At 47.7% G+C, this 50,560-nt stretch overlaps 2 protein-coding genes across 3 annotated transcripts; one reads left to right on the top strand and one right to left on the bottom strand.

Moving 5' to 3' along the window:
- The first annotated feature begins 19,646 nt into the window (after positions 1-19,646).
- On the top strand, positions 19,647-24,447 carry WFIKKN2 (WAP, follistatin/kazal, immunoglobulin, kunitz and netrin domain containing 2). Its single transcript, XM_003414617.4, has 2 exons — positions 19,647-19,995; positions 22,927-24,447. The coding sequence occupies exons 1-2, from the start codon at positions 19,792-19,794 to the stop codon at positions 24,445-24,447; spliced, it is 1,725 nt and encodes a 574-aa protein (XP_003414665.1). The 5' UTR covers positions 19,647-19,791.
- Positions 24,448-38,014: 13,567 nt separating this feature from the next.
- Positions 38,015-49,699, bottom strand: TOB1 (transducer of ERBB2, 1). 2 transcript variants are annotated; one of them, XM_003414616.4, is made up of 2 exons: positions 49,396-49,699; positions 38,015-47,534 (listed from the first exon to the last, which is right to left on the bottom strand). In XM_003414616.4, the coding sequence occupies exon 2, from the start codon at positions 47,390-47,392 to the stop codon at positions 46,358-46,360; it is 1,035 nt and encodes a 344-aa protein (XP_003414664.1). In that variant the 5' UTR covers positions 47,393-47,534; positions 49,396-49,699; the 3' UTR covers positions 38,015-46,357. The 2 variants fall into 2 exon arrangements, with proteins under 2 accessions (XP_003414664.1, XP_064127304.1); XM_064271234.1 differs by having other exon boundaries at positions 49,610-49,681.
- Between the last annotated feature and the right edge of the window lie 861 nt (positions 49,700-50,560).

Consider the following 50,560-nt stretch of genomic DNA (forward strand, 5'->3'; position numbering starts at 1 on the left):
TATTATTCATTTTTTCCATCCACATTTTCAGCCCAATTTTTCCGTCACCTTAAAAGAAGCTCATTGCCTCCTGAGCAGTGGCCGCCTCTCTCCTCTTCCCTCCCACCTCTGGTAACCACTGATAAACTTTGGACTCTATACATGTGTGTTCTAGATATTTCATATAAGTGGTAGCATACAATATTCGTCCCTTTGTGACTGACTTACTTCGCCCAGTATAATGTTTTCAAGGCTCATCCAAGTTGTAAGCTGTATCAGGGCTTCATTTCTCTTTATGGCTGAGTAATATTCCATTGTACGTATGTACCACGTTTTGATTATCTAATCATCTGTTAATGGGCATTTAGGTCGTTTCCACCTTTTGGCTATTGTGACTACTGCTGCAGCGAACATCGGCGTACATGTATCAGTTTGTGTTCCTGCTTTCAATACTTTTGAGTATGTACCTACCAGTGGAATTGCTGGATCCCGTGGTAACTCTGTTTAAGTTTTTGAGGAACCTCCAAACTACAACCTTGATATTTACAATGATGATGATGATGACCAATAATTTTTATTGTTTCCAAGTTCCAGGCACAGCTCCTAAGTGCTTTATATTTCTTAATTAAATCTCCAAAATATCCCTATGGGGTTGTCGTTATTAGGTACCATCGAGTTGCTTCCGACTCATAGCCACCCCATGTGACAGAGTAGAGCTGCCCCACAGGGTTTTTTGTTATTGCTGAGACTATCCACAGCAAAACATACCCCAATTCAACTGTTTCTACAGGTGCAATTCAATGACATTGACTACATTCTTCAAGTTGTGTAGCATTCTTACCCTCATTTTCCTCCTCCATTAACATAAATTCACTGTCCTCTAAGATTCCTGTCTAATCTTTTGAGTTGCTATTGTCAATTTGATCCCATACAGATAGTTATTAAAAGAGCATAATGCTCAAGGCAGACTTTTTTTTTTTAACTAATTAAGCTATTGTTTGATTTTAAGAAGACTTCAGGGGATTTTTTTTTTCTTGTACTTTAGATGAAGATTTACAGAACAAACAGTGCACATATCGTTCTGTGACATTGGTTACCAACCCCAAAACATGTCAACACTCTCCCCTTCTCAACCTCGGGCTTTCTATTACCAGCTTTCCTGTCTCCTCCTGCCTTCTTGTCCTTGTCCCTGGGCTGGTGTGCCCCATAAATCTTGTTTTGTTTCTTGGGCCTGTCTAATCTTTGACTGAAAGGTAGACTTCAGGAGTGACTTCATTACTGAGCTAAAAGGACCCCAGGGGCCATACTCCGGAGGTTTCTCCAGTCTCTGTCAGACTAGTAAGCCTGGTCTTTTTTTGTGAGTTAGAATTTTGTTCTACGTTTTTCTTCAGCTCTGTACGGGACCCTCTAATGTGATCAGACCAGTCAGTGGTGGTAGACACTATCTAGTTGTGCTGGACCCAGTCTGCTAGAGGCTGTGGTAGTTGTGGTCCACTAGTCCTTTGGACTAATCTTTCCCTTGTGTCTTTGGTTTTCTTCACTCACCCTTGCTCCAGACGAGGTGAGACCAGTGGAGTATCTTAGATGGCCCCTCACAAGCTTTTAAGACCCTAGATGCTGCTCACCAAAGTAGAATATAGAACATTTTCTTTATGGACTATGTTATGCCAGTTGAGCTAGATGTTCCCAAGACCATGGTCCTTATGGATATTTTTGGTTTAATGTTTAAAGGTTATCTCAGGGCAATAGTTTCAGGGGTTCATCTAGCCTCCATGGCTCCAGAAAGTCTGAAGTCCGTGAGAATTTGAAATTCCGTTCTGCATTTTCCCTGTTTTGATCAAGGTTCTTCTACAGAATCTTTGTTCAAACTGTTCAGTAATGGTAGCCAGGCACCATCCCGTTCTGGTCTCATGGCGAAGGAGGCAGTTGTTCATGGAGGCAATTAGCCACACATTCCATATCCTCCTCCTCCATAGGATTTTCTTAGCTGTAATCTTCACAGAAGTAGACGGCCAGGTCTTTCTCCCACAGGGCTGTTGGGTGGGTTCAAACCACCAATATTTTGATTAGCAGCTGAGCACTTAACCATTGCACCACCAGGACATCCCTATGAGATAACTATTATTGCTATCCCGTTTTACAGATAAGAAAACTAAGATTGATATGAAATGTTATATTTTATATGGGAAACACAGATTGTAGAAAGCATGACAATAAGAAAATTCTCATCTTTTTATCTGGAGTGCCTTGACACCACGTGGAGAAAATGCCACTTACAATAGAGGCTAGAAAAGAGTGGAATTTAATCGTACTTGGGACATTTGCCTGGAGAGTTAGACCAGCAGGGCTCTGTGGAGCCCATGAGTTCATGAACATTCTTCAGCTTTTTTTCCTCAGCACAAAGTAAGCACCATATTTCAATAACCACAATTTTTTTTTTTTTTTTTGACCAAGGTAATTGCTTGGGCCATTGTTCCCTTTTAAAGAAGACTAAACAGAAGATTTGTGTAATTGTCATTCCTCAGGTCACACCCCCAAAGGAAAGACACTTTCTGATTCCACAGTTTGTTATGAGGAGGAGTGAGGGGAAGTTGCTAATCCGACAAAGACAGTTGCGCTCAGTGCTACCTTTGCTGTGTCCCTACCCAATTTAACACACACAGAAGACCTGGCCAGACAGAGCTGGGCCAGGTGCCTATCTGCCTTTGGGAAGCACAGTCCTCAGATCAGCTGGCTCAGAGGCGGCACTGCCCAAGCCGGTAACTCCATCAAGGCCGCACTGGGCAGCACCCAAGGATGTTTTCCATGTGGATGGTGACCCCACCCCCCGCAGGATCCCATTCATAAGCCATTAAAAGGTACAGGTGTGTGTAGGCGGGAGGGGATCCCACAGGCTGAAGGTCGACCTACCAGGTGCCAAACTGTCCAAAGAGCAGCTGGAAAAGTTCCTTGTGTTCTTTGACCTCCAGGGTCTTGACAAAGCTGTGTGCCCCAGAGGTCCAGCTTTATGAAGATTTGCGCTCATGGAGTTGGTCCAGGAAGCCTGAAGTTAAATGAAACACCTAGAGGTCCCACTGAGTTATTACTTGGAGGCTGTGGTCATCTGGGCAAAAGCGGAGCTCCCAATTCTCTGTTTCAGAGCCCCTGGCCTTGAGGCAGCAGAGGGCTGGTGATGTCAGAATTCTTTGGGTTGAAAGTGACAGAAACCCAATATGAAGAAGCTTAAGCATGAGGGAGGATTTACTGGAATTAACCAACAAACTGGGGAAGGGGGGATCTTCGCTCTCAGACACAGCAGCATCCAGGACCCAAGCCCCACCAGGACTCTCTATTCTCTCCACTCTGCTTCTCTCTCTCCCTCCATCCAGCTTATCTCTCCCTCTACGGACTGTGCTTCTCCACTTTGTGGGACACATCAAGAGCTACGAGCCTCTGTATCAATTAGAATTCCAGGGTGGCATTGCAGCCCCACCTGGTTGGAATAGTGGGAGAAGCAGTTTCCAAGACAAGGGTGGGTGGTTTCCTGAAGAGGGAAAAACTGGACAGACCAAAAGATGGTTTGCCTTTCACTGAGAACTCCATTTTATCATTGCCACATTCTGCTCTGTGTTGGGTTAAGGCCAAGCTCTGCTTGATTTGGCCCAGAAGCTCATGGGCCTATGGGCACACCTATGGACCACTCAGAGGTGATGATGGAGGGTCTAGTGGTGGTGCTGTGGGCTCCAGGCAGGAAATGTCAAGAAACAGGATCCCCTGGTGGGATGTGAGGGAGATCCCTGCTGTGCACACCTGAGTCAGGATCTCATAGGTACAACTGCGCAGAGACAATTGCATGAGCCCCTGGGCCCCTGGGTGAGGTTGCCCTTTCTCACAAAGTGGATTGGGTTGGGTGGGCGTCTCAACCTGCTGGACCAGAACTAGTTTATAAAGCTCCTCCAAAACTCCTGAAGAAGCCCTGGTGGCACAATGATTAAGCGCTCAGCTGCTAACTAAATGGTTGACAGTTCGAACCCACCCAGCAGCTCCAAGGGAGAAAAACCTAGCCTTCTGCTTCCATAAAGATTACAGCCAAGAAAACCCTTTGGGGCAGTTCTACTCTGTCACATGGGGTCACTGTGAGTCAGAATTGACTTGACAGCACCCATCAACAACAACAATAATACCCCTGAGTGTGTATCTGGAGAGTGGTTCCTAAGAGCTTCTACCTCTGGCTAGACGGGGGCTCTCAGTGGCAGTGCAGAGTAGGCCTCACTGGTTGCCTTGTCATCAGGGACCAGGTGATTTTGCAGAAAGCAGCCCAACACTGCCTGTGGTAGGCAGAATAACCACCCCCAAAGACGGCCAGGTCCTAATCCTTGGAGCCTATGAATATGTTACCTGCCATGGCAAAAAGGCTTTTCAGGCGTGGCTAAGTTAAGGATCTTGAGCTGGGGGGGAGTAGACTGGATAATCCAGGCAGGCCCTATATAATTGCAAATGTCCTTAAAGGTAAAAGAGGGAGACAGAAGAAAGAGGCAGGGGGAGACTGACTACAGAAGAGGTTGGGATGAACCTACGTGATGTGAGGAGGACTCAACCCGCCATTGCTGACTTTGAAGATGGAGGAAGAGGGCCACACCAAAGAATACAGGTGACCTCTAGAAGCTGGAAAAGGTAAGGAAATGGATTCTTCCTTAGAGGCCCAAGAAGGAACACAATCCTGCCAACATCTTAATTTTAGCCCAGTAAGCCCACTTTGAATTGACTTCCAGAACTGTAAGATAATAAATTTGTGTTACCTTAAGCCATTAAGTTTGTGGTGACTTGTTACTGCTGCCACAGGAAACTAATACACTGCCTATACCAGGTACCCACACATAATGCACCCTCCACGATCCTCTCAAGGTAGATCTCGAGTCTTCCGCTGGCTCCACAACTCGCTGCACACGTGTGCAAAGTTTCATAGCAGCTACAGCTGCCACCCAGCTGCCCCCTCACAACCTCATGAGCAAGGTGTCCTAGCTGAGCCCGGGCCAGGCAACGATACTTCTAGTGAGAGGAAATAGTCTCCCACACTTCTATTTGTTTCTTCTAATTTACATGGAGGTCAGGGAAACACCTGGGAACAAATGGAGCTGGGGTTTTGAGAGCCATCATGGATATGGAAACACACCCAATGGATTAGAGCCAGGTTTGAGGCTGGGACAATGGGAACTTGCCTAAGAGAAGAAGCTGACGTGGAGGGACCAAGGTGTGATGGTGGCAGGGAAGTGTTAGAACCTCACCTTGGGAGGAAGCTGCTCCCAGAGCCCACCTCAACCTGGGTACCCAGGGAAAATGGCTGTGATTTATGCAATCTGGGAGATCTATAGGCTTTGAGCACAGACGTCTTTGCTTAACACCGAGGGAAGGAGTGTGCACCCTCCCTTTGTAAAATTGCGTTTACCTGACAACACGGGAAAGTCTACAATGACAGCAGGGGCACTTGGGGCCAGAGTGGGTGACTGGGGTGAGGCCGGGGGTCTCAGCATGGTGAATCATGTTGCCTCTGTGGATCACACAGGCTGGGGTAAAGCAGAAAGAGTGCTTTTCCTCACTTTGAGACGGGGCTTTGGTGCCTTTCTGGATCTCTCAGCAGTGGTGGCCAGAATCATGGATGTGAGATCCCAGTTTGGAGCAACTCTTCAGAGGAGCTGTCGGGCCGGGATCTGTGCAGCCCTGATTGGACATGGGCTGTGATGACCAGGATGTATTCGGGGTACATGTAAGTAATGCAGGGGTCCCCAGAAATATTACAGAAGGTCCTTATAAAAGACAGGCCTCCCTACAACTCAACAACAAAAATAACAAGCAACCCAATTAAAAAATTGGCAAAGGATTTGAATAGACATTTCTCTAAAGAAGATATATAAATGGCCAATAAGCACATGAGAAGGTGCTCAACACCATTAGTTGTTGTAGTTGTTAGGTGTTGTCGAGTCAGTTCCAACTCACAGAGACCCTATATTCAACGGAACAAAACACTGCCTGGTCTTGCTCCACCCTCACAATCGTTGTTATACTTAAGCCCACTGTTTCAGCCACTGTGTCAATCCATCTCATTGAGGGTCTTCCTCTTTTTCACTGACCCTCTACTTTACCAAGCACGATGTCCTTCTCCAGGGACTGCTCCCTCCTGACAACATGTGATCAGTCATTAGGGAAATGTCAATCAAAACTAGAATAAGTTACCATCTTTCATATTGTATGGCTCTATTTATATGAAATATCCAGAACAGGCAAATCCATAGAAACAGAAAACAGTTTGTTGGTTGCCAGGGGCTGGAAAAGAGGGGAAAATAGGGAGTGACTACTTAATGGGTATAGGGTTTCATTTTGGGGTGATGAAAGAGCTCTGGAACTAAATAGCGATGTTTGCATAACACTGTGGATGTACTCGATGTCACTGAATTATATACTTTAAAATGGTTGATGTTATGTTATGTGTATTTTACCACACACACACACACACAAGACCTCTCTCCAAGCAAACCCATGGAGGCTTGAAGCATCAAGTCTCACGTGAGGATGTTACTGGAACTACAAATGGGTTCCCTGTTGGAAAGCTGAGACACCCATGGTACACAGGCCACAGGTCTGTCATGGGGTGAGTATGGGGAGGGTTTGCAGGAGTGCCATCTGACTGGGCCCTCCTGTTTACAAAAGGAATCCCTGGGTGGTGCAAACTGTTAATAGGCTTGGCTGTTAACCAAAAGGTTGGAGATTTGAGTCCACCGAAGGTCCTTCAGAAGAAAAGCCTGAGGGGATCTACTTCTAAAATATTAGCCACTAAGGCGTCTGAGGTCTTAAATGCTAACAAACGGCCATCTAAGATGTATCAATTGGTCTCAACCCACCTGGATCAAAGGGGAATGAAGAACACCAAGATCACATGATAACCATGAGCCCAAGAGACAGAAAGGGCCACATAAACCAGAGACAGGCACATCCTGAGACCAGAAGAGCTACATGGTGCCCAGCCACAACCGATGACTGCCCTGACAGGGAGCACAACAGAGAACGCCTGAGGGAGCAGGAGATCAGTGGGATGCAGACCCCAAATTCTCATAAAAAGACCAGACTTCATGGTCTGACTGAGACTAGAGGAATCCCGGTGGTCATGGTTCCCAAACCTTCTGTTGGCCCAGGACAGGAACCATTCCCAAAGACAACTCATCATACATGGAAGGGACTGGACAATGGGTTGGAAAGAGATGCTGACGAAGAGTGAGCTACTTGTATCAGGTGGACACTTGGGACTATGTCGGCATCTCCTGTCTGGAGGGGAGATGGGAGGGTAGAGAGGGTTAGAAACTGGCAAAATCGTCACGAAAAGAGAGACTGGAAGGAGGGAGTGGGCTGACTCATTAGGGGGAGAGTAAGTGGGAGTATGTAGTAAGGTGTATATACGCTTATATGCGACAGACTGACCTGATTTGTAAACTTTCAATTAAAGCACAATAAAAATTATTAAAAATAAATAAAATAAATTCCTGGGAGTAGGAAAAAAAAAAAAAAAGATCAGCCACTGAAAGCCCTATTGGGCATAGTTCTACTCTGGCACACATGGGATCCCCATGAGTCGGAACTGACTGGACAGCAACTGCTACTGGTCACATTTACTAAGGTTCTTAGACTGCGATTTTGGAGGTTCCCTGTAAAAAAAAAAAAATTTTCTTTTTTTTTTTTTGTAAGCAACATTGTCCATCCAGAAGCAGAGAGGCCCTGGTAGGATTGGGAGAAGGGTCTTGCACAACCTTGAGTGTGTGTCCTGTCCTAGGCCACAATGCCTGTCCTGCACTGTGAATAAGTAATGGTAAAAAAAAAAATGGTTACACACTTGTAACTATCTATACACAGCATCATTCTGTTGTAGGCTATTTTTAAAAGATTTCAGCCTATAGGTCACCAGTGTGACACAGGCTGAATAATGGTCTCCAGAGATAACGGCTCCTCATCCCTGGAACCTGTAAATATTACCTTATATGGCAAAAGATGGGATCTTGAGATGGAGAAATTGTCCAGGATTATCCAAAAACAAAACAAAATAAAAACCCCATTGCTGTGGAGTCAATTCTGACTCACGGCGACCCCATGTGTTACAGAGTAGAACTGCTCCATAGGGTTTTCTTGACTGTAATCTTTACAGGGAAACCCTAGTGGCTCTAGTAGTTAAGAGCTAGGGCTGCTAACCAAAAGGTCCCCAGTTCAAATCCACCAGGTGGTCCTTGGAAACTCTATGGGGGAGTTCTACTCTGTCCAAACGGTTGCTATGAGTTAGAATCGACGGCAACAGGTTTGGTTTTTGTTTTGTTTTGTTTTGTTTTAGTCTTTACAGAAGCAGGTCCCCAGTACTTTCTTTTGCAGTGCTGCTGGGTGGGTAAGAACAGCCAACCTTTAGGTTAGTAGTAAAGTGCAAACTGTTTGCACCACCCACTGAGCCCTGGGATTATCCAGGTGGGCCCTAACAGCAATCACAAGTGTTGTTATAAGAGGGAGGCCGAGACTCGAGCAAGGGGACCAGGGAATGCTGGCACCACTGTCGCCTCTTTCTCATTCATCTGCAACAGGGAGGAAGCCACAGGGCAGCTCCATGGAACAGAGTCGCCAAGTGTATATGCTGGGTATGAAGTGGTTAAACTTGGGCTGCTGCAGGGGTAGGGAAGAGGGGATTAACGTGGAGTCAGTGGCTCCCTGCACAGTGGAGAGACCTTTTTAGTTGTCATTCATCTGGAAAGTTGCTCTCTTCCTGCCATAAATCAGGGTGGTCTACACAGCTCCTCCTACTACAAGGCAGAGAGAAGCCGCCCAGGTAGCTGGAAGCCACAGCAGGCGCCTTCCCCAGGGGGTCTGGGGGAGAGGAAGCATCTCAACCCACTTATCCAGGTGGGTTAGGGTTAGAGTTAGAAAGAGCAACGGCCAGGGCCACGGAAGTACACAGAGAGGGCTCTGCGTATGACCAAGTCTGAATTTTAAGAAATTGATGGCAGAGGCTAAAAAGTTTCTACCAGGCTGTCCTGAGGTCTGTTCCTCCTCTCTGACATACTCCATTGCTAAGGTTGGAGCTTAAAGGCCACCCAGAGGTGCCTCAGAAGAAAAGTCTGGTGACATACTTCTGAAAAACCAGCCGTTGAAAACCCTATGGAGCACAGTTCTCCTCAGATACAAAAGGGTTCGCCATGAGTCAGAAACGACTTGCTGGCAGCTTTTTTTTGTTTGTTTTTAGAAAGAGCAGGTGGGGGAAGAGTTAAAATGCCTCCCCCTCTGGGTGTGTCATATCTCCGGGGAGGCTGGCACTGCTGTGCCAAGCTGTGACCATGAGGAGGGACATGGCAGCTTGGCGAGGAAGGTGTGACAGCTCTGCGGACGCTCTTGGTTGGTCACATCCATCATCCTGGGGCAGGGCAGGGGAGGGTGGGGTGGGAAGAGCCAGAGAGACCCTGGGCGAGGTCTAGAGGTGACTTCTAGTGACAATGACACCGAGGGACCCCCTGAGGAGCTGGAGAGGAGATAAAGGAGCCACTCAGGAGCAAGACTCGCTTAACAAGGAGGACGCAGAGAAGTGGGCATGCAAGAGAGATTTGGAAGGCAATATCAACAGGACTCGATGGTCACTGGGCTATAGAGGGTGGAGAAAAGAGAAGCGTGACAGATTTTCCTTACAGTAAAGAACAACCTCCTCCTCATCACGGACCACAAAGCCTTACATGCTGTGTCTCCAGCCACCTCTCCAGACACACCTTTCCCTCAGGACCTCCTGTTCTCTAAAATTCAGTCGTGTCACAGTTTGGCTACCCAGGGTTTGCTCTGTCTTCTCCCCTCAGCCCTGCCAGCCCACTCCCTGGAGCTCACCATATGTGGGAGAATTCACGATTACTTGAAATGCCCTGAAATCCCTTGTCGAAAGAAACTTGGTAGAGACTTTCCCAAGATTGACAAAAATGCTAAACATTTTCACTTTGGTACCAATAAGAATTGCAAAAGTGAAAAAACTTTTCCTAAATTCTCAGAATAAAAAGACTGCACTGTCCAGTCCAAGTTGGAGCAGCCGTGTCTCTTTCTTTTTTGTTATTACTGTGATAAAATACGCATAACATAAAACTGGCTATTTTAGCCATTTTAACTTGTTCATTTCAGTGGCGTTTTAGTGTGTTTGCAATGTTGTGCAATCATCACAGCTATCTAGTTCCAAAATATCTTCATCACCCCAAAAAGAAACCCACCATGCCCATCAAGCAGTCACTCCTCCCCCAGCCCCTGGCAAGCACTAATCTGCTTTCTATGGACTTGCCTATTCTAGACATTTCAAATAAGTGGAGTCATACGATCTGTAGCCTTTGTGTCTGGTTTCCTTCACTTACGCCATTTTCAAGGTCCATCCATGTTGTAGCTTGTATCGGCACTGGATTCCTTTTTTATATGGTTAAAAAATATTTCATTGCATTGATGAACCACACTGTCATAGCTGTCCTTGGAGGAACTGGAGGGGAGTAGAGTCTCCATGTGGGTGTATGTGTTCTGGGGGCTGGAAAACACGACCAGGAGCACAAGTGATGCCGGGCTTCTCGGGGGAGGCGGTGCAGCTGCTGGAAGCACCTGCTAACCCCACCTGTGGTTTCCCAAACCTGTGGGGAGGGTCCAAGGGGCTGTAGGAGCAAGGGATTCTGGCAGGACACTCAGCTCAGGCCGACAGTCACAGGTCATTACGACTGAACGTGTATCACACCTGGGCCTCTACCTCCAGAGCCAGCACATTCTCCATCACCCAGGGGAGACAGGAGGCCCCTTTGTGTGGTTTGCGGGAATCGGTTTGTCCTGTACCCCGACCTGTAGCATCACTTCTGTGCCCACTTGCCGCTTCCCTTGCCCAGCAGAGGGCGCTGGGACAAGTCCAGTTGCAAGAGGCTGTCTACTTCTGGGGTAGGGTGAATTTCTCTCTTGCTGCCATGTTTTCTTCCGCAGTTTACTTCACAAATGTTTGAGTGATGGAAACCTTGCTGTTGGGGAGTGCTGAGCCATCCCCAGTTCAAGTCTGCAGCCAGTGGGAGTGTGTGAAAAGACAAATAAATGCCTGGACCCTACCCCAGTGGGATCAGGACAGATTTAACAAGCTCTCCAGGTAACTCTCAGGTGCACCGGGCGCAACCCTCCTTCGACTTCATACCCAGAGGAGGAGAATTCATCTCTTGAATCGTGAATAAAAAAAAAAAAAATTCTAGGATGCTAAAACTTTCTGCAGACTGTATAGATCTGCCTTCTAAGTTACAGCTTCCAGTCTGAGGTCCATGTCTCCTTTTTACCAATCCATTCAGAGTGGTGGCTTTATTCTGTGGGCCATATCTACAGAATCTCCACTTCTCTGTCAGTTTGCGGCAATGTGGTAGCTTGTACGTTGCTATGATGCTGGAAGCTATGACACTGGTATTTCAAATACCATCAGGGTCACGCATGGTGGGCAGGTTTCAGTGACGCTTCCTGACTAAGATAGACTAGGAAGAAAGGCCCGGTGATCTACTTTTGAAAATCAGCCAATGAAAACTCTCTAGGTCACAACAAAATATTGTCTGCTATAGTGCTGGAAGATGAGCCCCTAGATTAGAAGGCAACGATGGACTCAAGCATGCCAATGATCGTAAAGATGGCACAGGACCAGGAAGTGTTTTGTTCTGTTATACATAAGATTGCAGGTTGGAGCTGACTTGATGGAAACAAGCAATAATAGTTTAGTGTTCGAGATTTTTTTTCATTTATGATTCCAGAAATATAAAATAATTAACTATGAGTTGAAATAGACTCAACAGCACCTAACAACAACAACTGGATATACTAATAAGGTCTTGTTAAAAACAAACAAACAAACCCATTGCTTGTGAGTCGATTCTGACTCATAATGACCCTATAAGACAGAGTAGAGCTTCCCCATAGGGTTTCCAAGGAGCACCAGGTGGATTTGAACTGCTGGCCTTTTGGTTAACAGCCAAGCTCTTAACCACTGCACCACCAGGGCTCCAAGGTCTTGCTTAGGACTTCCCTAATTCTTCTCTAATTGATCCATTATGGAAATGTGTATACAAATTATCTGTAGGTGCTGGGAGTTGGAAGTCTGGCTGAAGCCCTGTGGTCTAAGCTCTGTTCTCCAATCAAGTTCTAACTTACTAGAGAGGCTCTGCACTGGGAGAGAGCTCAGATACCAAGTGACTAAGGATTAAGGAATATGGTACTGTACTTTATGTCCCAATTGGCTGTTGTCTTTTGTGTGTACACTCCCTCCATGGGAAACCCCAGAGGGGTGGGGGATTAGTCATAGGATCAGGCATCGAACTCTCATCCCAGCATCCTAATACCCTCAACCCTCAGTGGTGGGCTCTTTGTCTCCCCTCATCCTCACATACCTGCTGCCACTTTGGGCAGGTTGGCAGATTCAAGGTCACTGCCATGCATTAAAACGTGAGGGCATGAAAGTGCTGACTCCCTTAATTAGGTGTCTCCTGCCTTCTCTTCATCCTCTAGCTTGCTCCCACTTCCCTGCTGCTGACTCCAGAGTTAGGAGTAAAAAAAAAATAGAATTAGGAGTAGTGCCTCTCAAATCTTCCGGGAAGTACCTCCTGCCACCTGCCGTGATGCCTGCCCACTGGACTCAGGGTTAGAGAAGCTACTGATGAATGGGCCCAGCCCATTTTCTGCCCCTACTCTGTTCATCAGTATCCCCAACCATCCTGTCATGAAATGGACAGTAGCTTTCCAACACTCACTTGTTTCATAATTGATTCTCTCTTTTTTTAATGCATAATATTTTTTTGTCACGCTATTTACATCTGTGAATCGTAACTGATTCGTATGTTTTCAATCTTGTTGCAAGCTAGAGCCGTGACTAACCAATATATTTATTCTTGAGGTCTATCTTCTCACTTAGCTGCACACTGGGTATTTTTTCCCCTAAACCCACACCCCCGACACCTACCCAAAACAGAGATCAAAGTGCAAAGGAAACCTTTTCTTAAATGAAAGTAAAATCAGGGGTTCCTTCCAGGGGTGGTGTAGGCATGGGTCAGGAATTCTTCCCCCGGAATCGTGCTTGGAATGGTGTGAACTCACTCTGCTGCAGGCACCGTGACCGTCTTCCAGGTCCACGAATGCTCCCGCCACCTTCTACCTCAGAGCCTTTGCATGTGCTGTTCCCTCTTTGCCCTGCTGTCTATGGTTTATCCTTCGCATCCCAGCTTCAATGTCATTTCCTTGGGAAGCCCTCTCTGACCCCTGTTCTAAATTGGATACAGGGCTCTGAACCCCCAACACTCTGCTCTGGAATCAGAGCTGGCCAGGTGTTTAGAGTCTACTCCAGGCGACATTCCAACCTTCATAGGTGGAAAGTGGACCAGGGAGTGGAGGGTGGCCTGGCCCCAGCTGCCTAGTATAAAAAAAAAAAAAAAAGTATCAAGCACCCTCTATATTTCCTTTTAAGCACCCGCCATAATCTGTTGTTTATATTCATTTGTTTATTTGTCTAATATCTGTATCCCACACCAAAACTTCAAATCCATGAAAATGGAAGCCACACAGTCTTATTTCTCAACATCTCCTCATCCCAAGTACACGACAGGGCACACAGTAAGCCAAAAACCAAACCCATTGCGTTGTTGAGTCACTTCCAATTTATAGCTTATGGGATAGAGTAGAACTGCCCCAGAGGGTTTCCAAGCCTGTAACTCTTTGTTGAAGCAGACTGCCACATCTTCGAATGACCAGCCTTTTGGTTAGCAGTCAAGTGCTTTAACAACTGCGCCACCAGGACTCCTTTAGGGCATGCAATAAGTCCTCAGAAATGTTTGCCAAGTACATGTATGAATAACCGATCACCTCCTCTGGCCTAGGGTCTGTTGATGGTGCTTTCCTTCAACCCTGCACTCCAGACCTCTCTGATGACCGTCTCTGGCCCCGGCTTGGAGGACAGTCCCAAGTGTTCCATCTTCTATCCAAAAGGCAACTCCGGCAGCATCCTTGGTTCTGAGTCCTGACTCATCATGAGCACTGAAGACAAGGTCAGCTCAATCTGGCCTTCACCACAGCCCCTTCATGGCTGTTTTGTTCATATATTACTATGAAACCACCCCCCAAAATTAGTGGTGTAAAGCAGAGCAGCCGGGAGGCCTTCTGCCTTCTGCAGTCCGTGTTTATCTTGGCTGAGAGCTGTTCAGGCTTTTTGAAGCCAATTCCATCAAGGCAAAGCTGGAGGAGACAGAACTTGGGCTCACAGAGGAGGGAGTGGGAAGGGGCCCCAGATGGGGAAGTGGAGGTGGTCACGTAGTGATGACTGACCAGGATGAGAGCCCAGGGCTCCTGACTCCTGGCCAGTGCTCAGCCCACTGTACTGTGGAGCTTCCCAGATAGGCAAGGAATTTGAGATGGGCTTGAATTCTACTCTGGACCGACACCCACCTTCTTCCAGGAAGGCATTTCAGGTCTCAAAGGTACCTGAAATTGTGCTGTACCAGGAGTGTGCTCCTCGACACATACAGATACACTCAGACACCTGTACTCCAGCTTCCTGGGACTCAGCCATGACAGCAGGGCCTCAAAGGAAGCCCGACTGGCCCAGAACCGTGGGCCATGCCACACCATGCCAGCCCGTAATTCTCAGGTCTTGATTCAGGGCTGCCTCCCTGGAGGCCAGTGCAGACCCTCCCATGTCCTGTTCCGCACAGATGCCAGGGGTCACGTGTCCCACAGCTGAAGGCCTCCCCTGCCGCCTCCACCATCTGCTGAGGCCCCAGTAATTATCCAAGGCCGGTGAAGTCTCGCTCTGAGGGGAGAGTTCATGCAGCCCTGTAATGTAACCCAGGCACTCGGCTGCTTGGGCAAGGGGTCCCCAACTGGGCAATGAGCCGGCTGCTTTATTCAATTCCCCGGCTTGGGTCTGACTAATCACTGAGGCAGCCTGGGCTTTCTGAGAACCCACCTGAGCTCCCTGGCAACAGGCTTGCTTCTTCCCAGCACCCCAACTCCTGCTCCTCAAATCCTTCTTCCTCCCCAAGTATACTTACCTGATGAGGATCAGGGCGGGAGGCCACAGAGGCTAGGTACCCTCATCCATCTGGGAGAAAGAGAGGCTGCCTCCGGTCCGGGGGGCCCAAGCAGGAGGATCGACCAGAATGGCTGCTGGGTTGGCTTTGTAGAGGCTACCCCATGGGGAGCAAGACCATCAACTCCCACCCCTCCCCTGTTTCCTAAACGTGCCCACTTCCTTCTCACCTTTCCTTTCTTGGCCCCAAGGAGGGAGGGCCTTGGCCAGGGAGGCCAGTCTGTAAGCCAGGCATTTGCAAGGAGAGGTATAGGAGACCGCCTTCACTACTGGTCTTGCAGACTCTTGCTCAGGCTTCAAGACCCACCCGTTTCACGTCTGTGCAGCAAGCAGCAAACCTGAGGCCCCCCCTCCTCTCTGCTCCCAGCCTTGTAAGGGCCTCCCATCCGGTGTTTATGGTCTTGTGTGCTGTTGATTCCCACTCATAGCAACCCTATAGGACGGAGTAGAACCGCCCCATAGGGTTTCCTAGGCTGTAATCTTTATGGGGGAGCCCTGCTGTCACAGTGGTTAAAGTGCTTGGCTGCTAACTGAAAGGTCGGCAGTTCAAACCCACCAGGACCTCTGTGGGAGAAAGACGTGGCAGTCTGTGTCTATAAAGATAACAGCCTTGGAAACCCTATGAGCTGTCCTACTCTGCCCAGTAGGGTCACTATGAGTCACAATCAACTTGACAGCAACAGGTTTGGGTTTTTTTTTGTTTTTTAATCTTTACAGGAGCAGATCCCCAGGTCTTTTCTTCCATGGAGTAGCTGATGGATTTGATCTGCCGACCTTCTGGTTTGCAGCCAAGCTCTTAACCACTGCACCACCAGGGCTCCTAACCCGTGTCTTTTTACAGGCTTGTTTCCTGGTCTGGACTGTGCCCTTTCTGTTGACTGGGACTGTTGTTTGTTTCTATGTACCCAGAACGTAGCACATAGTAGGTGCTTTAAAACACATTTGTGGAAGGAAATAAATGAGGGAAGGAGGGAGGAAATGCTATGAGAGGTAAGAGGCTTTGTCTGTGTGTGAGCAATGTGGGCATCTGTGACGCTGGCGTAGGTGTCTGTGTGGCCTTCTGTGTGGCCGTCCATGTGGCTGTCCGTGAGGCCATCCACGTGGCCACCATGTGTGTGGCTGAAGCCTCCGGCCTGGTTGATTTGGGAAATGGTGTCAACTGTGTTGTCAAGACCCTAGTGGCTCAGGAGTTGTTATGCTCAGCGTGAACCTGAGATCAAGGGTCACCCAGAGTTCACTATCTGGGTGTGACTCTGCTGGCTGCACCTAGAGTAGGTGTGAAAGGTCCATGGGCCCTCTGCTCTCGCAGTGGTGGAGGCCAGAGGCCTTCTGAGACAAAGGCAGAGCCGGAGATCTTCGTGACCTCTCACCCTGAGGGGCAAGAGTGGCTGAGCTGTGCCTGATGTCTGTGGGTAAGGGGTGGAAGGCAGGGAACACCCACAGCCCAGCCAGGCCTACCCAGCACAGGTTGTGCTCCCCAGCTCAAGGCCTGAGGAAGGGTAGGCCTGGTGGACGCTGGGAGTGGACAGCTGAGTCAGCCCAGCCAAGGACCCTCGTTTGGTACCAGGGATTGATGAGGCTGGGCCCTCACCACCCACCAGAGAGGAGTGTGGGGGAGACAGCATCAGACACAGACATAGAGGAGGCAGGGTGGCAGCGAGGAAGCCAGTTCTGAGGGACTCAGGCTGCGCCCGCTGAGGGAGGGGCCACATGGAGGAGACTTCAAAGCCTCCCAGAATGGCTTATAAACAAGCCTGTCTGGTGGGGCAGCAGCAGGGGCCGAGTGGGGGGGCCATTCTGGAAGGGCTGGGAGCTCGCTTGGGGCTGTGTGCAGAACATAGGATTGGGGTCAGGGAGGTGATGGTGGGAGCCGTGGCTCTGCCTCAGCTGGTGGACCCGGGGCAGGCCCAGTTTAAACTTTCTGTGACTCGGTTTCCTCTTCTGCACAACGAAGCTGGCAGAAACACCCCGCTGCCTGCCTCCTGGGGCTGGCGTGAGGGTCAGCAGTGATGATGTCGGTGAAAACGCTGTGTGGGCTCGGAGCCCTGATCAGATGTTATTTATTATTCTGAGCTGTGTTTTGGTGGGAGACTTGGACGGGCTGAGAGGGAGAGTCAGAGTGTTCTAGGGCCCCGTCTTCCCTGATGCTGTTTTGAGAGTTCTCAGAGCAGAGTGCCCAGAATGGGGCCCGGGGAGGGAGAAGCCCATGGTGTTCAACAGGACTGTGTTGGGCAGAGGGCTTTCTGCATCAGCTCTGAGTAGCTGGGGTAGGATGGACAAGTCTGCCTCAGCTTTTCTGATGACCCCCCCATCTCTGCTCTGTGCCGCCCTCCTCCCAACCCTTCATCCTGAGACTGCCACCTCAGCGGTGCCCCAGAAATCCGCCTCCTCTCCTTGGATCCTTGTCTTCGTGTCCTGGGGCTGTGACAATTTTTCCGAGTCTTGCTTAGAATGTGTCACTGTCCATTTCCCTTGGAGACATCAAAGAAGGCTGCTCCCTCCACCCGCAGCTCGCGAGCCACGTTCGTTCAAGCGCTGTGTTGAGGCCCCTGCTCTGAGCAGCTGGAACACGGGTTTATAAAATTACAGGGAATTCAAAGCAGCCGGCGTCGCCTGCTGTCTGGCTCCATTACTGGGAGCAGCCTCGGAGGGAAGTTTATTCCAATAATTTAAGGGATTAAGGTCTGACACCCTTCATTAGGTGTTTGACATGACCAGAAAAGGCAGGTCTTGCAGAAGGACCCACACGATGGGGAGGAATTAGCTCAGGCAAGGAGAAAGCAACATGCCACCCAGCTAGGGTGGAAAAAGGAATTAGGTTGCCTTTTTACAGTCAAATGAGGTGGTGAACTATAGCCCTGAAGGGGGAAGTGGAGCTGGAGGAATAAGGTGCCTGGGCTCAGGACTCTGTTTCCTCATCTGTAAAACGAGAGCGTTGCTGAGGCCTTTGAGGTCTCTTCCAGCTCTATCCTGGGGACACTCAACAACCCAGTTACTGGTTTGCTGTTTGGCCTTGAAAAGGCCCTATTTCTTTTGGGGAACTGTCTCCCTCCACCCTGATCCTACAGGGATCGAGTGACCAATGCAAAGACACTCAGGCCTGCTTGCTTTCCTGTGGCGTTTTGGCATTTTGGAGACAAGCCATTTCCTGCCAAGTGGTGGAGAAATCGCCCCTAGTCCCTAGCTCCTGCCCCTGCCTCCTGCCTCCTCCACAAATACAACCCTTGATGTTTCAAAAACTTCTTGTCCAGCCTGTACAAGCCAGAGTTTGTGCAGTTCTGACAGATCGGCGGGAAGAGGGTGGCTTCCAAAGGCCTCTGCCCACACCCAGGCAAGCTGGTTTCTCTGCTTCCTGTGTTAATGGTGGGACCCCAGAACTATGTGACACAGGGCAAGTTATCCAACCTCTGTGTGCATCCATTTCCTCAAACTGAACACAGAGGCACGGTTTGTTGTGAGGATGAAATGAAAGGATGCATATAGTAAAAAAGAAAATTATAGAGAGCCTGGCATACATAAAATAAGAGCCTCATAAATGTTATCTATTGTTATTTTGGCTCTGTGTGACCTTGGGCCAGTCACTTGCTCTCTCTGACCTTGAACATTTTCCTTTGCAAAATGAGGGAAAAATGGGGTCATGCCTGTGAAGTGCTGGGCACTCAGAAAGAGCTCCCTAATAGCAGCCATGATGGTCATTGGCGAGGGGAGCTGTCTTGTCCAGCTCACTCTTGAAACACTGTTAGCGTGTAGGTTTTCTTGGAGCCGACGAGTGTGTCAGCCCAGGAGCAAGGAATGTGATCCTTCCCGGCAGCCGGGGGAGCTGGAGCATATCTGGTATGTGTCTCTGGAATGATTTGGGGAAATTTCACCGAAGTTGGAACTTGAGACGCAAACGGCTTGGGACAGAGAGATACGGAGCTGTCCGCACGCACACCCCCTACAAAGGCCCTGCTGGTGGGGTAGGAGTCGGCTTACAGAGCACAGCGCTGCTCAAGCCCTCCCTGGAATGGCCGTGAACTTGTTGTTTTTCCACGTCATTTGCTCTCAAATGTACTATCAGGCCAGGCGATGCTAACCCGGCGGCTGCAGGTCCCTCCTTGTAACAAGCGATTGTGTGTTCTTTAGAGGTGGCCAAAGGGGAGGAGGGGGCCCGACCACAGGGAGGTAGGGTGGGGGAAAGGGAAACAAATCCCTTCTTTACAGGGAGCTTGCGTGTCCTGGAGCCAGCTTCCCCCAAAGCACATGCCATTTCTGGCCCTTGAAGGGGTTAAAGGCCTCCTGGAGCTCAAAAACAAGCAGGTGTCCCACCGTGCCAGATATAGCCGCCTAAACTGCTTCCAACTTTTTTTTTCCCCTTCTGCAACAAGTCTGCGATCGGCCACGGGGCAGAGGAGCCAGCAGCCTGCCTGTGACAGGCATCAGGTTAGCTCGCTCCCACTCGGGTGCGCCCAGGATATAAATCCAGCTGGGGCCCCTGCTGCGGCTCCACTCCGCACACTCAGGAGGGGAAGTTTCCTTCCTAAGACCTTTCTTTTATCTGAAGCCGGTAGCCCAGCAGGCCGCACTGACTCGGTGGAGGCAGCCTGAGGCACGAGGAAGCCTGCTGGGGTGGGGAGGGGCAGGTGTCTCTAGCCCCTGGAGAAGGAGAAGGCCCTAGTGGGCCCCAGCCCCTGGCATTGTCGCAGGGGAGGTCTTGGCCACTGCAGAACCACACCATGTGGGCCCTGGGGTGCCACCAGTTCTGGTCCCACTGGAGGCAGGTGATGGCGCTGCTGCTGCTGCTGCTTGGGGTACCCCCGCAAGGCGGGGCACTGCCACCCATCCGCTATTCCCATGCTGGCATCTGCCCTAACGACATGAACCCCAACCTCTGGGTAGATGCCCAGAGCACCTGCAAGCGGGAGTGTGAGACAGATCAGGTAAGTGGGTGTGTGATGCGGGGAGTGGGAGCCGTGGGGTATGCATGACTCGGGAGAGCCTGCAGGGCCCAGGAAAGCGGAGGCATCCACATGGAGTCATATCCGCCTGGTAACTCGGGAGCCCCAAAGAAGGGGCGGGTGTGATGTCCAAGTTCATCAGGGACTGGGAATCGTGGATTCCTCGCCTCCTGCTTGCTGAGACCTGCTATGAGCCAGCACTGTGCCAGGCTTATGGCGGGGACTGGTACTACATGTCAGCAAGGTGGGCATCAGCATCCCCTTTACAGGTGAGAGAACAGACACTCAGGAAGGTGCAGTGAGCCATGATGGAAGGGTGGGGCCCAGACCTGTCTGCCTGACCGCAAGGCTTATGCCCCATCCTGCCCTCCAGGCTGCCTTCTCAGGTGTTTGGACCCTAACCTGAGAGCAGACTGAGCTGGTGGTCAGGGCAATCAGGAACAGCTTGGCGTGACTGTCTTCAGGCCTCCCTGGTGGGGAGCAGACTAAGTTTCAACCTGCCAGTTCCTTGGTCCTCCAGTCCCTCCTGGTCACAGGACATGGCAGCAGGGCCAATTCTAGGGCAACACTCTCCTGGAGACACTTTTGGAGCTCCTGCTCTAGGGAGTGGTCACTCCCAGTCCAAGGGCCATTCCTGTCCACTCAGCCCAGGGGCTAGGGGCCCTCTGGCACCTGGCACCTGGCACCTGCCCCAGGCAGAGGCACTTCCTTCAAGGCCTGGACAGCTCTCTGGCAGCACCAACTCCCCTGGGGTTCCTGGGGCATGAGGGGTCATGAGAGACCCTGGTGCACCCTGTGCTTCTGCCAAACACATCTCACCCCAGGAGAGCTCAGGATCACCCTGGAGAGAGGAGGCCTCTGCCTCATGATGCCCAGAGGGCAACTCTCAGGCCAGATGCTCCAGTGGGCAGCGGTAGTACCGAGGGAGAGGAAGATAAGGAGCTGGAGAGGTTGTAGAGTGTTCCCATCCCGCAGAGGCCGTGCCGTTGGCCTGCTGCATTGGCGGGAAGCGTGTTTCAGGGCACAGTCTGGCCTGATAAAGCAGGTGGAACTTGGGGACATTGAGACTCTGGCTGATTTTATGTGTCTTGGGGAGAAGGGACCTGTATGAGGCTGGGAACTCAGACACCCCAGGTACATCCTGGGTCCTGATGCAAAGCTGCACCAATGATCCACTCTAGGTTTCCTGGTACCTGAGGACCCAGCTGTTGGGTTGGACCTCCTAGTCCTAAAGCAGCAGCCTGGCTAGAATCTCTTAAGGAACTGAATGACCCTCAGGCCAAGGAGCACTTTCTCTTGTCTGCTCCCAGCCCCCAATGCCCCACTGAGTCTCTCTCCTTCAGACCTTGGCTCTGAAATCTGCCCATCCCAGCCCCAAAGCCTCCCCTGGTGTGGCCTAGACGCCCATGCCAAACAAGGGCTGCAAAACAAAGTCCCTATTCTGAGCTGAAGGGGCGAAAACAGTAAACAAGTCAAGCAGGCTGGCTCCATGCAGCCGGGGCGGGGGGATATTCCCCCTCTTAGCCGATGTGGAATGTCAAAGAGGCTGAAATGAAAGTTGGAATGACGAGCGGCCAGCCCTATGTGGGGAGTAACTCACAGGGTTACTACCAGGGCGGAGGATTAGAAGCACTGCCCGCCTGCCCAGCGGGCACCACACGTTATTGTTGAAAACACCACGTGAAAACCTTGTTTGTGCCGGCTCCAGGCGCATGTTGCTAATTTCGAGGAATTAAACTAATGCCTTACGTGGCTCCACAGAAAATCAGAGGGGATTACAGCCTGGTAAATCCTCAATGACGGCCTTGTCGACCTTTGCCACACAAGGTTTTTATTTATTTATTTGTTTATTTTCTGCCATTGCTTTGAAGAGGATCCACAGTTTGGAAATTAGTGCCTAGGTCTGGTACAGCCCACAGTGGTGAGAGCTAGCATCCTGGCCTGTCACACCTGCCGTGACTCTTGGCTTTGGAAGAATCTGAATGGTGACGCAAATGGTTAAGCACTTAATTACTGACCAAAAGTTTGGTGGTTTGAATCCACCCAGAGGCACCTCAGAAGAAAGACCTGGCAATCTACTTCCAAAAGATCACAACCATTGAAAACCCTATGAAGCACAGTCCTACTCTGTCACACATGGGATTGCCATGAGCTGGAATCAACTCAAAGGCAACTTTTTTGCGGGGGGTCTCATCAGAACCTCTGTTCTCCATGTGGGTGTATGTCCTCGATGGGAGGAGAGGGGTTAGGGCCTCAAGCATCTGCCCCCGCGGTTTCTGATTTTTCCCTCTTTGAGGCTGGTCTGACCTCTTCAAGTTGACTAGGGTATTCTCACCCCAGTGGAAAAAAAGACAAAAAGGCAGGCTAACTTGTTGAAACCTAGACCCCATTTGTGGTAGCTATATGATGAAGAAAAAGCTACACCATTTCAGAATCTCATCTGCCTGGAGCTTGAAACCCTACCATTTTCCAACTGCGTAGACTTGGGTGTTGCCTCACCGGGCCTCCACATGCTCCTCTGTAAATTGGTAGTAAGAAAACCTCACAGAGGATTGGTATGTGGCTTGCCTCTTCCCACACTACTGGCTGTGTGGCCTTGGGCAAGTTACTTAACCTCTCTGAGCCTCAGGCCTCATCACTCGTAAAGTGAGGATAATGGCCACACCCACTTCGCAGGCTTGTGATGAACAGTAAGTAAATGGACAGACGTAAAGTTCCTAGGAGAGGGCCTGGCACATAGCAGGTGCCATGTATAGGTTAGCTATTATCTTCATCATCAAAATCTTCGGCTCATAGCCAGCACATGGTGATGAGCACATGTTAGTTTCCGCCCCCACTAACCAGGGTGGCTGCAGGGAACCTGTCCTCTCTTCCTTCCCCTCCCTGCTCAAGCCTCTCCATTACTCTTTCCAGGAGTGTGAGACCTATGAGAAGTGCTGCCCCAATGTGTGTGGAACTAAGAGCTGCGTGGCGGCCCGCTACATGGATGTGAAGGGGAAGAAGGGCCCGGTGGGCATGCCCAAGGAGGCCACGTGCGACCACTTCATGTGTCTGCAGCAGGGCTCCGAATGCGACATCTGGGATGGCCAACCTGTGTGTAAGTGCAAGGAGCGCTGCGAGAAGGAGCCCAGTTTCACCTGCGCCTCCGATGGCCTCACCTACTACAACCGCTGCTACATGGACGCGGAAGCCTGCTCCAAGGGCATCACGCTGGCTGTCGTCACCTGCCGCTACCACTTCACCTGGCCCAACACCAGCCCCCCACCGCCAGAGACCACTGTGCACCCCACCACAGCCTCCCCAGAGACCCCTGGGCTGGACACAGCAGCCCCAGCCCTGCTCAACCACCCTGTGCACCAGTCAGTCACCACAGGTGAGACCGTGAGCTTCCTCTGCGATGTGGTGGGCCGGCCCCGGCCTGAGATCACTTGGGAGAAGCAGCTGGAGGATCGGGAGAATGTGGTCATGCGGCCCAACCATGTGCGAGGCAACGTGGTGGTCACCAACATCGCCCAGCTGGTCATCTACAATGCCCAGCCCCAGGATGCTGGTATCTACACCTGCACAGCCCGGAATGCTGCCGGGGTCCTGCGGGCTGACTTCCCACTGTCAGTGATCAGGGCTGGCCAGGCCTCGGCCACTGCAGAGAGCATCACCAACGGCACAGCCTTCCCCACAGCCGAGTGTCTGAAGCCTCCCGACAGTGAGGACTGTGGTGAGGAGCAGACCCGCTGGCACTTCGACGCCCAGGCCAACAACTGCCTCACGTTCACCTTTGGCCACTGCCACCGAAACCGCAACCACTTCGAGACCTATGCGGCCTGTATGCTGGCCTGTATGAGCGGCCCAGTGGCTGTGTGCAGCCTGCCCGCCCTGCAGGGGCCCTGCAAGGCCTACGCACCACGCTGGGCCTACAATGGCCAGACAGGCCAGTGCCAGTCCTTTGTATACGGTGGCTGCGAGGGCAACGGCAACAATTTCGAGAGCCGTGAGGCCTGTGAGGAGTCCTGCCCCTTCCCACGGGGGAACCAGCGCTGCCGGGCCTGCAAGCCGCGGCAGAAGCTTGTCACCAGCTTCTGTAGGAGTGACTTTGTCATCTTGGGCCGAGTATCCGAGCTGACTGAAGAGCCCGACATGGGCCGTGCCCTGGTTACCGTGGATGAAGTCCTCAAGGATGAGAAGATGGGACTCAAGTTCCTGGGCCGGGAGCCTCTGGAGGTCACTCTGCTGCACGTGGACTGGGCCTGCCCCTGCCCCAATGTGACGGTGGGTGAGACACCGCTTATCATCATGGGTGAGGTGGATGGCGGCATGGCCATGCTGCGGCCCGACAGCTTCGTGGGCGCGTCGAGCACCCGGCGGGTCAGAAAGCTACGCGAGGTCATGCACAAGAAGACCTGTGACGTCCTCAAGGAGTTCTTGGGTGTGCATTGAGGTCCCCACCCCACCCCGGCCCCCATCCTGGTCCTCTTCCATCTACCCACCCCTAATGCCCCACAGTCAGCAAACTGGGCAAGGTCGGATAAGACAGGCTTGGGCCAACAGGTAAACATCTACCAACATCAGGAAAATGCCAGCAGAGGGTCCAGATCAACTTCTAGTCTTTGGGTTCGATAAGGGGTCCACATCTTTTTTAGCTGAGGAGAACAAAAGGAGATGTCTGTAGACACACGCAGTTATTCCTGACAGCCAGTCTGCTCAGGCATTATCCTCCCTTTGCAGGCCACCACCTCCTCTGGCTTGCCCAGCTGCTCATCCCCAGCCAGGCTCCCCAGCCAGGGTTCTAGAGATGTTGGCAGGCTGCATGGTGGTCACAGGAAGAGTTGAATGAATTGGGTTGCAAAAGTGGTAGGTGAGGAGAGAAATAAGGTCCCATGAACTCACCTAGACAAATTCACCACAGCCTGCTAGATCACTATGGCTAGGTACCACTTTATGTTAAGGGCTGCAGGTAGTAAAATAGTAGGAAGCAGAAAAGGCATGCTTAGTTAACCCAGCACACAACTTCCCTGAGTGGGGGCTGCTGGGACAAGATGCCTGTGCTTTGGGTCAAGTTGGCTGCAGTATCTGAGTTTACCAAAGCACCAACAGAATACATGTTCCTTCTTGGCTGTGTTGGTTTGTTGATTCAGTTCCATTCATTTCAACGCAATGGGTATTTCCTGAACACTTACTGTGTGCCAGGTACTATGGCCACAGAGCGATGCTAGACCCAGCTCAACTATAGCGACCAAACACAAATGTCCATGTGCTGGGGTTCCCCCAGAAGCAGACCATAGATTGCCCTCCCAGCTGTCAAATATGCCACTGGTTTTATTGGAAATAAAGCAGATAAAAGCCCCTGGATCTGTTTTGGTAGGAAGAGAAATAAAGAATAAGCGAGGGGTGGGGGAAGCAGTGAAGGTGTAAGAAGAAAGGGAGGAGGATAGCAGGCAGGCTTGAGAAGGAATGTTGCTCGATGCTGCCATCTGGTGGTGGCTTCAGGGTCCAGCAGGGACCGGGAGGGAAGCTCTGAAGTAGGCCTGGGATGGCAGGTTCCCGGATGTGGAGCTAGCTGGTGATTTTTTGTGTTTCCGGACTCCCCGTGCGGCCCGGCCACCCCATTATAAATAGAGGACTTGGGGAACCCACTGTCAGCTCTGCATCTGCCCCCTACTCCTTCCTCAGCCCTTCATCTGTCCGAGACCCTCCATAGCTGAAGAAGGTCGTGGCGTGGCGTCCTGGTTTCTTCCTCAAATGTAGGGGGAGATATCAATTAAAAGCTCATAGTATCAATATTCCTTCTTGTGTGATTCATTTGGGTTAAGGTCTGTGCATGTGCGTGTCAGTGAAGCGGGGTAGTGTTAGTCGCTTTGGTAACTTTGAGGGAGGGAAGTCTAGCCAATGGGACTGTACTGGGTAATGGAGGGCCACGCCTACTATTTGGTCCACTTTACAGCTCGGAGGCATCTGACCTTTGGTACTCACCACCGCTCTGTGGATTAAGCACAAGAAAGCTGAGGCTGGGGGAGATGAGGTGACTTGTCCAAGAAAAGTGGCAGGAGGGGAGTGGGGCGTAGACCTGGGTGTTCTGATTTGTAATTTCGGTGTTCCCCCACATTATCACAATGTAATGGGGTCAGGAGAGAAGCCAGGTCCCGCCACAGATGGGGCCGAGTTTGGAGGTAAAAAGGTGGAGGAGACAGGAGTGGGCTAGGGAGGGGGCAGGCTGCCGGCTGACTCCTTACGGGGCTTCTGGGTGAGGCCCAGTCCCAGGAAGACTCTGGATCAAAGCCCTGTGTGTGTCTAGGACACATGGCTTGGTTCCCAAGAATGAGGACAACAGTGCATTTGGCCTGGCACAGCAGCTCATGGCTGCTCCCCTCCCCTTGTGAGACATGCTCAGGAGCTCTGCAGCTGTGACATACCCCACAGCTTGTCCCCAGTCTAGGAACCAGCTAAACACAAGAGACACCTCTGCCCTGAACTGTTTCCTGGGTCTTCCTGGGCCACAGCCCAGAGGAGGAGTCATGGCCCAGCCCAACCCAATCTCACTTTAGAGGTGATTCCCAGTAATAAGGGTGGGAGGAGGAGCCAGGAGCAGAAAGACAAGATACTCCCTGAGAAAGACTAGAGGCTAGAGGAGTGCAGTTTCTCAAATTGCCACTGGGAGAACACTGGGTACAGAATTTGGCCATCAAGATGGTGTTAGCACCAGCCATAGGCCCTCTATCCACACACCCTCCCCTTGTCACCTCCTCTCTCCTTAACACAGATATGGGGCCTGAGCCTTGTGGCTGGGCTGGGACAGCAGGGCCCAAGACTCTGTTCTGCTTCCCTGGTGGAGGTGTGAGTTTCAGGGGAGTCTGATGTCACAGCTCACCACCCACTCAGAGTCCCATAGCCAGGGTTCCTGTTACACATCAGCCCCAGCCTAGCAGAGTGAGAAAATCCAGCCTGTGGAGTCAAACCCACCTGCTATTGAATCCGGGCTCTGCCACTTACCTGCTGTCTCTCTGAGCCTCAATTTCCCCAACTCTAAAGCAGATGGTAGTAAGAGCATTTTACAGGGATTTGAGGAGGGAGACCCTATTAACCTTGTAAAACTGGAAAGCCTAGGAGGCAAGACTGGCCCACCGGGGCTGCCCTGTGTCCCCTCCTGGCCTTCCCTGGTGGCAGGCAGGCCCAGGACCCAAAGCCCTGCTCTCATCCCGCTGGGCCTTGGTTTCAGTGACCACACAGCACTTATTTTCAGGGCTAGTCCTGATTTCAAGTGTTTTATTGTGTTGGTTACTAAGAGAAGCCCACATAGGCTGATTTGGGGTTCAGAAAATCCACACAGTTAGGGAATGGGTGATTTAGATTTTGTTATAATATCGGCCCTACTAAATGGTGTTTATTTTTCTATCCTTGAAACCAACCCTGAGTCTTATCTCTGCTACCCCAGGCCTTATACAATGCCTGACATCTAGAATGTGCTCAGTAAAGGTTGAGCTGAATTCTCAGAGTCTGGTTGCCAGGCAGCCTCAGGAGTCCACTTCATCCTTTCTGGGAGGTTTGGCCCAGCCTGGGCGCCATGACATAGGGAGATTGAGTCTCCTTCAGGCCCCAGTCCTCTGGGACCAACCTCACTCACCAGAGGCCAGACTCACCTGCATCCTTGTGAACAGAGGATACCCCTGTCTCGCCCTCTTGTATCTGTTGGGCTCCCTCTCCCCATTCTCCTTCTCCCTCCAATCCCTCTCTCTGTTCGACTCTTCAGAGGCTTGGTCTGGCGCCGGCTGTCTCCGGACCAGTCCCCGAGGCCTCTGGGGCACAACAGCTTGGCTTTTTCCACTCTCTGCCTCCCCCAGCACCTACAGCCTCCTAGGACACTCTGCTCCATTGTCTGGCCAGCTGCTCCATAGTCTGATGTCATCCCCTGGACAGTGGAGCCAGAGAGCAGGGCTAGGGGGTGGAAGCTGGCTAGGGAAGGGGCAGAATAAATACATAGCCACATGGTAACTTCCTTAGGCTGGGGAGAACTCCCTCTGTCCAGCTGTCCTGTTATTATAACAACATCAACATTGAGTGGGTGCTTACTGTGTGCCAGGCACTGGGCATCAGCTCTTGTAGTCTTCGTTGCAATGGTAGGAGACAGATATTAGTTTGAACGCTATTTTACAGGTGAGAAAACTGAGGCTAGAGGAGTTAAGAAACTTGCCTGAGATCACACAGCTGGCAAGTGGCAGAGCCAAGATTTGAACCCAGGCAGTCTAACTTAAGGAGCCCTCGTGGCACAGTGGTTAACCACTTGGCTGCTAACCGAAAGGTGAGCAGCTCGAACCCACCAGCAGCTCCTCAAGAGAAAAGACCTGGCAATCTGCTCCTGTAAAGATTAAAACTCATTGCGGTCAAGATGATTCTGACTCATAGTGATCCTACAGGACAGGGTAGAACTGCCCCATAGGGCTTCCCAGGCTGTAATCTGTACAAATGATTGTGAGAATGGTACAGGACCAGACAGTGTTTCCTTCTGTTGTACATAGGTCGCTATGAGTCAGAACCGACTTGACAACTTCTAACAATAACAAAAACAACCTTTACAAAAGCAGACTGCTACATCTTTCTCCCTGGGACAGCTGATGAGTTCAAACCGCCAACCTTTTGGTTAGCAGCTAAGCATTTAGCCATTGCGCCTAGAAAACCCTATGGGGGCAGTTCTACCCTGTCCTATAGGGTTGCTATGAGCTGGGAATTTACTCGATGGCACGCACACAACAACAGTCTGACTTCCAAGCGCTTAATGCTCCTATTACACTGTTCCTCCCAACATGAAATACACGCACACACTCTGGGCTGGGCAGTGCTCAGTGCAGCCATCCCATCAGGACCCCAGATATCCCCAAAGGGCCTGCCTCCAGTCGGCTGCACGCACACCTACTCCAGGGCTGGCTTACAACCTCATCATGTGACATGGTATTTCTACCACACACATAAGCAGTCGTGACCTAGATTCCTGAGTGAGACATCAGCCCATGCATGCTCATCCTGAAGGACTCAGCTCCTTGGGAAAGCCTTTGCTGTCCCTGGACAGCTTCTCCAAGTCTCTGTCTCCCTCTATCCTTGCACCTATCCCAGGTCAGAATAATTGCCTCGGGACTCTAGGAGGGCTGTGGGCCCAGCTCACGGTTCTCATGAGGGGCTTGATAGATGAACAAGGGATTCTGGACCAAGGACCATGTGGTTGTGCTATACTGGAGGACAGCAAGCCTGTAGTGTCATGGATTGAATTGTTTCCCCCCAAAATGTGTATCAATTTGGCTAGGTCATGATTCCCAGTATTGCATGATTGTCTGCCATTTTGTCATCTGATGTGATTTTCCTATGTGTTGTAAATACCATCTCTATGATGTTGATGAGGTGGGATTATTGGCAGTTATGTTAATGAGGTAGGAGTCAATCTACAAATTGGGTTGTGTCTTGAGCCAAACTCTTTTGAGATATAAAAGAGAGATGCGAGCAGAGAGGCAGGGGGACCTCGTACCACCAAGAAACAAGAGCCAGGAGAGTGGCCCGTCCTTTGGACCTGGGGTTCCTATGCTGAGAAGCTCCTAGTCCAGGGGAAGATTGATAACAAGGACCTTCCTCCAGAGCCGATAGAGAAATAAAGCCTTCCCTTGTAGCTGGCACCCTGAATTTGAACTTCTAGCCTACTAGATTGTGAGAGAATAAACTTCTGTTTGTTGAAGTCATCCACTTGTGGTATTTCTGTTATAACAGCACTAGATAACTAAGACATGTGGTCTCTGGGGTCTTCCCTTCTTTGTTCCTACTCCACCTGCCAATACCATCTCCTCCTCTCTTACCACGTCCCTTATGAGTCTGAAGCCTCCCTCCTACTCAGGGAATGTGTGAGTAATAAGGCAGGATGGGTGGCAGGGTTCCTGGGTCCTATTCTTGGCTGTCGCCTCACTCTGGAATGTGCCCTGAGGTCAAGTGACACTCCTATTTCTTGGGGTGTATCAGGAGGAAGAAAGACTAAACCTCCAGCTGGCATCCTCCTGAGGGAGCTTTCAGGGTGGGCAGGTGGGCAAGCTGACTGCCCCTCTCCTTCCCGCCGCTCTGGCACCTGAGCCCCTCAGCACTCCTATTTCAGGGTCAGGTTGGAGTCTCTGTGTCCAAGTCCTAAATTACCCTGGGACATGGAACTCTGGCATCCAGGCCTCCAGCAACACCCTGGCCACCCTCAACCCCACTCAGACCAGTGGAAAATGGGACTCAGCCCCATCACTCTTTCCCAGTAGACAAGGATAAGGCCAGGCTCTTCAGAGGTGTCTGTCAGGGGTGAGGCGGGGCCTTCAGTGCTTCCTGCCCTTTTCCACATCTTGGGGATACTGCCAGAGACCTGACAGGATGAAGATGTACCCATCCTGATGGTTTATGTTCAGTTTTGGTGGGAGAGACACACCTACTTCTAGCTGTAATCTAAAAGAGGACAGAACATGAAGGGCTATTTTGTTGCCTTTTTGTGTGGGCAGCCAGGAAGTGGAGAGGGGGCCTAGGTATTGGCAAGGACCCTCAGCAGGAGAGAAGCGTGGGGCTAGGAGAGGGGGATGGACATTGAGTCCTAACAACTCTGAGTCAGGTACTTTATGTATATTGTCCAATTTAGTCCTCACAACCATCTTCAAGCTAAATATTGTTTTACTATTTCACCATTTGATAGATCCCACCTAGGCTATAAGCTTCAGGAGGGCAAAGACAGTATGTGTGGTGTTCATTTCCATATACCCAACATAGGGCCTGACTCTAGAGGGTGTTCAATAGTATTTGTTGGTTGAATGAATGAATGAATGAATGAAACCCTACAGACTTTATGGATAGGATGTCCTCACAAGTATTATTTTCCCTATTTGACAGATGCTGAATCTGAAACTCTAAATGCTTAAGGGAAATTTGCCTACGTTCAGAGGGCCGATAAATGAAAGATCTAAGATTGAAACCCAGGTCTGTCTGACTTTAGTGTCTATACTCTTTCCAGGGTGATATATACATACATTTTAACCATTGCAGTTAATGGCTGAGGGCTCATAATGACTATTTTCCTTTTGAACATCTGTAACCATCACTTCTTGCTGGTCCCCAACATCCGGGGGAACCAAGGCTTTACAGAAATGTTATAAAGCTGCACTCTCCAATACAGCAGCCAGTAGCCATGTGTGGGTATTCAAATGAATTCAGATGAAACAAAATAAAAAATTCAGCTCCTCAATTTCACTAGCCCCATTTCAAGGGCCACATTTCGTGTGGCCAGTGGCTACCATATTGGACAACACAGATATAGAACATCTCCATCATCATAAATAATTATAAAGGTTAACACTAATTCTAGTTTTCTGGAATCTCACTAGCCTTGGGCACAACTAAGGGCTTGTGAATGAGTGCCAGGGGCTGTCTTAGTTATCTAGTGCTGCTATAACAGAAATACCACAAGTGGATGACTTTAACAAGGAGGAATTTATTTTCTCACAGTTGAGTAGCTAGAAGTCCAAATTCAGGGAGTCAGCTTCACGGGAAGGCTTTCTCTGTTGGCTCTGGAGGAAGGTCCCTGTCATCAATCTTCCCCTGGACTAGGAGATTCTCCATGCAGGAACCTGGGTTCAAAGGACTCACTCTGCTCCTGGCACTGCCTTCTTGATGGTGTGAGGTCCCCAACTCTGCTCACTTCCCTTTGATCTCTTGTAAGATAAATGGTGGTACAGGCCACACTCCAGAGAAACTCCCATTACATTGGATCAGGGATGTGACCTGGGTAAAGTTGTTACATCTCACCCTAATCTTCTTCAAAATAATTCAAGCTTGCCTCATTAACTACAGGCAGAGATTAGGATTTCCAATGTATAGGAAAATTATGTCAATCACGAAATGGATGGCAACCACATAATACTGGGAATCATGGCCTAACCAAGTTGGCACATATTTGGGGGGTACAAAATTCAATCCATGACAAGGGCTGTCTGTAATGGTCTTTAACTCCAAGCTTCTGACCTGTCAAGAACTCCAAGGATTCCCTCTGTTGTAGCCAGTTGCTGGTATTTGGTCTCATTGGTCTTATTGCTGACAGTACAAGAAAGGCTTTTGGAATTATCCCGTTGTCTCTGGACCTTGATTTCAGCCTCAAAGTCCTTCATCTTTTCTCCCAGAAGAATTAGAAGCCTCTATGCAAATAAAATTCTTGATGGCCTTCTTCAATATCCCAGAGTTCCTAAAGAGGTATGCAAATTAGTACGCACATACACCCAGCACCAACAGTCATGACACTTGGGTGAAGATGAGTGTCATGGATTGAATTGTGTCCCCCAAGAAATATGTGACGACTTGGCTAGGCCATAATTCCTAGCATTATGTGGTTGTCCTCCATTTTGTGATTGTAATTTTATGCTAAAGAGGGTTAGGGTGGGATCGTAACACCACCCTTACTCAGGTCACCTCCCTGATCCAATGTAAAGGGAGTTTCCCTGGGGTGGGGCCTGCACCACCTTTTATCTCTCAAGAGATAAAAAGGGAAGCAAGTAGAGAGTTGGGGACCTCATACCACCAAGAAAGCAGCACCAGGAGCAGAGCGCATCCTTTGGACCCAGGGTCCTTGTGCCTGAGAAGCTCCTTGACCATGGGAAGATTGAGGACAAGGACCTTCCTCCAGAGTCGACAGAGAAAGCCTTCCCCTGGAGCTGATGCCTTGAATTTGGACTTTTAGCCTACTTTACTGTGAGGAAATAAATTTATCTTTGTTAAAGCTATCCACTTGTGGTATTTCTGTTATAGCAGTACTAGATGACTAAGACAATGAGTTTACCAAACTTTTAGCTAAGTATGACAGGAAGGAGACAGTAGGAAATAGAGGTTAGGTCCTCACATGGTGTAGCACAATGCCCATGACAGCTGCCTCCCAGGAATCACAGTCTAACAATGGGCCGATTCCTCCACAGTTCCTCAGAGACACCTATGCTGTCCTCACCACCTTGTTTCTTGCATTGAAGTGCTGACTAAAGTTCTAAGAAATATTTCGTAAATGCTCATCTTTGCTGTAACTGATTTGCACAAGCCTTTAAGGGGAGGCACCAGATATTTTAGGCCTCAGGGTCCCCAAATTTCCTTGGTGTCCAGAGTTTGAGGCAATGAGAAAAGGTAGAGTCATGAAGAGCATGAGCTCTTGAGACAGATTGCTTGGGCCCACATCTGGTTATGTGACTTGGGGTAAGTTAACCTCTCTGTGTCTCAGTGTCTTCATCTATCAAATGGAATAATAGTGCCCATATTATTGGGTTGTTATGAGGATGAAAAGAAATAATCCATGTAAAACACTTGGCATAGTGATGATAATGATGGTGGTGGTGGATAGTGGTGGACCTGAACCCCAGGACACTCACTTCCTCTACCCCAGGTTGACATCAGGAGTGTTTCTTTGATTCTGCCTGACTTGATATCTTCCCTCCCACTGGAATTTTACCTCTTTGATCATCGGCTGCCCCTCCAAGAAGTAGCCTGTCCTGGGCCTTTGCTCCACTTGGTTGAGGGTATTTGTTGTTGCACATTCCTGACCATGGCTGGAACAAGAACCAGGAGACAAGAACAGGCCCCTCTCCCAGCAGCCGGTTTTGAGCAACAAAGTGAGAACAATCTCCTTGGCTGACAAGGGAAGCATCCCGGATGAGGGCAGCTGGAGAGGAGAGGCCTTAGGAACATTTTTCCCTCCTTCATTCCTGGCTCCAATCCCTCAGAGCAGGGAGCTGAGCGCTAACTAGCCCATAATTTCAAGCACCATTTGCCATCTCAGTGCACCAAAAGGGGCAATAGAATAAAAGGGAGAACAGCCTTGGGACACTGGTGTGATCAATAACTCAGACTCAAAGCAACCTTCACAACCACCATGACCCACAATTTCACCTTCTGACCCTAATAAGAGGAGAGGCTGGTGTTTATGGATGAGCAGGACACAGCACAGATGGAAACCCATCTGCACCCCAGGTGCCATAGCAGGTGAGTTCCCTCTACCTGTTAGATGCTCTGTGTGGTAGGGCTAATAATTTCCAGTACTAATAGCTATAGCATTTAATGTATGTTCAACACATATTATCTCATTAAATATTTATAACCCTATGAGGTATATATCATTCACCTCCATTTAATATTCTCCGCATTTCAGAGATTATGAAACTTAGGCTCAGGGAGACTGCATAATTTGCCTAAGTTCCCTGGCCAAGCAGGCAATCGAATCTAGTTCCATCTATATGACTGAACCACCTGCATTATATCTTCCACCACAAATTTAAGAGCAATGAGCATGTTTGTTTTTTTTTTCTTTTTCCTCTCACCTTTACTTCCTCTCTTCTTCCTGCTAATCCACCAAGCAATTTTACTTCCTAAGGTTCTCATGAAAAGTCATGTCTAGGGTCATCTGACCTCCCCTAGACAGGCCGTACACAGGCCCTTGAGGCTAAGCCACACGCAGAGAGAAAAATACAAGATTCAAGCTCCCTCTCACAGAAGAGTAGTCAATTTATCCCATGTTGGGAAGAGGATTATGCTAGATCCTTTATATATCCTATTCCTCACACCAACCCTAACAAGGAGGAATTTTCAGCCCCCTTTTACATATTGGAAATCTGAGGCTGAATAAGTTTAACTAACAGGGCAAAGCTACTAAAGGGTAAGTTTGGGATACAATTCGAAGTCTGACCCCCAAATCCGTATTTTCTCCTGCAGGCTGTTACCTCCCACAGGAGTCAGGGTTACTGGAAGTAATGTTATTTGGAGGCTTAATGAAGCCCCCTACACTACTTGGAACATTCTTATTTAGTTCTTAGCTACTATCAAAGAGCCTGGAGGGAAAATTGTGGGGCCAAGTCTTCTGTTCTGCTGATGAAGTCGGGGTGAGGCACGGATCAGATGCTGGTGTTGTCTGCACCAGGGTTCCTGTTTAGTACAGATCAGTCATTCTCTCAGGTCACGTGGAGCTTGGCTAGCTTGTGGCAGTATTTTCAGTGGGAGACAGGCTACTCAGCCACAAAGGAAGCTTAGGGAAGCCTGGGGAAGGACATTGCCCAGGGGAAGTGACCTAGGAGAAATGTTATTTGGGACTGTTAATTTCTGGCTTAGACTTATACAGATCTTTCCCTCCAAAGCCTCAGTCTTTGATTTATGCTCAACCTGGAAGGTATTGCAAGCATCCAAAAAGCTAAACTGGAAAAGGGAACAGCTCAGCTCCACAGAGACTTGTTACTTTGGCCAGGGATGGGGTGCAGTGACAGGGGCAGCAAGGGGGAGCCAGTAGGGTCGTCTGAGTTTGTGCAGAGAAGATACATGTTCCACTGACTTCAGCTTCCAGAAGAGTGGTACCTGCTGTGAACCCTGACAACTACAATCAAACAGAAAACAGAAAGGTTTATGTCACTACATTCAGGACAACAAATGAGATGACCCCTAGAGGGAGCTTCTAGCCTGAGGAGGATTCTAGGATAAGCATTAACCAGAACATTTTTCTTGAAAAAGGAATCAGATCCATCCCTCTTGTAACACCCACTCCCCCCGCTCCCTCACTACCACCACTTTTTTCCCTTGGACTTCTTAGCTGTCCTCCCTTGATCCCTGGGTTTGATGAATAAAATTTTCTAGTACAAACCTTGAAAAAGTGAACACACAAAAATGTCCAAATTCAAAGGTAGCTTCTCCCAGGAATGATGGGCTGACAGAAGAGTTTACTTCCTTTTCCAATTTCCTCCGTCTTTTTTAAAAATTAATTTAAAAACTTAAGTGAAAGTTTACAAATCAAGTCAGTCTCTCATACAAAAATTTATATACACCTCGCTATATACTCCTAATTGCTCTCCCTGCAATGAGACCACATACTCCTTCCCTCCACTCTCTATTTTCGAGTCCATTTAGTCACCTTCTGGCACTCCCTGCCCTCTCATCTCCCCTCCAGACAGGAGATGCCAACATCATCTTATGTGTCTACTTGCTCCATGAAGCTCATTCTTTACCAGTATCATTTTCTATTCCATAGTCCAGTCCAATCCCTGTCTCAAGAGTTGTCTGCCTTTTTTTCCCCCCCAAAGATTTTCCCATTGTAGACATATCAGATGAAGGGAAAGAACAAGTTTTTCCTCTCAACTGGCTGTTACTCCACCGGGCTAGGAATTAGAGGGAGCCCATGCTTCCCCAACTACTTCCAATTAACATCTTATCCATTCTTCATGACTTGGTAATTCCTCCCTGGTCTAGAATTCCTTAGATGGGCATGATCTGTCTGTTTTTGTTCATTCCTCTTCATTCTCCTGAGTATCATGATTATTTTGGCTTGTGAATTATCTTTTGCCAAAATGTGAACTCCTAAAGGTTACCACTGGTTCCTTACCCAGCAGATGCTCAACCAATGTGTTGAGTGGATAAATCCCAGAATTATTTTTGCTTATATCTCACCTTGTTGGAGAAAGAATTTAGGGACCTGAATGGAGTATGGTCCAGGAGCAGCTATTTGAGTCAACATGACCCTTTTGCTCTCATGTTTGTTGCTGTTGTTAGCTGCCATTGAGTCGACTCCGACTCACGGCCACCTTAGAATGAAATGTTGCCAGTCCTGTGCCATATTCATAATTGTTGGTATATTGGAGTACAATGTTGCAGCTGTTGTGAAGCACTCTGAGCCTAGGGGGCTCATCTTCCAGCACTGTATCAGACAATATTCTGTTGTGATCCGTAAGGTTGACACTGGCTAATTTTCAGAAGTTGGTTGTCAGACCTTTCTGCCTGGTCTGTCTTAGTCTGGAAGCTCCGCTGAAACCTGTCCACCATGGGTGACCCTGCTGGCAAATACCAGTGGTATAGCTTCCAGCATCATAGTAACATGCAAGCCACCACAGTATGACAAACTGACAGGTGGGTGGAACCTGCTGAGAAGCCAGATAACCCAGGAATTAAGAGTGTGGGCTCTATAATCAGTCTCCTTGAGTTCAAATCTAAGCTCCATCATTTACTAGTACATGGCCTTAGGTTTCTTCACCTCTAAAATGGGGTTGCAAATAAATAATACCTATCTCATAAAAAAAAAAAAAAATTTTTATCTCATAGGGTTGTTAGCATTCAGTGAGATAATGCATGGAAGAGACTTTGTATGAATGGAGTGTTCAGCTGTTAGTACCATTAAAACTCGGGACCAAAGACTTCAGCAATGTGAAGTGCCTATAGTTACTTTTCAAATAACCCGATTATCCAGAGAGCAGTGATGATATGGATAAATAAAATTGCACATAGCCCCCTAACACTTATATCTGATTCCACTGTGTTTTTCAACAGATTTTTCTTTCCTATCAGTGCCTGGTGTTAAAATGAATTTTGGGGTGGCTGAGCAAACAACCACTTACGAGCCATGCTGGGTGTACAGAGGAGAACACTTGGCACAGCTGCATTTTAGATTATATCTCCTAAATAATCAACTGTGACTCTTTTATAAAGCTTACTGTTGAGGTCAACCAAAGAAGCAATATAGTGTAATGGTTAAGGATCATGAACTTTAGAACCAGAATACCACAGTTCAAATCCTATGCCTTTTACTGGCTGTGTGACTTTATCACAAGCTGTCTGCCTCCATTTCTTCATCTGCAAATGGAGGAAACGGTACAAACTTCAGAGTGTTGTTATGAAATTTAAGTGAGTTAAAATAGTACAAGTGCTTAGAACAATGTCTGACACATAGTAAATGCTACATGTAAGTGTTGGCCATTACTATTAAGCTTCTGACGTTGGTTATTCCTTCCGGGCTCCCTGAGACTCTGACATTCAGTGTCAAAATCCTCATTCAAATAGGCAGCACGCAAAGTACAGGAGCATCTAGCTGCCTGCCCTACTTTAGAGTCTGGAAGAAAGCCTTTAGTTATCAGGAAAATGTGGTGTGCCTGACTAGGAGTACTTGTCCTGGGTCTCAGAACTTCGGCAAGGCCTCCATCAAGGGAAACTGATCTCGGGAGCAAACCCCAGGGTAATGCATACAGAGGCTTCCTCTTTGTTATGGGTCGAATTGTATTCCCCAAAACTTGGCTAGGCCCTGATTCCCAGTATTATGTGATTCGCCATTTTGTGATCTGATGTGATTATCCCATGTGTTGTAAATCCTAATCTCTATGATGTTAATGAGGTAGGATTAGAGGGAGTTATGTTAATGAGGCAGGACTCAATCTACAGGATTAGGCTGTATCTTGAGTCAGTCTCTTTTGAGATATAAAAGAGAAAATTGAGCAGAGAGGAGACAGACCTCATTACCACCAAGCAAGAAGAACCAGGAGCAGAGCATGTCCTTTGGACCCTGAGTCCCTATGCTGAGAAGCTCCCAGACCAGGGGAAGATTCATGACAAGGACCTTCCCCGAGAGCTGACAAGAGACAAAGACTTCTCCTGGAGTTGGTGCCCTGAATTTGGACTTCTAGACTCCTAGACTATGAAAGAATAAGTTTCTGTGTGTTAAAGTCATCTATTTGTGGTATTTCTGTTATAGCAGCACTAGATAACTGAGACACTTTTAAACTGCTCTTTCCACCTTTCTGGAACCTGAAAGGAAAGGCAGATAGAGGAGACATACCTTCAGCCCTCTTCTACCTGCCAGACCCTCTCTTCTGGCAGAGACTCCTAGGAAGATAAGGTCTTACCGCCATCTCTCTATTCCTCTTAAACAGGACCTGAAAAGTTCTTTGAACTTCTGTAGTTCAGATAATAAGAGTCTCTTTCCAAAAAATCATTTATTCCTAAGATAAAAAAAAAAAAAGTTTTCTTCCTTCTTTCCAATCTTTTGTAAGATCCCAAAAGATGACGCTTCCCCAGGTAAAATCCTCTATAGCTCTGTGAAAACTGGGTTGTTCTCAAAGTATTTAGCTAAAAGGCCTCTGGTGACACCTTAGTTTCTAGAAAGTCTGTCCAGGGATTGCAGCTATCTTAAGTATTGTATTGAAATGGTTTAGAGATCCTCACCACGTTTCCTGGAAATTGAAGGGCGTTAACAGAAAGTAAGTCACTAGAGCTCTATGCCAGGTAGTTTACAAAACAAGGAGAGTTCTTTCTGGGAAAAGACCTCTGAGGACAGGAGCCAGATCTGGGTACTCTGAAGGAAAAGAGAACAGGCTTGCTCATTACAAAACAAAACGAGCAAACCCGCTAACCTTCATCCTCACTAGAAATGAACTGATTGGAGGTAGAAGAGTAGTGAAGAAAAGTCCCCTGAAAAAGAGCACCTGCATTTAGTTCAAAATAGAAAAAGGGCTACTGAACCTGTGTCATGGGGTTATCTAGACCCTGAGCTAAAACAGACAATATTTGCAGGGTCCTATAATTCTATGTCTTAAACCAAACTCTCAGCAGGCTACCCTCCTCTATCAGTATCCAGAGGCATCAATTTATACCCATTTGCCAGAAACCAAGCCAGACTGATCCCATATCCATGCTTGTCCCACCTTCTTCCTGGCCTAAAGAAAGCATAAAAGTGTTTTAAGTCAGAATCTGGTTTGTGGGTGTCACAACCCAGGCTTTACACTCCGGAAAAGGCTATGGCTCCATATTCTTCCAACTCTCTCAACAGCACTAAGGAAGGAAGAGAAAGGAGACCTCAAGAGCTGTAGAAGGGCATGTGGAGAACCAGCGTTTAAAAATAGCTGCAACCTGATGGCTGGGAAGGCAGCTTGTTTGACTTTACCATTCAGTGCAAAAAAAAAAAAAAAACGCAAACATAAAAGCAATGTCTAGCTCATTTTGTCAATGTGGTTTTTCCATAATTATTTTTTAAACACTTACGGAGTGTATAGACAGAAGGGATGCGACCTACAATGTATGCCAAGGTTTGTCTAAAAATATTTTACACCTGTTCTCTGTTCTGCACACTGGTCATATTTTATCAGTGAAGTAAAGTACTCATAATGCCAGACGGAATGTGTTTTCCCTTCCAAGTCCTCAATGTTTTTTCCTTCTGTAAAGCAAACCTCCTCTTCTTTTCTACCTGTACTAAAATAAAGGTAGCACCATGATCCGTATGGCATGTATCCTGAGCTACATTTTCACTACTCCTATTCCTCGGCTTGTATTGTTTAAGTAGGAACAATCTCTTCAATATTTTTCATGACAGCATGGACATTAATTCAGCAAAAATTTCTAAATTAACATGTCCATGCTGTTTAAATCAACTTGCTGATTGTATGAAAAAGAATGCTAAAACACTGATTTCCTTCAGTGCCTCAAAACTAGAAATACAAACACAGGAGTATTTATTACTGAAATGTGGATAGGATATTGTTTAGGAGACTACTACTATAGAATTTTGATTTAATTCCCTGTTGATGCAAATAACTGGATAACAAAACATTGATACAATTTACTTTTGTATCATTTAGTTTCCTGATTTCAAAGGGCAGTAAACATGGGTAAAATCCTGAATTTCATGGTTCCAAATACTGTAAACCCCTAAGAACACAAGTTCCATTAGTTCACTGACAACTTCTCAGAGTGATTAGTTCCTCGTAGTTCTCCAAGGAAGTACCTTGATATCACTATACCCATTTTGCAGATAAAGAAACCGAGCCACCTGAGAGTCAAATGACTTAATATGCTTAACCAAGGAATTAGACCCATAATTTCAAGTAGCCTCTAGACATGAACCTGATTGTTTTCTTCTAAGTTTTGCCTAATTATAAGATGATCTCAAAGCTCTCACTAACAGATTATATGTATAAAGTAAGTCTTCTAAAACCTTAAAACTAAAATATTGAGAAATGGTTAGTAGAGGTTTACTACTTGCAAGTCAAATTCTAATAAAAAACAAGGCTTTTCATACAATCTACACCTCTAAACAACTGTCTACAGGTTTAGCAGTATTTGGTTCAATCAAGTTCCAACCTAACCAAAAATCTAAATAATAGGCACTTAATATAATAGGATTTAATCTATACAAAAACTACAGAAATTCTCCCAAGTACTTTTTAAAACGGGTTTTTCTGTTTATTATGCAACTGAAGGAAACCCTGGTGGCGTAGTGGCTAAGAGCTACAGCTGGTAATCAGAAAGATGGGCAGTTCAAATCCACCAGGTGCTCCTTGGAAACCTTATAGGGCAGTTCTACTCTGTCCTATAGGGTCAGTATGAGTCAGAATCAATTTGACGGCAACGGGTTTGGTTGGTTTTTTATGCAACTTAAACATGCTCTAAACCAATAGCAACACTAAAGGGAATGTAAGTTACTTCATAATAGCTTATGCTTCTAAAATGTGACTGCTTCTGACTTCAAACCAAAATACATTTTGATTTTTTGACAGAGGCTTTCAGAACCAGTTTGAAATATAAGGTCATTTGGTTTCCTTAATGTTTTAGAATAAAAGCAGAAAGAGCATTTATCATACTGAAATTACCTGTCACAAAAGGTTTGCCTTATGGTAGTTTTTCAAAATAATTTGACATTGTTGAAGACTGGTAACTCACCTGGCCTTAGAATGTTTATCAATAAACACAGATAAGGGATGGGTGTGAAAATAGCCACAAGAGGTCAATGTTTACAATTTAGAAGTAATGGGGACACTAATTCTAGTCCTTAAACCAAAAAAACCTCAACCTGTTGCCGTTGAGTCGATTCTGACTCATAGTGATTCTACAGGACAGTGCAGAACTGCCCCATAGGGTTTCCAAGGAGCGGCTGGTGGATTCAAACTGCCAACCTTTTTGTTAGCAGCCAAGCTCTTAACCACTATGCCACCAGGGCTCCAATATAACCCTTAGTCTGAGGGAATCGTCCAATAGCTCTAAAATGAGAGAAATAATTTACATGATTAAGACAATCAACAAAATTAGAGCATTGATATAATTTCTTCATTTCTAAAGACATTTCCAAACAGCCTATGATTATAGTTTATGGCCAATGGAAATACAAAGTATCTTTCTTAAGACATCATAATGATTTCTAAGCATGATTAATGTAATAACTTCCTACTAGACCCTTCTCATTAAGGCTCTTGCTGTCGGTGAGTGCTCTTGTAGAGACTCTGTAAGTCACGTGATTAATACATCAAAAATGATTTGATACCCCTGACTTCAAATCAGAAAAGCAACTAATCTGAGGCAACAAAGCACAGAAGTTAAGAGTATGAAATCTGGAAGTAGGCTGAGTTTGCCATGTCTGCCACTTCTTGGCCATGCCACCTTGGGTGAGTTAAGCACTCTTGTGCCTCAACCCTCCATCTGGAAACTGGGTTAGAGCTGTGTTTGGCACATACCTGTTGCCACTGAGTCTATTCTGACTCACAGCAACACTACAGGACAGAGCAGAACTGCCCCATAGTGTTTCCAAGGCTGTAATCCTTAAAGAAGCCGACTGCCACATCTTTCTCCCTTGGAGCTGCTAGTGGGTTTGAATTGCTGAGCTTTTGGTTAGCAGCCGAGTGCTTAAACCAGTTATTTGAGTATTTGTTAACGGAATCATTTAAAACCTCAAAGAATGGCTTTAAAAAACACAAGTGTTGTACTGATTTTCCAAATCGTACTCACAATTGGATTCCAGTTCCTTTAAACAAACAAAATACCTTCCTAATGTACCACAAAAACTAAGAACTCTGGTCTCAAGAGACGTCCTGGGACAAACTAAGTATCACCTGATTGACAGACCAAACAACATCATCGGTTTTGTTCAGCGATGGTGATTTTCCATATTTGCCTTCTAATAACGCTGTTTTCCATTTAACTGATTTTGCACTAAGGAGCCCTGGTGGCACAGTGGTTACAGTGACCAACTGGTAACTGAAAGGTGGATGGTTTGAAACCACCAGCAGCTCCTTGGAAGAAATATGTGGCAGTCAGCTTCCGTAGATTTACAGCTTTGGAAACCCTATGGGGCTGCTGAGTCGGAATCGACTCCACAACAGTGGGGTTTTTTTGGATCTTGCCCTAGAGTTATCCTGCTTCTGACAAATCATGCCATTCTAGTCAAGCAAGGATATATATTTGATGTGCCATGCTTATACTATTTCTGCTTGTGCAAGGAAAGGGTGTGGAGTGAAGTCTCCAACCAGCACTTTTCTTCATGAGCTAAAGTATGTCCAAAGAGGCATTTTCTGTATATGTGGCATTCCTGTGTTACACATACAAAAATTATGCCCCTTTGACATATTTAAACTTATTTTAAATATAACCTATTGGTTTATTTTAAAATAACCTAAGTCCTGAAAATTTGCTAATTACCTATACCTCAACTTATATGCAAATGAAATGAACACCTTCAAAAGTTAACTAAACCTGTCACCCTTGAGTAGAACCACCGCATAGGGTTTCCAAGGCTGAAATCTTTATGGAAGCGGACTGCCACATCTTTCTCCCGAGGAGCAGCTGGTGGGTTTGAACCACTGAACTTTCAGTTAGCAGCCAAGCTCTTACCCACCAGGCCACCAGGGCTCCTTCAAAGGTTAGCTAATTACAGTAAATAAGACTGCCGTTATTTTGAAGGAGGCATTTTGACTGAAGAAAGCCTACATTTGCCATGCATTATGGATTAAAGCTATTCAAAGGAGAATTAACACCTGATTTTAGAATAGATCCAGGTTTGGGCAGCACAGGAATACACTAAACTCAGAAGGCTGTTTTTTGGTCTGTATTATCTTCCTCAGGAAACACTGACCTATGTAGTCTCTAAGGCAGCATTTTGGACAACAGGATAGGGAATATCCTTGGCATACAGAGGCTGCTACAGTATCTATAGTACCAAAGTCAAAGGGATGAGAAAGGCCTATTATTATCAAGCTGTCAACCAAAACCTCTGGGTCAAAAATATGATGGCACTGTGTAGAGAAGATTTGGGACCAAGATGTAAGCTTTTCTAACACTTTCTAAAATGTGCTAGATAAAAGCACCTTTTTTTTTCCTTCATTCCTAATGAGCAAAAAGGGCATGAGAACAGAGCCTTTGTTCATTCCTTAAAAAAAAAAAAATTAATGTCCTCAAGGAAATCAACCTGTTTCCTTGAAACCCATCAAGATAAAATACAACTTTATCCTTCTCAAATGCCAAACCCACATTATGTACCACGATGCAACTTCCTTAAGACTTTTGTCAATACAAATTTAAAATAATCTAAAACAGATATTCATACTTACATTAAGCTCAATATTTAAAAGCTGAATTTATTAGTGCACCAGACTTTGTTGCAGATTCAACTGTGTGCCTACTGGCCAGTTTAATATCCTGCTTTTCAAAAAAATGTTAATTTGAGCCTTTCTTCCTTTAAAAAAAAAAGGCGGTTTTCATCAAAGTTAAACCCATGATAACTTCACCAAAAACATCTCTAACAAAAACGAAATGCTTAAAACCATTACCCTGATTTATTCTTACAGCTATTCAAACTCCGTGATCACAAAAGCACATAATTGATGGTGTTGGCAGACCGGGTCTCTGCCATCTCCACTCACTCCTCCAATAGTTCTTCATAGCCTCATTCTGTCCGCCAAAGGACAAAGGCCTCACCATGGTGCTGATGGAACAGCTTAGCTCTGGTATTTCCAGTGCTTGTTTCCTTAAAACTTGTTATTGCTCTAAACTGCATGGGTAAGTGACAAAATGCTTTTGTAGACTGGTGTCCAAAGAACACATTAAGGCAAAATTTATTTCACTGATAACCCAGACAGTGCTGGTTTCTTACTATAATAGTAAAGAGAAAGTTTTATTTTTTCTTCCAATTTAGGACAATTTTCTCACCAATACTGTCAACACTGTATCAATGGGCATTTAATGTGAAATGACTCACCATTTTACTTTAAAAAGAGTGTCTCTTCCTTCCAACTCCTTATCACTTTTTAAAAATTCCATCTTCACTAAACCATTAAAATTTCACATATTACCATTACTAATCTTTAAACCCCCAAGACCAGCAGTTTGGTTACTCACTTGTGCAAAAAAAAAAAAAAAAAACTGTTACGTAACTTTTTTTCCTGGGAAAATAAACACGATACTAACACTTAGCAACCTGTCCAACTTTGAGTAAATTTTGATCATAAATCCTCCAGCTACATACAATGACTGAACTTTAAGCATAAGTATTAGTAAACAGACCTAAATCTTCTCTTTTTAAATAGTCAGGTCAGCTGCTTTGTCCAAGCAAGTTTTCTGAGCTATTCATCTCTCATGCAGAAACGCAAAACTGATCCAATTGCTGCTCTCTCCATATACATTTCAAATAAACCCTCTCAGATTGCAGAGTGAATTTCATTTTACCACCTGACTCTCCTAGGTGACAGCATGACACCATCGTGTAAAACTTGATACAAAAATTAGTGCTGACTAGACCTAACATACCACCCCCATTCTGGGGAGGAAAAATGTGGACTGAATAGAGTTGTTAAAAAATAAAGCTGTCCCAAGCAGTGGTCAGGCAGTGCAGTTTGGCAGGACAACTTTTCCTGTGGCAAACCATGGCTTGGTGTACCAGCAGAACAACGGCTTTCCATTATTCCTCTGTGACTCAATGAGTCAGACCCTTCTGCATCATTAGCACTTACGACATAATAACTGCAGAGGTAGACCTTTAGCAAAGGCTTAAAAACAAAGACCACAACAGGCATTTTTAATTTTAAAGAATTTTAATACAAACTTAATATAAACTATTTCAGTCCTTCTTAACATGTAAGACACTGACTCAAAATACTTTTATACCGTTTTTTCAAGTATTGCACAATATAGGTACAAAATTAATATTTACGATTACATTTTCTTCCATAATATATAGCAAAAATCTTTAAACCTTTAACAGAAAATACATTTTTTTGAAAAAGCAAATATTCGTACATTTTAATTCCACCACTAAAGGAATATCCTGTACACAATTTTTAGAATAGTTGATGTCTTTAAGATGGATATTTTACAATTTCAGTAAAAAAAATACAACATGAAGCTGCTGCTGTCACAGATCACTGTAGTAAAAAGATATAAATGCAATACCATGTCGTAGAAACAATATATATATCCTCTGATATTTTACAAACTTTGTACTAAATTAAATTATACAATTAGAAAAGACCAATAAACCCACTTATTAGTGCCAATTTTTTATATATATATAAAAAAAAATCAGCCATGTCCTTGCTATATCTTAAATACTGTAAGAGGCCATATCTGAGAGTATACTTTAAAATATACAGTCAGTATAAAATAACTTTGTGCTTGGTTGGCAAATGAAAAATGACGCACGTTTTATTTTTGTAACCAAGCTTGAATGTATCCTTACTACTAGCTTAAAAAAAAAATCTCAAGGAGGTATTAAAAAAAAAAAACCCCTTGGGCCGTGCATTTGAACGTGTACGATACATTTTTGCTTTTTTTAGTTAGCCATAACAGGCTGGAATTGCTGGTTAGAATACTGCATGTTATTTAAACTAAAATTCAAGCCATCTACAAAAGACTTCTCGTTGAGGCCGCCATAGGCTGCAAACACATCAAAGGCATTACTGTACTGGAGAGGACTGAGGTTAAGGGGGCTGTCACCTGGGAACATTCCATTGGTGCTACCTTGACCCTGCATATTAGGAAAAATAAATTCCTTGGCATTAGGAGAAAGAGCAGAGGTTTTCTGCTGCTGTTGCTGCTGCGGTGGTGGTGGTGGCAGCGGAGGCTGGGATGGCTGCTGCTGCTGCTGGGGCTGCTGCTGGCTACCCAGCCCAAGCCCATACAGAGAGTGCACTGAGGAGGAAATGGCTTTCTGCTTCAAGAGGTCATTCACATTCAAGCCGAGGTTGATAGGAGAAGTACGTGCAACCTTGTTGCTACGGCCACTATTCTTCATTTTGGTGGAGCCAAACTTGGTGGCAGCAAAAGTGGCAGTGGTAAAGGTTAAAGGCTGAGTGGACCGGGGCATGAAGGTAGGGCTTACAGCAGCCGAGTGACCAAAGGGAGGTGATGGCGAGCTGGACACTGATGAGGCTGGGTCATTTATGGGCATAAAAACCTGGGCCTCTGGGTTAAAGCTGTTTTTGATTTCCTTATCCAACTCACATCCATTTTCATTATTATCATCCACATAAAGCACCTTCACTGGTCCCTTTTCACCAATCTGGTAGGAAACCTCAAATGGGTCGATCCAAACACTAAGATCTTGTGGCAGGTTGCCGCGAACATCATCAATGTCCAAACCACTCTCTTTGGATGCTTGTTCAATCACTGGGTCCACTTTCTCCCCTATATGTATACATCTAAACCCTGATCCTTTGTATGGCTTTTCAGGATACCAGTGCCCTTCATATTTCTTCTTAAGAAGTCTTTCAAGCTCTTCACCAAAAATGTTGACACGTCTCCTGGGAAGTTTATTGTACAAATATGAAATAATAAAATTTAGTGCTACTTGGATTTCAAGCTGCATAGCTGCTATGCCACAAAATCAGGTGTTTCAACCCCCTCGCCAAAAAATAAAAATAAAGTGTTCAGTTTGTGGCAGAGAAACAAATTTTCATTCAAAGTGCTGGTATTAGTAGATTATCCTTCACCTTGAGTGGGTCTTGTTCCTTAAAGAAAAACAAAACAAAACAAAAGCAAACATATCCAAGTAAGATAAATATAAGTCCCAATATCTTCTTAGCCCCAGAATAATCTCACATCTGAAAATATTCAATAGCCTAGAAAGTCTGAAAAAATAATCAGAATAAAATAAAGAATATGCAATAGAAAATTGTTTATTAAAGTTCAAAATCTCATGGGAAAACTCAGGATTTACTGTTACAATATTTTTAAACCCTATTACTGTTTCTGAATAGACTTCTAAAAACAAAACTATCTCCAAAATACGTGGAATATTCCTTCTTTTTCTTCAATTATGACAAGAATATTTACTGGAAGCGATTCTCAGTATATGTATCTAGACATGCCAGTTTTAGAAGTTGGTCATAAATTTCCCGTTTCTTTTCATCAATTTAAAGACCTCCTTCATTTCAGTTCATTTTGGATCTATACAGTTTAAATCTGCTTTATCATAAAATTCAGAAATTTGAGAAGTTAGGAAAATTATCTTAATTTCCAAAGTACATAATGCTACAATTAAAGGTACTAAATGCTAAATGAATTGTCATTCTAGTAAATGATAATTTTAAACCAAATTATCCTATACAGTTGCAGTCTTAAAACGCACTTACGGCCACATAACGTAATAAGCTAGCTTCTCTGCGCTTTTGTTTTTCAGTGTGTATTTTTCTAAATCTGAAAATATCTCTTCGGCAACAAGTATTAACAAAAGCAACAATTAATTTCAAAACTCTATTGATTACTCTGTTTAAAGGGCAGAGTTTCTGAGTTTTATCCTGACTTTAAAAACCACCTCCCTCCCCTTCACGATAAGAGAACAGCCGGAGAGGCTTGTATGATAAGGTCGACCTTTAAACGTTTGCTGGGTCAGCACTGGGTGGGGATAAGAAAAGATCAAGGGCAAACAGAAGATATGTGCAAAAGGGATCTATTTGTACACTAAGGGTGATTAAAGAGGACATTTTAAAAATCAAGCTGGTCTTAACCCATCTGTTCCATTTTCCATATTCGTAGTGACAAAGGGAAAAGAATCCCTGGCTGCCCCCAAACTACAAACACTTTCCAAGCCCGAGTGTCGGCAAAGGCAGCTGATGAAGCCAAATCGCGTGAAGGTGCATCCGAGCGAAATTCAGGCTCGGGGGAAGGTAGTTGGAAAGCAACGCCTTAAGACAGGAGTGTGAACAATTACATAAACAGCCAGTCGGGTCTCATTAGATTTCTGCTCACAGCCCTCGGAGCCCAAGCGCTACAGCAGCAGCAGCAGCAGCAGCAGCAGCGACAGCGAGAGGAGGTGGAGGAGGAGGAGGAGGAGAGTACAAATCTCCCCGGAGGAGAAGGAAGGCCGCGGAAACGGGAAAGCAAGCTCTCGGGGCCGGTCCGCGGGCGGGAGCTGGGGGTCGGGAAGCTGGGGGCCGGGGAGCCGGCAGGTCGGGTGGCCGGCCGCGGGGGTCAGCGCTCCCCTCCGCCCGCCGTAACCTGACCCGCCGCTCCCCCCCGCCCCCCGCCCCCCGCCCCGAGCGAGGCTCCTGGGACCCGGCCAGACCCGGGGGAGCACCGGCTCCCCGACACCGTTTTCGGCCTCGGCGACGGCGGCCCCTGACCCTCCGGACCTCTGCGTCCCCCACCCCCCGATTCCCCGGCCACCCGCCCGGGCCCAGCCCCGGCGCCTCAGCGAGCCGCGGCCCCTCGGAGCCGCCTCGGGCCGGGCCTCGGGCGCCCCTCCCCTCGGGTCCCGGCAGCTGCCCCTCCGCGGCCCGGGCCGCGACGCCGTCGTCCCCGAGTCCCGGAGCTCGACGACGCTGCAGCCCCTTCTCCAGGTGCCTCAGCCCGCGGCCAAGTGATACTTACGGGATGCTTCGGGGCTGCTTCCACCTCGGACGCGGCCGCCCGGCAGGGGAGAAGGGGCGGCAGGGCGGGGACACGGGGACGGCCGGGAGCGGCGAGGTGAGTGCGAGACGGCGGCGGGGGCCGGGGAGGAGGACGGAGACCTCGGGGAGGGCCTCGGGAGCTCGCGGTCTTCTGGCTCGGGGTGGCGGGGACGGAGGCAGGCGAGCGCACTCACTTCTCCACACAGCCCGGTGCTGCGGCCCAGTGTCCCCGTAATACGCCCACTCCGCACCGGGCCAGAGTTTCGCTCCTTCTGCCGCGGCGCGCGCCCCGCCTCTCGTTTTATAGCCTCCTCCCTGCCCCCATCCCTCCCTGGGGGCGCGGGCGCGCGCGCGCGTCCGCGTCACACAGCGCTGGGCGGTGTAACCATTCCCCTCCCTCCCACCAGCTCTGGGTCCCTCGCCGGCTGGCTCCACCCCTGCCCTGCCCCCCGACGCCATTGGCCAAGTCCCGCCTGCCCACGTCCTGACGGGCGGTGGGGAGCCTGGCTGGGGAAGGCCACACCCCCGGGCTCCAGGATGGCCAATGAACCGACGGCCTTGACTGGCTGTAGGCGGGATTAAGAGGATATTTGGAAACGGATTGGGAGAGAGACGTGCCAGTGAGAGCAAAGGGGAGCGATGGGGTAGCTGACACTCGCTCCGGGCGGAGAGCACCGGGAGAAGGGGGGAGGGGAGCAAAGCAGGTGGCGAAGTGGCCGGGGGAAATGGGGAGGAGAGTCCAAGGCCCCAAACGGGAAGGGAGAGTTGATAAAAAATGCCCTACTCGAGTGGGACTGTGGCCGAGGAAAATCCCACTCGTGGACGAGCTACCAAGTTGGCCTCCAGTCCGCCCCAGGGACGTCTAGAGAAAAGACAAACTGTGACCAGGACTCGTGCACCCGATTAATTGAATATTAATCACCTCAGGGGCCTAGGCCAACTGCCACCGAGAGAGTGGCAACTGCAGAACCCAAAGCTGTCGTGCCAGTCTGGGGGTGGGGAAGGGAGACCACCCTCGCCACACCTCCTGCGTAGGTGACAGTTTAACTGCCTCCGCATTCCCACATCAAGACCTCCCCGTGCGACCCAGCAGCACCTTGGAGATGCGGGTAGCTTGAGATTGTAAGAACCACATTTTATCCCAA

The sequence above is a fragment of the Loxodonta africana genome, chromosome 18, assembly GCF_030014295.1.
Source record: "Loxodonta africana isolate mLoxAfr1 chromosome 18, mLoxAfr1.hap2, whole genome shotgun sequence".
Lineage (NCBI taxonomy): Eukaryota > Metazoa > Chordata > Mammalia > Proboscidea > Elephantidae > Loxodonta > Loxodonta africana.

What these genes read in the sequence shown, in the direction of transcription:
- WFIKKN2 (XM_003414617.4), top strand. Translation starts at nt 19,792, where the DNA reads ATGTGGGCCCTGGGGTGCCACCAGTTCTGGTCCCACTGGAGGCAGGTG. An exon ending in GGGAGTGTGAGACAGATCAG is followed by an intron (nt 19,996 to 22,926) that starts GTAAGTGGGTGT and finishes TACTCTTTCCAG; the next exon opens with GAGTGTGAGACCTATGAGAA.
- TOB1 (XM_003414616.4), bottom strand. Translation starts at nt 47,392, where the DNA reads ATGCAGCTTGAAATCCAAGTAGCACTAAATTTTATTATTTCATATTTG.